Source organism: Telopea speciosissima, chromosome 3 (assembly GCF_018873765.1).
Source record: "Telopea speciosissima isolate NSW1024214 ecotype Mountain lineage chromosome 3, Tspe_v1, whole genome shotgun sequence".
Classification (NCBI taxonomy): Eukaryota; Viridiplantae; Streptophyta; class Magnoliopsida; order Proteales; family Proteaceae; genus Telopea; species Telopea speciosissima.
The window spans coordinates 56,476,782-56,548,870 of NC_057918.1; the positions used below are offsets into that span (position 1 = coordinate 56,476,782).

Here is a 72,089-nt window from a genome sequence, read left to right on the forward strand (position 1 = left end):
CCTTTACAACTTCAGATTAATTACAATTCTGCCATTGCACTTATAAATCTTGATTTATCTACTAGTTTGCCATTCAACTTTGCCATTCAACTTTGGATTTAATTACAATTCTGCCATTGCTCTTATAAATCTTGATTTATCTACTAGTTTGCCATTCAACTTTGGATTTAATTACAATTCTGCCATGGTCGACATGATCGCCATGGCAACACCGTGGTGGGCGACGTGTCGATATATCGATCAGACTCCCCTCCACCGACTTAGATTGCAAGGATACCTATTCTCAGTTTGGGAATGATGCTCAAGTCTATAAGTTAAGGAAGAAAATTCATGAAATAAAACAAAAGGAGAAGACGTTATCTTAATATTACTCTGAGTTACGTGGGCTGTGGTAGGAATTAGACTTTTATGAGGACTTCCAAGCTATCCGTTCCACGGATGCCACGAGTGAAGACAAGCTCCAGGTGTATGATTTCTTGGCTGGTTTGAATGTTGAGTTTGATCAGATTCGTGATATGTCCTTAGCCACGATCCCTTTCCATCCCTGGAACAATCATATTCCTTGGTTCAAATGGAAGATAGTCTCCGTACAGCGATGCTGCAGCTCGTCTCACAAGAGAGATCAGCTTTATATACTAGTTCTGGTTCTCAGTCTCGTGGAGGTTTCACCAGCTCAGGTGATCGTGCCACTACTAATAGGAAACCATTTAAATGTGAGTATTATGGAAAGGAGTGTCACACTAAGGAGAATTGTTGGAAACTTTATGATCGTCCCACTAATTCCCGTGGACGTGGACGTGATCGCTCTAATCCTGCCCATGCACATCACACTGAGACATCCGATGTTGCACCCATGAGTACTTCTGTATCTCAGGATGAGTTACTGATTCTCAGACGTTTGATGACCAAGTTGGAACCTTCTTCATCCTCTTCATCGCATGTTGCCTTTGCTGCCCCTTTCCTATCACCTCTGATTCCAACTTTGCTCATTCAGGTATTCTTTTGGTGGTCACTGTGCCTCAGTTGCATCCGTCCCTTGGGTAATCGACAAAGGTACAACTGAACATATAATTGGGTCGTCCAATCAATTTTTTTCAGTATTCTCCTTCAAGTAAAGACAGACTTAAGAGTTGTTGATGATTCCCTCTCCACTGTTTTGGGGAAGGGTTCTATTTAGTGCTCCTTTGTTATCCTTATCCTCTGTGTTACATGTTCCCAATTTTACTAGGGACTTGAATTGTAAAGTCATGTTTTTTCCATCCCACTGTGTTTTTCAGGACTTGGTGACAGGGAAAACAATTGGCAGTGGTAGAGTGTACGATGATTTATACTTGCTTGACGATGGCCCTTGTTCTTCATCTGCTATTACTTCTCAAGATCTTCACACGGATTCCCCTCAGTTTGCTTTATCTGACTTGCATCGCTGGCATAGGCCTTTAGGTCACCCACCCCTTGGGACTTTAGCTAAATTTTTTCCTAATTTATTTTGGCATTGTAAGCCAAACGAAATTCTCTGTGGCTTGTGTTTTAGCCAAGCAGACCCGTATCGTTGACCCTAGTTCTGATAATAAAAGTGTCACACCCCGGCCCGGTTAATAAGGGCCAAGTGTGACTGGATGTCTCAGACACCCAATCAATCCCACCAGGATCGCAAATGCAGTGTTCTATTTGCAATCTCATTCACAAATATCAGAATTTAAATGCAGCGGAAGCAATAATAGAGCAGTAAAACAATAAATAAGGAAAAACTAGTGATAGCATTGTATTCATATGAACTTGTATGTACAGCAGTTACATTGTGTTTCCCAAAAAGCTATAGCTCATGAACCCAAAAAATTATATACTATCACATTTACAAAAGTGTTATAAACAAAAGAAAAGGCAGCAGCCTGATCAGTCTGGACGTTCAGGAGAATGCGTAGTCATCGCAGGAACACGAAGCATCGTGCTCAACAAAGAGAGGAGTATCAACTCCAGCAGCAGGAGAAGCATCCTGAGTAGGAGCAATCCCCACAGAACCAGCAACAGCAACGGTAGCAATTTCATCTGTAAAAGAAGGACGTCCACGGGGATGAGCTCTCCACTGAGCCCAGTAAGGGGGGTACAAGCATACAAACACAATAAATCCATGATGCATGCCCTAAACTAGCATGTTCCTAGCACAAGTACTAAGTCTCATGAGGTCTAAGTACTACTGGTGATAGATGCTAACCTCGATCCCAAAACTAACCCTTCGGTCACCCGAGCGAAACCATTCTTCCACCGTGAGGACCCGCCAGTCCCAGAAGTAACACATCGGACCCCGACAGACCCCCAAAGACCAACCCTGTCTGTTTATTCCCACAGCGGAGTACACACGCTAACATGGGACAGAAGATGGCATCCCGGGACTAACACATCGGACCTACCACGGGTTGTCCAACACCTCTCCCCCTGTTGGTAAGGGGCGTAGTACTGGGTAATGAATAACAACCTAGCCCAATGCAATCTATTCATGATGATACAAGCTTGCTCAGTTGAATTATAGAATACAAATTTCCACCATCATCAATTCAAACAGTAATAACAATAATGCAATGCAATGCAGCATGCTAATGTACAGCCTAAATCATATGCATTCTAGTGCATCAAATTTCAAGCTAAGAAACTATATGTATCTGTGAAGTATCAATGATGCATGACATGGCACCAAGCATAACAGCGAAATTAAAGTGATAAACACGCATAAATTAACTTCAAGGTCCCCTTACCTGTAATGTAGTCTAGTCCTAGTCAGATAACCCAGCAAAACAGTCAAAGAACAGCAGGAACAGACCTATAATAATATATAAGAACAGCATGTATTAGGCTCCAATAGAAGTTAGGTCAATTCCCAAAGTGCCAGGGCAGCAAGAGCACAAAATGGACCAGCCGGATTCAGGGGGCTTCAGGGCCGGTCGACCGGCCTTAGGCCTGCAACTCCATCCGGCCCTGAATCCAAAATTGGGGTTTTTGCTCTACAGGGCCAGATCCTTGCACGCATGGCCCCAATTTGATGTTTCAAGTCCTAATTAAGGTGGGTCAGCCTAAATGGGGGTTCAATTTCATGGTTGGCTTCCTAATTTAGGGATTTTATAATTTAAACCTAAATTAGTTGACTTAGGGTTTATGATTTGCCATTAGAAACAGCAATTGGGCTGATTAGAGGTACAGCCATGAAGGTTCAGGCATGGCTGAACCCAAATAGCACTAAAACAGTACTTAAACTTGTAAAATTTCTATTTTTAAAGCTTGGTTTACATGCTACAATGGCTGCCATGCTTTAGGACTGCATTTAGAGAGGATTGAGAGGAGAAATTAGGTAAGTATAGGTGAGGGCAGCAGGAGTTAGGCTTACCTAATTAGCACAGCAGCAGAGATGGATGAGATAGCCTGGAATTCCTGCTCCAAGGTCTCTAATGGAGACCTCTCAGCTTCAAAATCAAGTTAGGATCGAATTTCCCTAGGTAAGCTCCCTCCTACTCCCTTCTTTTCCTCTTTCTTTCCTTCTTTCCTAAGCTAGAACGAAATTCTCAGCTTTCCTTAGTTATGTTGTGATTTGTGAATAGTTAGAATGAGAAATGTATATATATAGTTAGTATTTAAGCACTAAGGGGCAATTCTGTCCTTTGGACATATTATTAGATTTAAACCTGTATTTTTCGTATTTATTGCTTATTCTAACTATAGATTGATGTCATGCGACATCAGGGGTGATCCGGAATCCGGATACGGGTAATTGTCTGGAACAGCATTCCCCACTGGGGATGTGGGTCCCACAAAGGAAATTTGACTAAAATGCCCTTCTAATCCTAATTGGTCGTACAAACAATATATATAATTCATTTAAATCATACTTACAATTATTCTAATCGAGGGAGAGCCTCTGCATAGCCTCCAGGCAACAGATCCGGCACAGGTAACTCCGGTACGGGGTCTCACAGGGGTCCTCTGACTCCAGAAGGGCACATTGGGAAGGATCCTCGGAGTCCTCCATAGGTGTGTCGAGTAATTCTTCTATGTCCTCAACCGATGCAGCCCATAGCATCGATACTATCATAGACTGAGAGCTGGAACCTGTAATCACACAAGTTCCAAAAGTTCAAATTTATTCGAAAATTTGACCGGGTTTCACAAAAAGTGATGCTCTTTCTTTTGATACATTCTAATGTGTGGCACCCTGCCCGTTGCGTTTCTGTTATTGGATATCACTAGCTTGTTACCTTCATTGATTGCCACACTTGTACTACCTGGGTGTATTTGTTGCGCCATAAGAATGAAGTATTTGGCTGTTTTCATATGTTTCACAGCATAGTACAAACTCAATTTGATGCTAATGTTGAAGTCCTTCGCACTAACAATGGCATAGAATACATGGAGAGATCCTTCCAATCATATCTTGTTGCTCAGGGTATCATACACCAAACCAATTGTGTTGATACCCTTACCCCGAATGGGGTTGTGGAACGCAAGAATCTTCACCTATTGGAAGTGATTAGTTCCCTCATGTTTAAGATGCATGTTCTTCCTAGATTTTGGAGTGAGACTGTTCTCATTGCTGCATATCTCATTAACAAATGCCCACTCGAATTTTGGACTTTCACTCCCTTCTTGTTGTGCTTCTGGGCTCGTCTTCGTTCATTGTTCCTCTCAAGGTTTTTGGTTGCGTTTGTTTTGCCTGTAACCATCATCTCCATGGCAAACTTGATCCTAGGGATCTCAACTGCATCTTTATTGGCTACTCTGCTACACAAAAGGGTTATAAGTGTTACCATCCACCTTCTCGTCGTGTTTTGGTAACCATGGATGTGATCTTCCATGAGTCAGAAGCCTATTACCCTTTATCGCCACCTCGTCAGGGGAGAACACTATTCCTAGGGAAGATGTGTTAATGGTTGCTCCTCTTGATGGTCCGATGTTTCAAGAGAATGAATCTATATAGACGGAGACGGGGACGGAGACAGGGGATCCTTCATTTTAGGGGGAGATTAGGCAAACTAGGCAAACTAAGCCATTACAAGTTTATGAGCGTTCGCGAGGCAAGCAAGTTTATACCACCACTGTGCCTACTCTACCCAGTCAACCAACTTCCTCTGATCTAGGATCCACAGTGTCATCCATTCCATTAGGTGAGTTATTCCCTCTTAGTAATCATGATCCTTCTCTTGATTTACTTATTGCTGTTCGCGAGGGCAAAAGGACTTGCACTCAATACCCTATTTCTCATGTTGTTTCATATGATTCTCTCTCTCCATCCTATCGTGTATTTATGTCTTCCTTATCCTTTGTTTCCATTCCTCAGAATTTTGTAGGAAGGAAACTCAAGGGAAAGTGTGCAAACTAAAACAAGCATTGTACGGCTTGAACCAATCACCCAAAGCTTGGTTTGGACGTTTTCATAAGCCTATGGTATCAATTGGGTATAAACAAAGTAATGCTGACCATACATTATTTATCAAGAAATCAAGTGATCACATTACTATTCTTACTGTGACCCCACAAAGATATCCCAACTTAAGCCCTATTTGGGAAAAGAATTTGAGATTAAAGACTTGGAAAAACTACGATACTTCCTTGGAATTGAAGTTGCCACTCCACACTGTGGAATCTACTATAAATTTGAACTTTGGAACTTCTGTGATTTTAGGTTCTAGTTCTGTGTCGATGGTTGCCTCGATGCTATGGGCTGCCTCAGTAGAGGATGCATATCAATTCTCTGACTCACCTATGAAGGATTCCGGGGAGTCATCACAGCAAGCCATTCTGGACTTTGAGGATTCTACAGGCTGCCTGCATCTGAGCTACATGTGTCAGACATGCTTGGATGCACACATGCAGAAACTCTCCATTTCATAGATTGAATTGTAAGTATTATTCTATTTCTATATGTTATATATAGTTTATTTACTTAAAATGATTTATAGGGGCAAAATGGTAATTTCATCTTGTGGGACCCACATCCCCAGTGTGGAATCCAGATTCCAGTAGTTTACCCTAATTGGTTTTCCAATTATGTCACATAACATAATTAATATGACTTAAATACAGGTTTTTAGGTAGTTATTCTAATTAAAATCAGTTTAGAGAAGTATTTTTACAAAACTAATTCTAATATAACCAAACCAAACAAGCCTTAATTATAGCATTAGTATATAAGCTACACTTAGCTTTAATTTCATTTCTACCAAAAACCAAAACCGATTTCAGCTTAATAGCTCTAGAGAAAAATAAGAGAAAAGGAAGAAAAGAGAAGAAAGAAGGGAATAGAAGGGCTTAGACTTGGAGATTGAGGCCTAGACTTGGAGGTTGAACTTGGAATTGAAAAGAGGGGCTGCCATCACCATTTATATCCCCAATTTCAGGTAGGTCTTTGATTATAATTGCTGTATCTGACCCAGTCCTCTCCTTTCTCATAAATTCTGCTGGGTTTTAAACCTAATTCAGGCCCTAGCTTAGGAACTAGTTAATCATTGGCAAATCCCCAAATTGGTGGGTGATTTTGGAATTAATTAACCCAACCTTACTAAACTACCTTAATTGGACCCTAAATTATGTAATTGGATCCAGGCCATTAGAGCAAAAGCCTCAATTCTGTTTTGGCAGCCGGACAGAGTTGCAGGCTCCATGGCGGATGCCCGGCCCCTCTGGCAGTCTGCATCCGGCTGCCCCTTTTTGCTGTGTTTGTTGGACTGGTTCCATAGGCTTTGACCTAGACTTCTACCCTAGCTAATACTCATTATTTAATGATTATATAGGACTGTTTTACTCTATTTTGGTGTGGATTACTTGGGCTTTTGGGTTTCTATCTAGCTAGGCTTATCAACTATCTCAGGTAAGGGAATTTGACCTTAATTTGGTGTGTTTATGAAATTAATTTCTGCTTTGTTAAGTATGCCATATCATGCACCATTCTTACAACTCTAATCATATAGTTTATTAGTTTTTATTTCTTTGCATTAGATATGCATGATTTAGGATGCATCTTCATATTGTATTGCACATATTATTGTTCTTGGAATTACTTGGTTTATGATGATGTTACTGGACAACTTACTGTATTACTCTTATTGAAACATATGCCATCATATTAGACTGCATATGGTTAGGACTGACATAAACCCAATACTACGGCCCTTACTAACAGGGGAGAGGTGTTAGATAACCCGTGGTAGGTCCGAAGGGATGATTCCGGAATACCATTCACTGCCCCATATCCGAAGAACAATACAAGAATGGGAACAAACAGTAGGGTTAGTCATTGGGGGTTCGTTAGCGTCAGATGTGTAATGCCTGAGCTGCCAGGTCTCCACCGTAGTAGAATGGTTTCGTTCGGGTGACTAACGTCTTGTTATGTGTTTCCGGGACCGAGACTATCATTCTATTACAGTAGTACTTATACCCCATGAGACCTAGTTTCTATGTTAGGAACATGTTTAACTTAGGCCATTCATCATTGACTATCTGCATATGTTTGTGTGTTTCCCTTGCTGGCTCAGTGGAGCTCACCCCCATGCATATCCTTATTTTTCAGATGATACTACTTCTTCTGCTGTTGCTGTTTCTGTGGGAGCTTCTTTCGCTCAGGACCCTCCTACAGTTCATGAAGTTGATACTCCGTTCTTTGTGGAGCACGATGTCTCGTGCTCGTGTGATGATTGTGCTTTCTCCTGAACTGCCTGACAGACCAGGCTATCTCCCCACTCTTTGTTTATAAAACACTTTTGTATACTTAGCTTTATATAGATGTTGTATCTTTTGTTTTGGGTTACTGTGTGAATATGTCAGTGTAACTCAAACTTCACTTCTATATATAAAAGCATTATCACTAATCTTCTTTATTACTGCCTTTATCTCTAGTATTTAAATTGCTTCCGCTGCGTTTAAATTTTGTATATTGTGATAATTGTTGTAAATAGGATACTGCACTTGCAATCCTGAAGGATTGGTTGGATGTCAGAGACATCCAGTCACACTTGGCCCTTATGAACTAGGCCGGGGTGTGACACACACAAGGTATCTTCTTCTCACATAGAAAGCATACCCTTGATCTCTTATCTGGGACTGGGATGCTGGGGTGCAAACCTACACCTCTTAAAGCTAATGCCCATCTCAAGAGTAAAGATGGTGAACCAGTTAATAAAGGCAGATATCTTTCTCATACTCGTCCCGATATAACCTATGTTGTGAGTTTGGTTAGTTAGTACATGTATGATCCTTATTCCACACACATGGAAACTGTGTTTTTCATAGTTGTCATGGTGTCACCATATCGACGCCATGGAGTCATCGCTGGAGAAGTGAGCATATCGACCACCGATATGGATGATGTAAGAATATCGACCGATATGGCCTCCATGTCGTCGCCATGGAGCCGCCATGGACGCCATACCACGACATATGGCCATATCGAGCGACATGGTTGTTTCAAATTATAAAACTTAATTTTTTAACAATAATTTTTTTTAACCATTTTTTATTTTAATGCTTTTTCCTTAACATAAAAAAATTTTAAAAAAAACATCAAACCGAAAACACTAATACACTATTGACTAATACACAATCACATATTCACATCAGCAATTTTTTTTTTATTTAGATGGGTTGTTTATTAGCTTTATTCACTCAATATAAATTACGTTCTTGTAAGTGTTTATTTGTTTTGTTACTTTTGTAGTCACTTTCATATGAATCATATCTCAACTCTCATGATTTTTCAACTTTACTATCAACAAGACTATTGCTATCAATTATTTGATAATCCATGATTTCATATACACTAATGGATATTACACTTTCATGAATTAAACCATAGTAGATTAGTAGTACACTTTCATGTTAATTTTTTATGTTATAGGGTATATATTATAGCATACTAAATGACATTAAAAATAGAGAAAATAAAAAATAAAACATGGTCGATATGATCGCCATGGCGGGCGACATGTCGATATATTGACATGACACCCCTCCACCGACTTGGATCGCCATGACGACGTGACAACTATGGTGTTTTTCATCCTGCGGTACCTGAAGTCAGCCCCAGGAAAAGGTGTGCATTTCTCCCTTCATAATCACATGCGTGTTGAGACCTTTAAAGATGTAGATTGGGCGGGTTCTCCTACTGACAGGAAGTCTACCTCAGGATATTGTACTTTTGTTGGTGGCAATCTTGTCACCTGGCGTAGCAAGTAACAAGCCGTGATTGCCAGATCAAGTGCTGAAGTAGAGTTTCATGTTATGGCCTATGGAATTTGTGAACTATTGTGGTTTCAGAGCCTTCTTCACGATCTTGGTGTTGTTATTCAGTCTCCTATGATGATGTATTGTGACAGTAAATCAGCCATTATCATCGCTCATAATCCAGTTCAACATGATAGGACGAAGCATTTTATCAACGAGAAACTCGAGCAGGGTTTTATTTGTGTTCCATTTGTCAAGTCTGGTAACCAGTTAGCTAATGTTTCTACTAATGGTCTTAGTAGTAAGGTAATTCATCTTATTGTATGCAAGTTGGGCATGTGTGATATCTATGCACCAACTTGAGGGGGAGTGTTGTAATATGGGTATAAGGGTAAATTTGTCCTTAGGGGCATAACTGTATTTGTACTCATTTTATTCTATTACAAATAAAGCATGGTTGTTGTCATTCCAAACACAAGCCATTATTCCCAAAAAATTATCAGGAAAAAACAAAAGTAGGGGGATTTGCCTTTTTATAGATCACAGAGTGTGAGGACACCCCCACCACAAGAACTAGATGATCCCATTGAGGTGCTTCAATAGGATCCTTTTATATAAAGGCCTAGGATATCAAACAGAGAACTACAAAGCAAGCATGGGGTAATATGAAAGCGAAGCTTGGTGATGTTGTTTCAAAGTTCTTATTCTATCATAGCATCTCAGCTGATGTTGCTCAGGGAACTGGGAACATACTACCATGTCATACTTGACACTGTAAGGACGGCTAGCCCAATAGTAAAGGGGTCCACTCCATGCGAATTGATGAATGTCTATTTGCCCCAGCAAAAAGAGCTAGATGAGTACATTGACACATAAAGGGGGACAAAGGAGAACTATGGAGTGATTGTGATGTGTGATGGTTGGACTGGAGGCACCAGACAATCCATCATCAACTTCATGGTCTACTGTGATGGTAAGACTGTCTTCCTAAAGTTAGTGGATGCATGCAAGGAAAAAATGATGTAATGTATATATACAAGTTGTTGAAGGATGTTGTGGAGGAGGTAGGGCTACAGAACGTTGTCCAAGTGGTATCGAACAACGAGAGTAACTTTGAGAAGGCAAGGGAGAGATTGATGAATAGGCACAACAGCAGGATCCACCTTTTTTAGACACCATGTGCAGCCCATTGCATTGACCTCATGCTTAAGGACATGAAGAAGACAGGTGACCACATTCTCTATAACAAGGGATTTTCTTTACAATTATTGAGAGAGAAGTCCGTAGGGGATTGATTTGGTGAGGCCTGACATAACTCAATTTACCACCAACTACATTGCATTGAAGAGCTTTCAGGAAAATATGGTTGGCCTAAGGTCTATGTTTGCTAGTGAGGAATGGTTTCGTTTGAGGGAGTCGGGTTTGCCAGGGGGTAAAGCAGCACAACGACCATCTCTAGTGACCAATTTTGGCAGGATTTGAAGGACGTCCTTCCTATACTAGAGCCAGTGGTAAGGGTCTTGAGAATTGTAGACTTAGAGAAGAAGCCTACCTTGCCACACTTGTATGCTGCCATGGAGCTAATGAAGAATCACGTGAGAGCAGCGATACCTAGAAGTGGGAAGGCATACCTTAAAATTACTAAGGACTAACGGGAGAAGGACTTAATGCATCCACTACATAGAGCTAGTGGGTTTTATAAAAATTAAGTACAAAATACTTAAGTTAATTTACATTCCATTTACATATTCATAAGCACTAACAAAATATTTATGTAATTATCAGCATACTACCTCAATCCCAAGTATCACTACAAGCATCGACTTGGGATGGATGAATCACTAATAGAAGCAATGAAAAATGTGGTAGCAAAGTTGAAGCCTAATGCAAGTGAACAGGGCAAAACGTAACAATGAGGTGAGATTTGGTAGTCATTAATTTATAAGGAACGTAATTACTCGATTTTGTACTAATGCAAGACATGTTATAAATGAGTATAGATAAAGAACTCCATGGATGCTTTAATGAGTTTTAGTCGTGTAGCCGCAGTGGCTGCTAGAGAATCCATAGACCTTGGTAGATCTATTGCATTATTTGCCATCTTGTCTCCATTGAATTCATATTACCTATAAATAATCTTAATATTTTAAATTTCTAATGCAGCCGACTGGCCGGTGCTTTATGGGAATTAGTTACGCACCTAACTTGAGAAAGATAACAATCAAAGTGCTCTCCCAAACTTGCTCTACCTCCAAATGCGAGTGAACTGGAGTACATTCTCACTCATCCACAGCAAGAGGTGAAACCGATTGGGTCACAAACGGCTGGAGCAGTTGGTGTATGTATAGCATGTGACTAAGGATGCAGCACATACACCAAACCATGGATGATGATAACGAGTAAATCGAGCTTGCCAATACTTTCCAAGTTAACTCAGATGATGAGGAGGATCCCCTATACCAGGTTGATTCATGGCGGGGATGATGAAGAGGAACCCGATTAGTCGCATTCTAGTGTTAATGGTGATAGAGATGCGTGAAAGTTACTACTACCAGGAGTCGGAGCCGAAGCTTGGGCGCTTCACAGGTGAGCTCAGTTCACTCATGCCAAATTGGATGACGACCACAATGCATGTGCCCCACACATGCAGGCTACTCAAGAGGCCCATGCCATTGATCCATACCACCACCTGACGAGGACTATATGATAGCATGGAGTCCATGGACGTCGATGTCAGAAGCTTGACTAACACTCTCGGAATCGTGAGTATGGAAGAGAGTGGTATGCATGGGGAGCAGTAGCGTGCACTGTCATATGGATATGCCACAGGGAGTACTGCTTCCGACTATTGTCACTATACTGGGTATGGTCAATTTGGGCATTTTAGCTCTTCATCATCATTACCCTTTGCCTCTGATTATGAGGGTCAGTCACACACTGAATCAGGTTTTGGGAACAGCATCTTCTCGTTCCCGGCCACCCAGCCATACATGTTGGCGACGGTTCTACAGACACCATCTAGTAGCACTGGCTCTCACAGGAGTTCTACAGAGATCCATACCCTAGGTTAGGGTACCTCCAGTTTGTTGACGATTCCATTTATAGGGATTCTATGGAGGACTTTAAGCAATTCTTCCGCCATACTATGACATGGCCAGCTTATGTGATATAGTCAGAGGCTAACTTGGTTCGGCAACGGCAACTTGCTAGTGGTTTTGATCCATCCCGGCACTCGTTTCACTACTAGGAGTCTAGGACTATAGGATGAGCAATTGAGCATAGGGGTGACTCATTGCTTGTATTGTACTATTGTTGACTCTTATATACGTCACTCTTTGTAACAAACAATGTTTGATGTATGACTTATGAAATGGTTTATAATTTAATGTATTTTCATTCCTAAGGCTTATTTAAGTTGTTTTACTTATTATATATGTTCCAATACTAAAGATTGTGTGGAATAGGCCAGATCAGGTATATATATATGGGCAAGAAATCGCTGTCTAGGCATGTAGCGCCTGCACCAGCAAGGGGACCAATGAGAACGCAGGCAAAAGCATGAACATATATGCTATTTTTTATTCCATTGGGGGCAGTGCAGTATTTTTGCATGCTTCTGTGTCTAGGTGCAGGAGCCACGCAAGCCATGCGACCAGGTAGCATTCTTTTTCCCTATAGCGTAGACTACCAACCTAGGGTCCGAAGTTAAACTACCATTTTGGGTGTGATTTTTTAAAAGGGTTCCACTATGTTTACAGGGCCTAAAATAGGCTGTCCTACAAGTTTCACACCTAATTTAGCCATTCGGCCCCTGAAACCCAACATTGAAATTCCCAGAAAAAAAAATACCAAGTTTCGGCCGAAATTTCAGTTTCAACCAAAACCTCGAACCTGGTTAGTGGCTGTCATGGTGCCTGACACCACCATTGAATCCCTTACAAACTTATGAATGTAAAAAAATAGCACGTCTTTCCACTAAAATGGGTTGGAATGCCTAGATGCCTAATCTATGCAAAATGGGTGCTCTATTCAGCAGCACGATGTTTGTATTGCTCTCTCACAACCACGTTTTCACAGTTTCGACTGCTCCCATTTTGTTTGTCGCTACTAAGAGAATCATCTATGCTTTCTTTTCCTCTGGCTACTAAGATGTTTCAGTTCGCTAGGCTGTCTCTTGCCTGCCTATAGATTCAGCAGCAGTTCGAAAACTGGCTGTGACAGTGTGATGTGTGACAGCAGTTTTCTTCTTCTTTTTCTGCTAGAATTCTGCATCAGGCCTATATTCTCCTCACAGGAGAGTCCCAAACCATTTTAGTCTTGACCCAACATAAAGTAAAAAAGGATTAACTAATTTTGGGATAGATCTCCCCATGTGCTGTATATACAGGTTATTTGCATGGGCATTATTTTACTGCCGCATGGCAGTTCAGCTGGTAGAAAACTTTGTAGACCTATTTTCCATGTGAGCCTATAGTAAAGCGTCAAGCTGCAACCTAATTGATGCTTTGTGAAAAAGTCAACGAGACAAGGTGATCCCACTATCTAATATAGTGCATCATTTATCATCCATTAAGATCCATACTTGAAACTAAACATTGGTCCCATCAGATGATGCATCCCAAATTTCCTATCCCCTACACCCCCCCCCCCCCTCCCCAAAATAAAAAAACACAAAAAAACAAAAACCAACAAAAGGAAGTGCAAATAAATAGGATGTATACCATGCAGAACAAAGTAAAATGCCCTATCCTAACATAGTATCCATGAAAAAACATCAACCTTCTGGAAGCATAAATCAGATGTAGCACAGTTTATTCCCATTGCACATTGAAATACAAAGCCAGTAAAAGCTCAAAACCCAAGAAAACTGAAAAGTGAATTCTTTTAAACGAACAAACTAACCTTTTAATGTCACCCACTTAAAGTTCAGAAGCAAGTTGATAGAATAAAGAATTGGTATCAGCTAGGCCATTACAACCAATGCTCACCAATCTGCAAATTGGAGGCAACCACATACAAAATGGTTTTGTCCAAAAACCAGTTCTACAAAGAGCACAGAGTTTCTGAAGATGTTTACTTCCACATGCAGTGGGAAGACCATGCGATCTACCGACCAATTCTAGTAGGCTATAATCCAGACTACAGCATGTAGTAGGAAGACCTATCATTCAATGTGTGAGTTCCATCCACAACATCTCGATGGTCATTAAATTTAACTGGATGTCCTAACCATCTGGTAGATAAACTTTATGGACCACAGGATATAGTTCTTGACCTTAGGTGTGAGGAACAAGATCAAAGATAAAAATTTTACCAGTAATATATCTTCAGCTGCAGTGACGGTAAGCGCTGCCTCAATTGCTCTTCTCCCCAGCATACCACCTCATTTAACCCAAAGAATTTGTAGACTCCAGTTACAGTAGAAAGAGTCCAACCTTACGCTTCACTTACAAACATCCAACTAAGGAGGAGGTAGCAGCAGTATCCCACCATTGATAATCTAGATACTAAATCCATTGCAAAAAAGATTAAGCAACAGAATTCCTTTGGCAAGAAACACATTTCACCCATGTAGAAAAGCAGTGCTTAGCTAAGTGCTCTGGCAAATCCACCTACACAACATGGCAGCACAAAAATTAGGGAAACTGCGACACATACACCAGAAGTATATCCTATATGCCGTCTATAAGGAAAATTAGTCTAAGGGTTAAATTTGAAAACAAATATATGAAGAATATAAAAACTTATAAATGATGTAAAGAATCAAAGTATCAAAATACAGGCACACCATAATAATTTTTCTTCTATACAGTATTCGATAGTTTTTAAAGCATGTAGAAAGAAACTGTATAGTTTCCCAGTAAGTCTCAACACTACAATGCACATGCACTCTCTCAACATAGTCAATAGATGTAGTTTGGATACCCATGCTTTCACTGGTTTCTCCTTTAATGTTCCCTTTTGTTTGACACTGTTTTCAAAGAATTTTCTACATTTCCCAATTTTTCGGCTTCTTCTGAACTCTACTTTTCCTCTGCATTACTGTGTGATTTCAGGCATAATTGAACCATCAGCCACATGAATCATCCACAACAAAATGAAAGAAGGTTATTTCCTCTAAATTTCAACCAATAGAAATTCTATATTAATTTGGAGGGTTTCAAGGAAACCCTCTTTCTTTTCTAATGGATGGAAAAAGAGAGAAAAATTTAAATGAAACGACGTTTCAACAATATTACAATGCAGTTGTCCCACCCGGAGTTAACAATACATCGAATCCTTCACGAAATCTTCTCTTGAAGTTGAAATAATGCAAACCAGTCTTAGGCCAGAATAGTTAAGCAGAAACTAGTTCACAGTAGGATATTACAACACCCAGATTAAAGAGAAACTTCAAAACAGAACACAAAAATCTCCGAAAGGACCCAAGCTCCAATCAATTAATCCTACTCCATTAGCAGATTCAGCCAGCAACGTTTGAGCTAAATCTAATAACAGAATAATGAGTGTCAGAGGAGTCCGTGTGCTACAAGGACTTCAGGTATAAGATCTAGAACTCTAAACTCAATCAAAAAGTTAAGAAACTAATAACAGAATCCCAGGGAACTGAATAACTTGATACTGTATGAAATCTGAGCACAATCAAGCATGGTTAAACAATTCGGCAAAATCTCGCTGAAATTTTGGAAATTCTGGCAATTTTGAAGTGGCTGAGTCGAAATACCATAAGAGTCAGAGAATCGGCACTGTTTCGGTTGAAATTTCGGTGTTTCTCCGAAATTTCAACCCTATATCGTATTGTTCAGCAATACGGTTCAACAATACCCTGTTTCGAATGTGCTAGGTCAAAATTTCGACCAAAAATGAGCTATTTCACCCCTTTTCTCTGCGGGAAGAAGGAAAACCCACATTTCGGCCTGATTTTTACCACCTCACCTCTACACACTGCTGGAATGTGGTGCTAGGGGTTGCCACCTCACTCCAACGACATTGTTTGCTGTATGCTGGAGAAGATTTGGCCACATTCAACAGTTTAAGGTAAGCCGCATTGGAGTCTCCAAGCTCAAGCCATTTAATGCGGGCTTTCAGAGAACAATAGAAGTAAGCCATATTGGAGTCTCCAAGCTCAAGCCATTTAATGCGGGATTTCTGGCAGAGAAAAGTCTCTTCTTGGGAGCAGAGAGAGGATAGCTCAGATGAGAGCCTTTTCTCTTCCTCAGCAAGCAGAGGGTTGAGCATGTCCAGCTGGAGCTGGGATTGGACAAGGGAAAGACTGGAACGGCAAGAGGAAAGCTAGCAGGAAATATTACCAAAGATGGAGGTATTCCATACTTTGAGAGCAGCTTTGTTATTACAAAGCTTTTTTGCAAAAGCAAGGAGAGGGAGAGAGAAGCAATGAACAGGCTTGGACCAAGCCTCATGAGCGGTGGGGAGGAAGAGGGAATGGGAAGTCTACATGTCAAAGAATTTGAAAGGCTTTGGGCCAAAGGAGGAGTAGGGTTGGATGAGAAAGTGACAAGGGCTAAGATCAGACATACTAGGGAGGAGGAAGGCATGAGAGTTGGGGAAAAGGGAAAGCCAAGCATCATTAATGAGAAACGATCATTTTACAAGCAATTCTATCTGGCCCCACTCTCCTATTGTGCCAAGTAAAGGGAGAACCCGACCATCTCAGATCATTGATCCCAAGATCGTCAATATAATCATTAAAGGCATTGACCGAGGGAAGATCAAGAGGGCGACCACCAATTTTTTCAGATCCGAAACAAACAACATTGAAGTCACCTCCTACACCCCAAGGAAGGGTGCCAACTGAGGACTGAAGGAGAGACAGGTCATTCCATAAAGGAAGACGATCAGCAGCTCGGTTGAGGGCATAAACAACCGAAAGGAAGAGAGATGACGAGGGGTTGAGGAGAGAACAATGCAGGTTCAGAATTTGGGAAGAGGAGGAGGACGAGATATGAATTTTTGCGGGGTCCCAAAGGATCCAAATATGACCATTAGGGGAGTGGTCATAGTTGGAAAGGAAGGACCAAAAGGGGGCAATGGAGGAGACAATGCAGGGGGCATTATCTTGGAGGACTTTAGGTTCAAGAAGAGCACAGAAGGAAGCATTGTTGGATTTGACGTGGGCTGCATTTGTCAAACAGTTGGGGGGAAATTTACGTCAGCACCATCAGTGCATGAGTGGGCCAAATCCGCCACGTAACTGTCTGTGTCATTAGGCAATAGGATGGCCTAAGGGGATCCACTTTGTACTCATATATCACCACCAAGTATGTTATTGTCTGGACTTGGGTGTCTACGAGTCTATGTTGCATGTACTTTTGTACCATTTCATAATTAATCAATATTAAGTTTCTTCATTAATGGTGCATAATTTACTTGTTTTACTTGTCTTTTCTGTCTTCTAATACTAAAACAAGCCTTCTCTATCTTCTAATACTAAAACAATGTGTAGAATAGGCGAAATCTTACATAAGGTATATACAATAGGGTTTGGTGTATGCTGCCAAGCATGGGTGCAAATCCAAACACCACTTTGTGTTACTTTTCTTGAAATATAAAGGTCTACATATGTTTATATAGGCTAACAAAGGTTTTCCTGAAGTATCAAAGCATAATATGGCCGTTTGCCCCTCCTCCTCCCCGAAATGGCTAATCGAAACTCACCTGCAAAAAATGCACTGTTGTGGAGAAATTTTGGCCATTTTGACCGAGATTTCAGATTTCAATCAAGCCAAAATGAGACCAAAACCCGAGTTTTCAAACATTTCAATCAAGTAGTCTCTTATATCAACTTGCAAACAACAATAGAATTGAATTGAATGAAGAAACAGAGGTGCTGCGGGGTATGGAAGTTGATAGAATCTGCTTGTGATCTAGAAAGATAGATAGGAATCCACCAAAGCCCCACTTGTACCCACCAAGCACACTACTGAATTCCCAACAGAACAGTCTCTCAAAATCTGACTCCTAACATGGCTAGAAATAGCCTAAACCAACTAGTAATCAAAACTAGCTACTTAATTGATCAATAAAAGACTTAAAAAAACACATATTCTGACTGCAACTAAACTAACTACTAATGTAAATCCCATATCCTAGCTCCATTCTTTATTCTAGGTAAAGTGGCTCTTTACAATGAAAATCCCTTGGACCAAAGGCCCAACATGTATAGAACCTAACCCAAGGTATATTTCTACTAAATAAGCCCACTCTTGTGACATATCTGCATTAATTCCCCCTGTTCAAAAAACTTGTCCTTGAGTTTAGAACTAATGAAAAATCAGAACTACCGCAGATAGAATTGTTTGGAGGACAAGGACCCATGTAGCCGACCCCTCGTAGGGGGATGTTCCTGGGATCTGCTTTGACTACTGCTTAGACTTTTTCCTTTAGTATTTTTTTTATTATTTTTTATTTTTTATTATTATTATTTTTTTTTACTGCTTTTATGTCTATTACTGTCATGGCCTCTTCGGATCCATGTAGCCGACCCCATTTAGTTGGGATAAGGTTATGGTTGTTGAAAAATCAGAACCACATAAACAACTTTCAACCTAAAACAAAGTTTTGGCCTCTCTCGAACAATAAGAATTAAATCAGCAACTCTCAAATCCTTCTTGATCAATTTGTGATTCTTCAATTTCTTGGTATTGATCCTCTTCCTTGGATCCCACAATCATTACCCCATCCCTGTCTTTGCTGGCCTCTTTGATTTCTTCGACTTCATTTTCAATGGTAGGTTCTAACATTTGAAGTGAAGTAAAACATTATGCCTTGCAAAGAATCAGATTGTCACCTTGATCCATTGATTCCTCTCCAATTGCTATCTTCTTTTCACATTCACAATCCACATCATATGTGCATTGATTCCACTGTTACAAGCTCAATCAAAGAAATTAGGTCATCTATCACAGCCTCATTTTCTTTGACAATTTCTTTCCCTTCTTCATGTGGTACTCGTTGTCTTCCTGCTTTTTGTTAGCCTAAAGAGCCTTCCTTCTTGCCTTCTCAGTTGATATGTTGATGGGATTGAATTTGATAAGACTTTCCCATGAACTTGAAGATGCACTGATGTTTTCTTCCTCCAACCAACACGTCATTGTCATATGTTCGGCCTAATAGTACATATATCAACTTCATACGGATTGAATGACACCATACCTCTTCCTCATATGCTTGGACTCCAGTGAAATGCGCATGTAGAAAATAAAATGTCGCCATCAATCTTCTCCTTTAGTTTCAGCCAACAAAATTCTGCTCACCACATTAACTCAATAGGCTTTTTCCTCCTCCTTATCAACATCAAACTCTCGCTCTTCATCTGGAGGATGGTCATCAAATTCTTAAGTTGTATCACCGTCTTCTTCAATGGTATTGACAGCCGCATTTGTCTTCATCATTATAGGACAAAACATTGCAGTATACCCCACCTAGTAGTAGCATTCAGTGTCGCTGCTACTGTTCCCAGGTGCTTTGCCATTGGCTCTGATACCAATTACCAAATAATGCAGAGTCTCGAGGACAGAATTGCTAAAGCAGAAACTAGTTCACAGCAGGATCTTAGAACAACCAAATTCAAGAGATACTTTATAACAGAATACAAAAATCTCAGAATGGACATCGATTACCCAATTCTATTAGCAGATTCAGCCTGCAAAGTTTGGGCAAAATTCAATAACAGAATAATAAGTTCTTCAGGTAGCAGATCTAGAACTCTAAAATCGATCAGAAAGTTCAGAAACTAATAACAGAATCTAAGAGAGTTGAATAACAGAAACTACAGTATGAAATCTAAAGATAGGTAGGACAGATAATTATGATAGGATGTATATATACCCTCAAAATCTAACTCCTAACATGACTAAAAATAGCCTAAACCAACTAGTAATGAAACTACCCACTTAATTGGCCAATAAAAGGCTTGAAACAACTCATAGGGATTTGAGCCCCTTGATCTCTTGGGAAGCAGTGGATAAGTTATTTCGATATCATCAAATTGCTGATATTAACATGGTAATAGAGAGAATCAAGTTTTGAATGGGAAGCAGTGTATAAGTTATCCAATAACACTCCAGCTGGTCAGCTATACAGGGATGTGTCCCTTGGTCTCTTCAAGGCGATGGAACAGGCAAATAATTACATAGCAGCTGCCACCAGAGGACTTAGTTTGTTGAATGTAGAATTTTTTCTTTAAGTAATCTAGGTCCCAAGACCATCAGCTGTAGGGGAATGTAATAAGAAAATGAAATGCTACTTTGTTTGGGATTTTTCAGGTCCCCGGGGGGAAGGCAACTCAAAAGGGCAGCATTTTTGGCACTAAAAGTTAGGATATCTTTTCTAATTAAAAGGGTTCCAGATGAGCTATAATTGAAGATGATTATTCAGCCAATGTGATTAGACGGATGCATAACCCAACTGAGGAATTTTGGCACTATATTGCTTTCAGCAGAACCATATTTTTTAGAACCAGACCAGCGGTAAACCAAAAAGACTCTGGTAGTCTGGTGTACAGTTTCTGAGGAGAAAACCAGGCAAAACCGGAACCACTAAGTAGAGTGGTTTTTCAAGTTCGATCGCTGCTTCATGTTGAAACTCACAGGTTCAGTTCCAATGGAAGCCTGGAAGTGAAAATGAAGCGGCCGACGAATTGGCCCAGCAAAGTATAGTCCATCACAGGATTTGTTATGGGAAAGAAGTTCATTGTAACAGTTGAGAGATTATACAGTTGTAACTGTTCTGTGTTGGAAAATGATACTCTTCCTAACAGTTGAGAGATTATACAATTGTAACTATTCTGTTTTGGTCCCTCTGGTTGAGGACTTAATGTTGTTGTTGCTGTACACCATTACTTGTTCCACTATTTACTTTTATCAATTGACAAGAACAGTGAGGAAGCTCCAATATTTTGCATCCATTGAGAGGGGGAAAGGGATAAAGAACCTCCAATACTCAATATTCTGCTGCCCAAAGAGAGGGAAAGATCCTCTGTCAAAACCACCACCACCACAACAACAACAAATCAACCTTATCCCAGTTAGTCATCCCTTCTTTGGTCAGCCCCATCCAATCTGCTTTTATCTCTGGCAGGAGCATTGCGGACAACATCATCCTCTGCTCTGAAATCGTGCATGGTTTTGACCAAAAATCCCACTCGCCCGCTTCCCTCATGAAGATCGACCTTCACAAAGCTTTTGATTCCCTCCGATGGGACTTCATCTGCGATGTGCTCTCCCAGATGGGCTATCCCCTGGCTTTCATCAGATGGATTTATGCCTGCATCTCCTCCCCCTCATTCTCTGTCATCGTCAATGGATCCCCAGCTGGCTTCTTCCACTCTCAAGTTGGAATTCGCCAAGGCTGCCCCCTCTCTCCTCTCCTCTTCTCTCTAGCCCTAGAAGTCCTTTCGAGGAGCATCCAAGCCAAAACTAACCTTCACCTTATCTCCCCTATTCCCATATGCAAGCATCTCAATCTTTCCCATCTGGCCTTTATGGACGATCTTATGATCTTCTCCAAAGCCTCTCCCTCTTCTATCTCTGCCATCATGTCTTCCCTTCACCTTTTCGAGAGTCTCTCCGGTCTCAGAATCAACCTTCTTAAATCCAAGCTCTTTCTCTCTGGTGTCTCTGATTCTGATAGAGACACCCTCCTTCGCTTGACGGGCTTCTCCCTGGCCTCCCTCCCAGTGAAATACCTAGGCCTCCCTCTCATCCCCACTAGGCTTTCCAGCCACCACTACACCCCCATGCTCGACAATATCCGCAAGCGTCTCCAACTCTGGAAAGACAAACTTCTCCCCTACGCTGGTAGGCTTGAATGCATCAGATTGATTCTTCAATCTTCTTATATTTATTGATGTGGAATCTTTGGTGTTCCCAAATCCACCATTAAAGCCATTGAGAACCTCTTCTGTGCTTCCTCTGGAAAGGGAAGGAAACCTCCAAATTCCTCCCCCTAGTCAGCTGGAAATTCATCTACCTTCCCAAATCTGAAGGAGGCATCGGCATCCATTGTATCTGAGATGCCAATACTGCGGGTATTCTGAAGCTTATTAGGAAAATCTCCTCTAAGCATGACTCCATCTGGGTTCATTAGGTTTACTCCCATCTCCTCAAAAATGACTCAATTTGGACTGTCCCCACCCATTCGGATTCCTCCTGGGTCTGGCGCAAGATCCTCCATCTCCCCCCGTTGGCTCTTAGAGCCACTTCCTCTTCTATTGTTGATGGATCCTCCATCTCCCTCTGCCTTGACCCCTGGCATCCCAATGGTGTCCTTTACAATTTCTTTGGAGCGAAATCAATTTACTACTCTGGAATCCCTAAGTCTGCCCCCCTCTCCTCCATTATCTCTCATGGTTTCTGGTCCCCCCTCCCCCCTTCCCCCCATCCTCTCCCAGATCTGGCACTCCCTTCCCCCCCCCTCCCCCCTACCCCCTCCCCTCCCCTCCCCTCCCCCTTCTCATGCAGACAAGTTTATTTGGCTCCCCTCCCCCAATGGCCTTTTTAGCTTTAAATCTGCCTAGAACTTTGTTAGGACCCATGCCCCTACTGTCCTCTGGCACAAGCTAGTCTGGTTCAAAGGTCACACCCCTTGCCATAGCTTCTTGGCCTGGAGAACCCTCAACCTTTGCCTTCCCACCCAAGCCTTCCTCCTTCACCGTAGAATCCTTGGTTCCCCTTCTTGCATCTTTTGCTGGAGCGGTTCCGAAGACATTGACCACCTCTTCTTTGCCTGCCCCTTTTCCTCTCCCATATGGAAAAAAGCCCTATCATTTATTTGGCCTCGCAACAGGAGACCCCTCCCCTTTGAGAGAGAGTGGTTCTGGCTGGTCATGACTTATCCTGGCTGTTCTATCTGTGACACTGTTGGCAAGCTTGTGTTTGGCGCTGCTCTTAACCACATTTGGATGGAGATGAACCTTAGGAGATGGACCTCCAATTCCTGATCTTTTGACTTGATTTGGAAAGCCATCTCTTCAGATGTTTCCTCAAAGCTTAGTTTACTTCCCCAAAAGCCCTTTTGTGACACCCCAAGGAACAGGCATATTGTTGATTCCTGGGTTTAGACAATACTCTTTTACGGCCCCAGTCCCCCTCTTAATTTTGTCTCGGGCTTGTATTGTTCTCCACCCCCTCTCTCTCTCCTTTGTATATTCCCCCTCCCCCCCCCCCCCTTTTCACTCGCTTTGATAATAGATTTTTTATTCACCAAAAAAACCTTATCCCAACTAAATGGGGTTGGCTACAGGGATCCTTGCCCTTCAATCAACTGTATTCAAGGTCATACTTGATACAAGGCCAAAGTTATGCTTGTCTTTCTGCACCACTTCTCCTAGGGTCTAGGGTCATTTTAGGTCTGCCCCTGGATCTTTTAGTTCCTTCGCTCAGAATCGAATTACTCCTCTGTACTGGAGCATCCAAAGGTCTCCGTTGAACATGGCCATGCCATCCAAAATGATTTTTTCATAGTTTCTCATGTATCGGAGCTACTCCCAAATCATGTCTAATACGATCACTCTTTACTTTATCCTTCCTAGTTTTGCCACACATCCCTCTCAACATCCTCATCTCTGCTACACTGAGTTTATCTAAATGATGCCTCATAACTGCCCAACATTCCGTATCATACATCATAACCGGTTGTATGACTGTCATATAAAATTTTTCTGCAAGTTTTAAAGGTATGAGTCAACCACACAACACTCCAAACGTCTCCACTTCATCCATCCTATTTTAATTCTCTGTGAAACATCATCCTCTATATCACCTTCTTTAGTTATGATTGAGCCCAAAGATCCACCCCCACAAAAAACAAAAAAAAAATCCATGAGTTTCTCCCCTCTCCACTGAAAAAACCTAAAACGATTTCTGTTAAAAAAAGGGAGGGAGGAGAAAACAGACATAAAGAGTTGCCTGATACAAAATGAGACAATAAAATGATGATTTTTGCTTTATTCTAACCAACAATATGATACACCAATAAGATTGATGCCATATCAACTACATCCATTCGAACCAAGATAAAGTAAAAAATTTGGATTGGAATCTTCTAGGCTGAATATTCTGACCATATAATGATACCACAAAAGATGAGTTTATAAACATTGTGGGTCAATAATGTAGTTCTAGGTTGAAGATAATCAGACTAGAATACAAACCAGGATCTGTACTTCAAAGGGAGATTCAGCTACGGCTAAACCAATGGAAAGTCAAATTTAGGGTTAGTGTTTAGTGAGGTTTAGGACTTGATGATAGGGTTAGGGTTAGATGACGTATGGGAGTCTTCCACCGAAGGTCTCGTTAACACATAACAAGTCTAAGACTGCTGGACAGAATCGGAAGCAAGTTATGGAGTCTAGAGTTAGGGTTTTGAAAGAGGAAAGAGTGGAGTAATTAGGGTTTGGCTGGGCAGCATGTAACCAGCCTTGGATCAAGTTTTCCAAGTGGGCTGAAGAGCACTCAGTCAAGAATTGGTAGTGTTTTGTTAGTTGGGTTATGTTGTGCAGGTTATGGGTGTTCTAGAGGAGAAGAAGAGAGTTGTTAGGGGTGGGCTTTTGACTCAAACTTACTTGTTTAATGAAGAATAATCTTAAACAAATCAGTCTCTCCAACCTGCTGTCTTTGTTTGAATGGCATTGAATCTATAGAGCACCTATTTTTTGACTGCCAGTTCTCTTCCGCTATTTGGTATGGAGTTCTTCGCAAATGTTGGCCTAGAAGAAGAAGAACTATCCCTTTTCAAAGAGAATGAGTGTGGATCGACATGACCTTCAGGGGCAATTCCCTTTGTGACAGAATTGGAAAGCTTGCTTTTGGAGCTACTATTTCTCATATTTGGATGGAGTGCAACAGTAGAAGATGGACTTCCAACTCTAGATCCTACAGGTAGATTTGATACTCCATCTCCTTTGAAGTTAGCACTAAATCCCAACCCCCCCCTCTTCCTCTTCTTCTTGGGTTTCTTCCCCTAGGAACAGGCATATTATTGCCACCTAGGGCCTCCCCTCTTCTATGTTATCCCCCCATTAGTTGGGCCTGTATGCCCTCTGTTTTGTTGGTTGTTTTTTCTCCTCTCCCCCCCCCCCTTCCCGTATTCTGGGGTTCCCTTGTATTTTATCTCTTTGGTAATGAATTTTAATTCACTCAAAAATAATAGTCTTGAACAGCTTTGTTGATGTAGAACAGTCCTTGAAACCAATGCTTGAACCAGAACTTGAATGTAGAACAGTGAATTGAAGAAGATAAATCTAATCTCGAACCACCCAGGCTTCCCACGCAAGGTGTCAATCAGATCAAACACCGATTCCATCAGCCTTGATCAAACACAAGACAATTCTCCTTGGAGAAGACAAGCTGCAACAGCAGCTTAAGAGTTGAATTTTCAAAATTGTGAGGTAAAGAGGTGTTCTTTATTTAAAGGGCCTAAGGCCAATTCCTATTCAGCCTAGGAGTGGGAAACCACACACACCCCCCGGCCGACTCTATTACAACAGCATCTCCTCCCTCAAAACCATGGAGAGGAGTGGGACACGTACATTGTCACATGACCACTAAAACAAATAAAAGAAATTTACTTAATTCACTTAAATTGAACCACTGGTTCAAACCAGCTTTACAGTGGTTCAATTTAAAACACAATAACATGAAAATAAAACTAAGTATAGAAAACTACTAAAGACTAAACTACTACTTAGAGTGCTTGGACTTCTTCTTCTTACAGATATAAGTCTTCAGAACTCCATCAGTCAAGTAAAAGGGTTACAATCAAACAATAATCTCACATGATCAGAAAACCGAATTGTATAATCAGATATTCAACCCCTATTAAATTAAAAACTTTCATAATGTACTGCTATTATAATAAGTTTTATGGCCTTAGCAAAGATCTAGATATGTTTCATCAACCTCCGGAGGAATCATTGACGCTAAAGTTGCAGATCATTAGGACTTCTACACATTTCTTGAGCAAATCCACTATCTTAAGTTCACCACTGCATCCAAGTGTGTCCATTGATAAAGATCTTAGAAATGGCTTACAAATATGGCGGTAGATCCCTCAGTACTGATACTTTAATCCTTGGCTTGGTTTACTGTTGAGTATCTATCTAAGGAGTGTATATATTTCTTTTTCTTTTTCTTTTCTTTTTTTTTTTTTTTTTTTTGGGGGGGGGAGGGGGGAGGTTTTGGTTGGGCGTCTGTGTCCAGGCCAACACACAGAAATAACCATGTTGATGTGCATTACGTCGTAATGAAAAATAGTACATATATTAATTACTAATAGGCATGTTCTGACATGACAAAATAGAGAATGTAACTGCATTGCTTTCAAAACACTGACAACCTCGATAAGTGGACATATTAGAGACGGAGGTTACAATTCAACAGCCTAAACTTAACTTAGATAACATTTGGCCCCACACTCATGTTAACCTTAAATTCAGCCAATCTTTCAATTGATTTTTCTTTCAAGTTGCAAAGTGTAATAAATATAGAAGATACTATTATTCTAATTAAAAAACAAAAATTAACTCCTTTAACATTGTGTCATCACTAAAGCAATGACTAATCCAAATGGCACACAGCAGAACCATTGTGAACCAATCAAAAAGGCAAACAGTAGCTAGCATCAGCTGCAACTTTAGATAGCTTCTCTTCTCATATACTTTTTTCTTTTTTTTTTTAATTTTCCAGAGGCCTGGAGCAAATTCTGCCAGTTATTTATAATGAATTTACCTTAACATCATTATCCTCTCAACTGACAAGCATATGGTGAGTTATCAAATACATGATCATTACAGAAACTTGTTATCATAAAGAGAAACTGTAGCACCAAAATATACCCCCCGAGTCAAAGAGAAAATCCCAAGAAGGTATTCTAGCAGAATCTCATGAAAAAGGGCAAATTGTATACAAGTTGCATATTAGATAGTAAGTTAAGGGTAGGAATACATACAGTATTCCATGAAGAAGAGAAATCATCAGTAGAGAGCAACCAATTTCCAGTTCTAGATTGCAAATCCTGCCGTCCACCTGTTAAATCAAAATCTACCAGTTCGTTGTCATTGTCTACATCAAGACAATAATCCCTTTTCCTCTTTTTCTGTCTTGTTGTTGCTTTCTTTTTTCTCCTAACTCTAATTGAACCACCACATTCCAAATCAGATCCACTTTCCTCCAAGAATGCCTCGGGAGAAAGCAAGTCATAACTATCAGACTTGCGGAAAACTATTCCGTTTTCCATAAAGAGTGCTTCCCATGATTCAGGATTCTTACATTCCTCCAATAATCTATAGTGCAGAACCCAAGCCTGAAGCCCCAGCCATTTTAGCACTTCTGCCTTCTTCATCCTCAAGAATTCTTTCATGAGTGAGGCCCAAAGATTGATGATGGTCGAGGTTGCACAGATCTGGAAAACAAGATCCTTGATTTTTCCTTTTTGTTCCTCCTCCTCATCTTGAATAAGCCGTATAAGCGCACGGCCTTGATTGATAGCCGCATTTAATAAGAGTAAGTCCTCAATAGGTACACAACCATTGCACCTAGATAATATAATTTCTAGCCAATAGGATGGGTGACCGAACTCCTTGGAATCCATTCTAGGGGAAAACATTTCACCAATTAAGCCCAAGAAAGCACAAAGATCCCGCTCTTCTAGAACAATGAGAAGATGGTGACAGAGAACAGAGAATGACTCCTCTTTCAAGAACTCGTTTATCAGTTGCCATACTTCTGCAGAATCCTCCTTATACATCAAATCAACAAAATAATCCACAAAAAAATTAGTATCTATGTGCAGAATCTCACCATCTTCTAATGATTCTGCGAGCTCATCTGAAGACCAAAACTCTGGCACATTTTCAAGGAAATTCTCCACTGTTCGCTGAATATCCAAATCAAGAAAGTAATGAGGCTTTGTGGCAACCATTGCAGGTGACTGACCATGTTTTCCCTTCCACTCAAGCTCCTCCCAACAGATGTCCCGATTCACAAAAGCAAACTGGGATAGCGCCCGAGAACCCTTTCTGTGTCCAATTTTACCACTGTGGGAAAAATTATCGAACCAAAGCAATATACGTCGTGGATTTCCTGTATTATGACAATTATCAACAGAATTTTTTAGACTCCATCTAACCGCATTTAAGACATAACAAAATGGGAAAATTGAAGAAGAGATTCCAGAGAAGTACAAATTTTGTATGAATGATGGAAACTGTCAAGCTCTAACATTATACAAGATTAGAAGATACATATGATGCACGTGTATGGTAGTAGGACCCAAGACCTATTTGCTTAAAACTGGCCTGACATCCAAGCATTGTTCGAAATTTGAGTCAAAATGACCGAAATTTTGTAAAATATTTCAGTTTCGAGCTGGCTCGAAACAAACACTATGCGCATCAGGAAGATAACAAAGTTCTGACCGAAATTTTGGCCAAAATGCCGAAATGACTGAAACATATCAGTTGTTTCGGCAAAATATTATAATAGCATTATATAATGTATATATATACGAAATCAAAATGTCGAATTTTAATTTGAAATTTTGACTCTTACCTGCGTTTCGAACAAAACCTCTGTGGAGGCTGAGAAAACTGAATTTTTAGCCGAAAAGCTTCAGTCCTTCGTTGTATCAAGGTATTGTGGAGTATTACAAAGTATCTACATCGATCATTTGCTGGCTTTCAGTGAATTAGTGCAAGATTCGAATTTAATGGCAGCCCCTTTTCCCCAAAATTAATTTGTGCAAAAAATAGGGTAAATATGTATCCAAACACGTTTTTTTGTCCAGAAATTTGTCCCAGTAATAGAAATACAAAAAAAAAGTCATTTCTGGAATAGAAGCATGGCCCAGAAACAGAAGTGTTATCATGCAGGCCCTTAATTGCCACTTGAAGAGAGTCCACAGGAAGCCAAGATCACCCTCTATTCGGGGAAAATTTTAGCCCAAAAGCAGTTCAACATGTCAAGGGTTTAAAGAAAGCGGTAGTGGGTGCTTTAGTGTCACCTAGGACGTAGTTTGTTAATCATAGCACTCTTTTGTGCAATTATGTTTTGTTCCTTGCTTATATCTATCCTTTTCATCTTCATCTTAGTATATTTTCTGCAGTTTCTAATCCTAAATAAAGCAACCAAAAAAAATTTTTGGAAAGTCAATATTTTTTACAATGCTTTTCCTGCTGATAGTTCAAGGGGAAAGTCCAACAGAAGAGGGGGTAGGTTTTAGTTGGGATGTGAAACTATACCTGGTCAATCCAGAGAGTCCCCTATTCATCTGAAAGCAAAATCATCTATTCATAATTCCACATCTCAAATCAAAGACCACCATACTCAATGACGCAAAGGTACGACTACAATTACCATTCTCTAACCCAGCAAGCTACCTCAATCAAGTAAAAACAGTACTGTACATGAAGAAACTGCAGACTACATAATTAAAGAGGTCATGAGATGCAAATGAAGTTCAAATATTTTAGCAAGAGAATTCAATGAATGAAGTTTAAAGATTACCTTTAAAGAATTTCTCCACCATGTAACTTTTCTTGGCTATAATTTTCCCAGTTTTTTGTGGCCTCTTTTCAAAGATCAGCTTCAAGAGTTGTGCCGCAAGAGCCCGCTTTGGCTGCTTAGAACTCAATAAGTTAACAAATACATTGCACTGCTGATTGGGAGTGATTGAACTTATACATGATATGGTGTTGCAAAGCCATAAACGAGCCTCAGAGCGGCCACTAGATGCAATCAATGTCCAGATAATGGATTCTAATTTCTTCAAAAGAGATAATCTCTGTTTAGCAACATCACTAACTCCATTATCATTGCACAGTGGTTCGGATAGGAATAACTGAACCATCGTAAATCCAGTCGCTTATTTTTCCACCCCAACTCCTAAACCCTGCCAAACGGCACAAGGAAAAGATGCATACGAACTCCACACGGAAACCCCTTTCACCGCCCAATCTTCTTTATAGCTAAAATAAATTAATTCACTGTCATTAACAACCTAATTGGAACATACCGACAAACCCAGAAAGCAAAACTGAAAGATTAAATAACAACATAGGACAAACAATCTGAAAGGATCAAGAAAATCACATCACACGGGGAAAAAATTGAGTAATAACTTTAAAAACACACTGAGTCTAGAGAAAAGAAACCACTGCTTTACAAAAAGCAAATTAATATATAGTAGTAGCTAAGCGCTAAATCAACAAAATCATTAATCCATTTGTTTATCCAATTTGAAGCGACCTGAAACAGTCACTATGTAGAGACCCAATCATAAAGAAAACACTTTCAGAAGAAGAAGAAAGCATGTCATGTGTCAGATATGGCTTTCCAAAACCATAACAAACATCACAGAACAGAGACGAACGAGAGAGAGAGAGAGAGAGAGAGAGAGCAAGACAAATAGAGAGAGAGAGAGAGAGAGACGGAGCTGCAGAGACTGCGAGAGAGAGCGATGGAGAGAGCGAGACAGAGACTGAGAGACTGAGAGAGACTGAGAGAAGGAGAGCACGAGATAGAGAGTGAGGAAGAGAGAGCGAGAGAGAGATGAGAGTACCTTGAGGATCGAATGATTGTTGCAGGTTTCCTTCTCTTCCCCTTCTAACCGCAGCGGCGTATGAAGCTCCTAATCCCTCAAATGTTGGAAAGCCAACCTAATCATGGGTTTTCACATTTTTCCCTCGATAAAGTCGTTCTCGTTCTTTACAGACCGTGTACGATCTGTAAAGAACGAAATTCGTTCTTTTTTAAGCCAGTTTGTTCTTTCAGACCAGAAAAATGACTCGTTTTCCTGAACATGAAATGGCCTTGTTTTTGTTCTTTTAGAATGAAAAACCGCTGAAAAACGTTACCAAACGTGCTCCAAGTGGAATTGACTTTTCTGATCCCATGCTTTTTGAGAACAAGACCATCGCTTGGGAAAACATTTCAGGAATTTAATTCTAGAATAGACTTGGAACAGCATTAGCATTTGGAATGTAATTAAGGGTTTGTATCGCATTGTTTCTGTGTTTTTTTAGTGTTTCTGAGTCTGATTCAGTTTTATGAGTTTTTGTATTTTTTAGTGTTTATGGGTCCTGAAATATTGTCTGGTAACGTTGAAAACTTGTATGGATCACACTTAAAGTCCGTTTGGTAACACTTCTGTTCCAAAACAGGTGTTTTGTGTCTTTATCATTTTTTTCTATTTCTATGCTAGAAACATGTTTCTAGGCTCTAAAATGGTGTTTGGTAAACTTATTCCAGAAACATTTAAAGAACAGAAAAACAATACAAATCCGTTTGGTAAAATCTATTCTTAAACACATTTTACCAAATTAATGAATTATTACAGAAATATCATTACTTAACTAAACTTTATTTAAAATTAAAATGAAAACATCTACCATAATGACAATATCCGGAGATACATTACACACAAAAATTTAAAGCCTAAGAAAAAAAAAAACATCATTTTTAAAACTACAATATTCCAAATCCTCAAACAGTATTTTCAATTTATTACAAAATCACAAGAATTGCATCAATCTTCTGTCTCGTTTAACTCCAACTTCTTCATTGCACTGAGAACATCAAGCTCTTCGTATTTTGAAATGAAAACAAACTATATAATATTAAAGATAAATGCAGCATATTGAATTGATAAAATAAACTCCCAAGTTAATATTGAAATGAAAAATAAACTCCCATGACTAAGACAAAATAAAATAAAAAAAAGTTATCACAGCCATAGAAAGTATTGTTAAACTCCCTATTACATAACGCAATCATCTATGTACTAACTGTGACATTCCAACTTCCCTTACCAGTACATTAGCAATTCGAATCCTAGTTTCATTAATCTCTCTAGCCCGGTTACGCTGACTTGTCTGTGATACTGGAGGGACATAGTCTTGATGAGGGGGGTTAAGTTCATCAGGGTCTACCTCTGCTAGGTCATTGTCTAGTCTCATAAATTCTTCATCTTTAAAATGTTCATCTCTGATGAAGTTATGCAGTCCACAACATGCTAGCATAATGTAAGATTGACCTTGCAAAGAGTAACCATTCATTTGTCTTAACAACTTGAATTTGTTCTTCAAAACTCCAAATGTACGTTCTATGACATTCCTAAGAGATGAATGCCTATAATTGAATAATTCCTTTGCTGTTGTTGGTCTTCTCTTGTTCCCTCTATAGTCTGGTAGATGGTACATCTCACCTCTAAATGGAGTTAGATATCTGGTTTGACTTGCATACCCGGAATTGACAACATAATACTTCCCTACAAGTAGAAGTATTTACATTATTACACAATGTACACAAATGTATTGTGTATGACTGAAATGGTTCTTAAAAAATATCTTGAGGTGGATGAGGAAAATTCAAATCTGGATTGCTCCTTGCTGCTTCAAAGACTCTGCAATCATTCACACTTCCTTCCCATCCTGTATACACAAATGTGAATCGCATATCAAAAGAACATATACACATCACATTTTGTGTAGTGATCCCCTTTCGATTTCTATATCGGATTTGATCTCTTCGTGAGACTATCGCATGAATGTGAGTACCATTTATGGCACCAATGCAATCCTAAGACAGAAGTAAAATGAAAAAGTGAAAAAAAAAAAAAAAAGTTACATATCAATATAAGAGGAAATGTCTGGGACTTGAGCATATATATAATATCCAAGTTTACTTTAAAGTATGGATAGTATTTGGGATTCTGTTCAATCTCTTTGGGTACTCGATTGAAATTTGGTGGTTTGATCTTCTCCTTGGCCAACCTCCGCATTGCAACCAATACATTTTAAAAAATGCGGCTAATTGTTTCTCCCGAGTGTTGGAACTTACTCTGTATATCCCTATTGCTTGCACATTTACCAACTATCCAAAGGAACATTGCAATTTATTCATCAACACGTATATAACGTACGTCCGCCAACCAACCCCTATGAGTCACCCATGAACATAGGTTTTCAAAAACATGCTTCTCCATCCTAAATTCTTCATAACATATGGTTGGGTGCCCATTCAACATGTCATTGACCAACACAGAACCTTGATATATACTAGTTTTACAAGGTTCCCTATCACGAAGCAACAAACTCAATAGCGAAATTACATGAAAAAGTACGACATCTTCATCACTGGATGAATCATCTAAATTATCTGAAGATATTAACATAACTGCAACAAAAATAAATAACTATAAAATTGAGAGACATTAAAACATAATAGTCAGTGTCATACCACAAATAAGGTAAATATAGTAAAACTTAAACAATCTCAACAATCAAACATAAATCTAAGTACGAAATAAAACAATTAAAAAGACAAACACACTTGTTCAAATAGTATCAAATAAAACATCTTCTGCAAAACTAAGGGCACTACTTTAAACCATCAAGTATCCAAGCCATTTTTTCAGGTTTAGCTGTAATAAAGATCTCCCTCTATACTGGATCAACACACATACGATCAATAGCCTTCACGTACTGGTCCTTAGGAACATCATCAATGTTGTCCAGTATAGCTTGACAAGCACTAGTACTATATTCTGATGTAGCACGAGCTCCTCGAATTGGAGATGCGGCAGAAGTACTCGTCGCCTTCCCCATTTTTCAATTCATATATCTACCAAGTTGGTTCAATGAAGTTACTGCATCTCCAGTCAGACTCTTTTTCCTACAGGCTGATGGTGTACTATCATGGGCTCTTTTGTTCGAGTTCGAATTCTCGTTTTCCTCAAAATCATCTATATCATCATGGAATCTCTCAGTGGGGGGAGGTGTATACACTCTATCCATATTATCTTCATTATCCTCTGTCATGTCAATAATAGGATCGGTGTTGCACGATCCTATATTCCCCCGTGCATATGAGTCTCAAAAAATGATACACAGCTCTGGCCAATAGGATAATCTATTTTTCTTAAATTTAGACCATGTTAGACCATGTTGGATTTGCCTGAAAAATATAATAACAATATATAAGATTAATTACATAACAAATTATAATTAATTAATAATGTAGATGATTACCTAAATAATGTCTATATATGTTTATCTGTATTGCTCTATCCCAGACTGACTCATCATCAACTGTGGCTGTCCTTGTCATGGAATTCCAACCAAAACCCGTTGTATCTAGTAGTTTCTTAAAGTTATTGTATTCTGTCCGCAGTTTGTAAATCTTATTATACAATTGTTCCTTTGAAATGGCACATCCCAGATAATTCTCCATACGGGTTTTAATGTCATTCCAACCAGTTTTGTTGAATGTACTAGCAGTCTTATTCCGTGTTTCACATTATCAATCATGAATTCAATGAAATTTTTTAACTCAACTTGTGTCCACTTAACATTGTCAATGTTACTACTAGCCATATGTCCTGTATATAACAAATCAAATACATGCAAGGAAAATGCTAATCACATTTCACAACAATTAATTGATGATACTCCAAGCTAGCAACCCTAGAGTAGTTGATGATACAAGCAAGGACCTACAGTAACTTTCAGATCGATAATCAAGAAATAAAATAGAGCAGCAGAGAATATTAACTCAATATGCACTATTGAGTCCTCCTGGCTACAATGAATAATTCATTCTCTATCAAAAAATTTGCTTTTAGATAACATGAGAGAATATTAACTGTTGCTGCTTCTCCCTTCCCCCATCTTCTTTATATCAGCCTTACCTGTTTACTTACCCTGCAAACCCACTTCTCTCTCTCTCTCTCTCTCTCCCTCTCTGTGTGTGTGCCTGTCTGAATGTGTACTGTACAATGCAATCCTAAGAGTAAACAAATCTTGTCATGTGTCTCACTCTTTAACCAAATAAGGTCTACTAGACTAACTGCTCTCCCCATGCTCCACATGTGTGTGTTGTTTATAGGGGAAGAGAGAGAAACAAAGAGAGAGAGAGAGAGAAGGTTCCATGTTGTGGCCTTGTGGGTCTTATGAGAACAGATAGAAATATCCATAGTCGACCATTAATGAGAAGTGGGTCCAGACACTCACCTAATCTGAAGACATAATTCTCCTCTTTTCCCTTTTCTCCAATCCCTTTATATTCTCCTTTCTTTTCTCAGTAACCCTCTTTCCATTTCATCACCTTTTATATTCCCCCCCCCCTCTCCTTCTCCCCAAACACAACCCTCTTTAAGTCTTACAATATACAAACTACATCTTTCTCCTAAAGATCCATTCACAAAACCCTTCTGCTTCCCAAAGGCCTCAAGCTTTTTTTTCTTTTAATAAGTGCATTATGTTCACACACCTCTGTTTCTTAGTTCAGTCTATCATACCCCATGACTCGACATTACTTCTCCATGTTTGTACCCTTCCCTGTCGTTCTCTCCTCACACCCTTCACAGACAAGTTCAGTACCTCACAAATCTCCCATTTATAATGTACTAACAGCTGCCAGTACCCACCTCTCAAGTCTCAACTCAACTTCTTATCCTTTTTCTCTTTGTTTTCTCAGTTGGCTGCTTTCTGTCTTCTTTCCTTAGTTTGGGTTAATGGGTCTATGTAGAAGGCTTGGAATTCTACTTCTTCTGTGGTGGTTCTTCTTGTCCAGGTTAAGCCCAGGTCTCAAATTTTAGGCTACTTCTTTGGGTTCTTGCCAAGATCAATGCCAATCCCACCTTCTGGTCCTTCCAAGCAACACAACGACATGGGCTTACAGAGTCGGCAGTCACCATGAAGATACATAGATAAATATATAGATAGATAGGAAGAAATGTGAAGACTGATCAAAGGGAAGGTTGGGTTATCTTTTGGTCTTTTTTTTTTCTTTTGATTTTTGATTAGTGGTATTAGTTACCAGAGAATATAGAAATCTCTTTCTCCCTGTTTTAACAGATATTCAAATCTTAACAATCTTAACAGTCATAAATCTTACCATTAATCTCTAATTTGGTATAAAACTTCATATCATGGAAGAGATTACAGATTTTAGAGTATGTAGCTGCTTGCTTTCCACTGGTTTTAGATCTAAAGTTGCAAGCCAATAATTTTTTGCAGTTTTGCACGGCCATTCTTGACTTTCTATATATAAAACAAATAGCAACAATCTGGAAATACCATAGCTGTCTACAACCTATGAAGATTGGAGATCCATAAAGAGTCTAAACAAAGTACGCCTACAACCTATGAAGATTGGAGATCCATAAAGAGTCTAAACAAAGTACGCCTATCTACTACCATATTGTCATGGATTATTATTAGATTCCGTTCTCACAAATGGTTTTTGTCTGAGAAGACAAAGGCCATGACAGTATACACTTCTATCAGAGAAGGGGTTGTTTGACAAATATGACGTTGCAGAGAGGGGTTTTACCTGTGAAGCTTGGATCGGTGCAGAATTTGTGACTCGAACTTGGATCGTTGGGAAAAGCCACACAATCAGTACTTGGATTTTTAGTAGTTTCTGCAAAAAAACAGAGTACAAGGCTTATATAAATTTAACAAAAGAAGAAGAAGAAGAAGAAGAGCAAAGGAAGAAGAGAAGAAGCAGAGCAGATAGGGAGTCACTCGTTGGAGAAGACAATGGAGATAGCGAGTCTCTCTCGTTGAAGAAGACAATGGAGATAAGGAGTCTCTCTCGTTGGACTCTCGTTGAAGAAGACAATGGAGATAGGGAGTCTCTCTCGTTGGAGAAGACAATGGAGATAGGGAGTCTCTCTCGTTGAAGGAGTCCTTCGCTGGTGTCCAAGAATTATCGGGCACAAATTCTCTAGTTTGTTTCAATTGAAGAGTTTCAAAACTGAAGAAACAAGGTTTACCTTGTTTCATAATTTTGTGTTTTACTTGTTTTTTTTACCCGGTTTGTTTCACTAGCATATAAAAACAGACCGGTGGACTCAAACGGTAGATTCCGTTTTTTTATACCAGTAGCATAGAAAACCACCAAAAACATAAAACAGAAGCGTTACCAAATGGGCTCCTAACAGAATCGTTTCTGGTGTTTACAAAAAATTAAGTAAAATGCCACATTGATTTATTATTATGAGTCAAACATTAGCACATAATCGAAGCCATAGCCACCAGCTCAATGTTTAGAGGAGGTATTTTGGAGGTCTCCAGAAACTGAATTGGTGAAGAAACTCAGATTATCATGAGTCACCTAACAGTCCACCCTCAATAAAGATCCTCAAAGCCCAAACTCCCAAATAGTCTGTTCATATAATGTTATCGATTGCAATTCACCAAGGAAGAATCACAGAAAAACAGTTGAAATGGAAGCAAGGAGCTTTTCATCAAGAAAAAAAACATAAAAACCTATTCAAGTTTGAAATCCCTAAGAAATCTGGAAGCTGACATCCCTGATGAAACGCTTTGGAACCTACAAGAGCTCTAATAAACCCATTCACAATGCCTCTTCAAACCTGACGTTTTTCCATGCAAAAAAAAAATGCAAGCAGAAATACTCTGGCTGCTTTGATTGTTTGAAAACATTTGTATATGCATCATCTATTGATCTCCATTCTTTAGATATGTTTAACTACATATTCTAGTGGGCTTGAGAAACTAGAACCCATCACAAAAGTAAAATATTTTTTCCAAAATGAGAGAAGAGAACCCATCAAAGAGCTAACCAAAGCTATGCAAGTTCGTGAATAGAAATAGGAAAAGAAAACAAAAACAAAGAAAGGGGAAGGGCTCTTCTCTTCTCAGAATCGTTTTCCAGGTTATAGCAGTCGTCGATTTTGTTTGTGAAACCCTAGGGTTTCAAGAAAGGGAAAGGGCAGGAGAAGTCATTGAGAGTTGCAATGATCGGTGAGAATTGTAACAGTTGTTGAGAGTTCAGGGGTCGTCCTCATTCTCTTCGTATTGAGTAGAGGACAGTGGCTCTTTTCTTTTCACCTCCGTTTTCCAAAGAATGGATATGGTAAAAAGATATGGAAATAGAGTTTTGTTGTTTTATTGCCAAAAGACAAAAATAACCCCCACTTACTTAAGTGAAGCAGGTGTTTCTCCGTCATTTTGCTAGAAGCATTTCTCACATGCAAAAAACACCAATTTGGTTTTTCTCAAATATGGATCAAAAGTGTGCCAAGTGCCCGGTTCGTTTTAAAAAATAGAAAAGCAAACCGAACATACCATAAAGAGCCCGTTTGATAACGCTTCTGTTTCAGAACAGGTGTTTTTTACCTTTATCATTTTTTTATGTTTCTGTGCTAGAAACGTGTTTCGGGGCTCTAAAATGGTGTTTGGTAAATTTGTTCCAGAAACGTTTTTAGAACAGAAAAACAACACAAATCCGTTTGGTAAAATCTGTTCTGAAACACCTTTTACCAAATTAATGAATTATTACAGAAATGCCATTACTTGACTAAACTTACTTAAAATTAAGATGAAAACATTCACCATGTATGACCATCCAAAAAGGATCTTGGTGGATTCGAACCACCATCCCCTTAGAACATGCTTGAGACATACTCATGTTCCAAGTGCTCTATCAATTTGAGCTAAAGACCCAACAAGTAGTGTTTGAAATTTACAAGTAACTCAATTCTTGTTATTCATTGCAGTCAACTTACTTCAAATAGAGTTTGAAATTTACGAGTAACCCAATTTTGAAGAGAAAGAACAAAATCAATTGTCTCTTCAATGAAAGGAATTTGAATAATAATCATTATAAAACAAGTCACCGGTAGAGGGAGTAGGTGTTTGGCATTAAGAGTGTAAATACCCAGTTGAGAAGGCCAATAGGGATGGTAAATAACATGAAAGAGTAAGCACAACAAAGTGGGGGAGAGGTGTCATGGTCAATTTTATAATCTCTTTTAGGAAAGACAAACCTAAGATGCCTCTTCTTTTCTTAAGAGTGTTTTTTCACCGTAGCAGATGGATCACTTGTGCTGCTTTGCAACATCAGTCCAAATACTTAAAAGTGTTTTTTCACCGTAGCAGTGCTCGATTAATTCGTTGCCTTGGCATCTTGTATTGAATCTGTTTCATAGTATTTTAAAGAGGACTGATCTGTGCAGGTACAATTTTTTGTCAACTAGAAAATGCTTTTGGTTCATCTTAATTGCAAGGTCTAGTCATTGAATTCATTATCTTCTTAGTTAATCTGGTTTTGCAGTTTCTTGTTTAACGTGATTCAAGGACAGATGATTTTGTTTAGGAGCAATACATTTAGATAGCTTCAAGGACAAATCTGATTGCTTAAGAATTATACATTTATTTAAGAATGATATGTCAATATAGCTAATGGAACACCCAACTGCTTCTTTCTGTTACATTCATTTAAGAATTATATCTATTGACAAGTAAAAATTTTCAGGTCTCTCCATCCTATGTGCTTCTTATGTTCTGTTCCAACTTTATTGTTGAATATGTATACTCGGTTCTCAAATCATGAGAGGTATAGCTTATGAAGAAGAAGACCCATTTCTCTTCCCTAACCAGCTCTCCCCACTTCACTTCAGGTATAGCTTCTTGATCAGATTATTATATTCTCTTTCTCTTCTTTTCAATTAACCTAATCTTTCAATTATTTGTTTCTTTTCATGTTTGTTGAAGTGGATACTACCCTCCACTGAACTGGGAATGGGACTGGGAATTTCCTATCCATGAGAGTCTGTTTGATCCCATACCTTTAATTGAGAATCTTCCCACTTACCCTTTAATGAAAACCTTACCCACTAATGGAGGTAATCATCTACTTTAAGTTTTCTAATTTCTTTGACTTCCATGGCTTCTTAATCCATTTATCTATCCATCCATCACTGTTTTATTTATGTGTTTGTAGAGGATTTTCTCATTGGAGGTGGTGAGGATTTGAGGAAAGAGATAGTTTTGTATGGTAATAGTAGTGACAGAGAAGGTGGTGAGGATTTGAGGAAAGATAAGAGGAAGAGATCAGACAGAGAACAGAAGACCAATGGCTCTAGTGAGTTAACCAGGGAAGCCATTTCCAGTTATTTCTATATGCCAATCACACAAGCTACAAAGGAGCTTAATGTTGGCTTGACCCTCTTCAAGAAGAGGTGTAGGGAATTGGGTATCAATAGGTGGCCTCATCGGAAGTTGATGAGCCTCCAAACCCTAATAAAGAACATCCAGGTAGGTACCTCTCTCTCTCTTTTATTGGTCACTTAGGAACTAAGAGATTTGTTTCTACTTAGGAACTAAGAGAGGAAGGAGAAGAGAGCGAAGCACATCTAAGGCAAGCAGTGGAGTTATTAGAGCAAGAGAGGAAGCTAATGGAGGAGATGCCGGACTTAAAGCTTGAGGAGAAGACTAAGAAGCTAAGACAAGCATCCACAGCAATTGTCATCTATCATCTTAAATGAACTACACAAAATTCATCCACAGCAAAACCATGAAAAATAAGCTACTTTCACATAAGAAACAAGAAACAAATCCCTGTAAGTTCCTCCTAATAACCCCACTTATACTTTCAAGGTTTGATTCAACATACAGAATAAAGACCACATTGTTACTTCAGAAAAGATTGCCAAGTTCTTTTTTAGGGAATTCAAAATTGATAATGGTGGTGGTAAATTGCACAATTGCAATTTTTGGAAATAAACCTCACACCCAGACAAAACATCTGCCTTCCTGTTTTCTTTTTGACTAATAATCTCTAACATTGACCTAAAGATTTGAAACTCTAATTTTTAAATACGCCACATATGCTACTTTCACATTAGAAAGAAGAAACAAATCCCTGTAAATTCCTCCTAATAACCTCACTATACCTCAGTGTTTGATTGAATATACAAAATAACGACAAACCTGCTACTTTAGAAAAGATAGTGCCAAGCTCTTTTTTGGGGGAATGATAGCGCCAAGTCAAAATAGAACATGGTTGTGGCACATTGCTAACAATTCCCCGTGGAAATCCTACTGAAAACCTAATTTACCACAAACCACTACATTTAACCAAGTCTTGTGTGCCCACATCCAAACCAAAAATGGTTTTGGTCTGAGAAGACAAAGGCCATGGAGCTTGGATCGATGGTCTGAGAAGACAAAAGCCATGATAGTATACACTTCTATCAGGGAAGGGGTTGTTTGACAAATATGAGGTCGCAGAGAGGTGTTTTACCAGTGAAGCTGGGATCGGTGCAGAATTTGTGACTCGAACTTGGATCGTTGGGAAAAGCCACACAATCAGTACTTGGATTTTTAGAGTTTCTGCAAAAAACAGAATACAAGGCTTATATAAATTTAACAGAATGTCACGTTTCTTTATTAGGATTTGTTTTAATGGTTTGTTTGTGGTTTTTATTAGTTTGTGATTGTTGTGGTGCCATGCTGCAGCCACGTAGAAGTAGTAGAGTTGGGTTGGGAATGTCTTTGAGATTATTTCATTCGTTTAGGATTGTTTGTTAGAGTCCATTACGTTAAAGAGTCCTGGTTGTAGTCTGGTTGTGATCCCTATATTAGTTTAATCATCTAATGAGAAAGCAACGAGAATTATATTGCAAATTGAGCCTTGCTCGAGGAGATCCCCCCTGAAGTGGGATACAATATTATTTTCTAGTTCTTCTTCCTAAAATCTCCAGGGTCGTACTATCTGGTATCAGAGCGGTTTTGTCCATGGCAGAAGGAACCCGAACTCAGCAGTGTTTGGAAGCCGAGATCGCTAAACTCTCCGCCAAACATGATGAGAGCCTCAAAGAGATTAAGCAGCTGATTACCTCTATGGATAATCAGTTTGCTGCCATAGACCTTAAGTACGACCAGCTTGCCGCGTCCGTTGCTTCTCCTCAGTCGAACACTCCAATCGCCAGTCATGAAGCTAGCCACTCCCAGCGTTTTGGTACTCCCTAAGGTCCGATTCAAACCAAGTTTGGAAAGGTTGAATTTCCAAAATTTGATGGGGAAGATCCCTTGGGCTGGATCTATCGAGTGGAGCAATTCTTTGTTTATAACCAAATCACGAAGGACAACAAGGTTGCCTTAGCCCTATTCATCTAGAACGGAAAGCCTTGCAGTGGTTCCGTTGGTTCGAAAGTATCCATAGCCGAGTTGGATGGAAAGCCTTGGTGGACGCCTTGTGCATTCGGTTTGGTCCCAATACCCTTGAAGACTTCACCGGTGCTCTTACTAAACTCCGCCAAACCACCACAGTGAAGGCATATCAAGAACAATTCGAAGAGTTGGCTACCCGCACCAACAGCCTCACTGATGAATTTTTCATCAGTTGTTTTATCAGCGGTCTGAAGGATGAGATTCGAATGACTGTTCAGATGTTCAAACATAGCACCATTAGTCAGGCCTTAGGGCTTGCATGCCTCCAAGAAGATAATGCCGAGGCCCTTCATCGACAGCGAAGCAGGCTCACTCCAGCCCCACGTACACCTCTTAACTGCTCCACCAAATCACAAATAATACCTGCAACGACTTCTTCATCCCTCCCCTTTAAGCAGCTCACCCAGTCGGAGATGAACGCCCGACGCGAAAAGGGACTTTGCTTCAATTGTGATGAAAGATTCACCACTGGTCCTCGATGTAAAACCAAGCAACTTTTCCTACTTGAGGCTGGAGGATCCAATTCAGAAAATGATCTAGGCGATCCAGATTTGCCGGACGATGGTACTCACAATGCCGAGAATGATGTTCAGATCTCCTTTCATGCCCTCATGGGCTCACCATCACCCCGTACCATGCGCGTACACGGCTATGTTAAGCGCCGACCAGTATCGATTTTGATTGACTCCGGCAGTACCCACAACTTCCTCAATCCAAGGGTCGCCAAGCGTACTAGTTGCACAGTTCAGCCCACGCACCCACTCTGAGTGAAAGTGGCCAATGGCGAACAGCTGCTCAGTAACTCGATCTGTCCTGACCTCCGCTAGTTTCTGCGTGAGAAGGAATTCTCAGCGGCTACTCGACTCTTACCTCTTGATGGGTATGACATCGTCCTAGGTATCCAATGGCTCACCACTCTTGGCGATATTATATGGAATTTTGAGAAGTTACGCATGGAATTTTGGTTGAATGGGCATAGGCATGTGATGAGAGGTGCTCAAAGTGGAGATTTGAAGGCCGTTGGGCGTGAGGAGATGAGCCGCACTATACAAAAGCATGGATAGTGTGCCTTTGCCACTCTCTATTCTATTACTTCAACCTCCACTCATGACAAGGTTAACCCTCCACCATTGACCGAACTGTTACTTGAGTTTGCTCTAATTTTTGACGAACCACACGACCTGCCAACAGAGCATGCTCAAGACCATTGTATCCCCATGCTGCCAGGCACGACACCCATCAACGTGCGCCCTTACAAGTATCCATATATGCAAAAAAATGATATTGAAAAACTTGTTCAGGAAATGCTACAATCTGGGATCATCCGCCCAAGTGTCAGCCCTTTTTCCTCGCCCATTCTTTTAGTACGGAAAAAGGACAACGCGTGGCGGTTCTGTGTTGATTACAGGGCCCTAAATCAAGTCATTGTGAAAGATAAGTTCCCTATTCCAGCCATTGACGAATTGTTGGATGAGCTTCACGGCGCCCAATTGTTTTCCAAGCTTGATCTTTGATCAGGTTTTCATTAGATTCAGGTTTACCCACCTGACATTTTGAAAATGGCGTTTCGTACTCATAAAGGGCATTATGAATTTTTAGTCATGCCTTTCGGCTTGACTAACGCCCCTTCGACTTTCCAGTGCCTCATGACGGAGATCTTTAAGCCCATCCTTCACCGTTTCGTGCTTGTATTTTTTGACGACATATTGGTATATAGTTAGAATTGGGAAGATCACCTCTCACATCTACGAACTGTGTTTACTACATTGCACCACCACCATCTCTTTGTCAAGCGCAGCAAGTGCGCCTTTGGACTGCCGCAGCTTGAGTATTTGGGACACATTATTTCTCGTGAAGGTGTGGCAACTGACCCTGCTAAGGTGGCCGATATGGTTAACTGGCCTAAACCATAGACCTTGAAGGCCCTACGTGGTTTCCTCGGTCTTACTAGCTATTATCGTCGCTTTGTGCGTGATTATGGAAAGATAAGCCGACCCCTTACATATATGCTCAAGAAGGATGGATTTGTTTGGACACTGTCATCTAAAGCTGCCTTTGAGTCGCTCAAGCATGCCATGAGCACTGCCCCTGAACTTTCTTTACCTGATTTTTCCAAGGAGTTCACTATAGAAAGTGATGCATGTAGGGTAGGCATCGGAGCCGCGTTGCTCCAAGATGGGCGCCCTATTACCTTCACAAGTAAAGCCCTCTTGCCCAAAAATCTGGCTCTCTCGACCTACGAGAAAGAAATGTTGGCCATTGTTCACGCCATCCACAAATGGAGGCCTTATCTCATAGGACGACACTTCAAGATACAGACTGACCATCAAAGTCTCAAATTCCTACTTGAGCTGGGTATCAGCACGCCAGCCCAACACCAGTGGCTCGCTAAACTAATGGGCTATGATTATGAGATTTTATATAAAAGAGGCGCAGAGAATAAGGTTGCAGATGCTCTCTCACGACAAAGTGAAGATGAGATCGTGCTCCACGCCATTACTGGACCTGTGTCCAATTTGCTGGACCAAATTCGATCGGAGTGGATTTCAGATACCTCCCTCCATCAGATCTTGCAGGACCTCCAGGCCGATGCTACATCTCACCGGGGTTATACATGGCTGAATGATGAACTTCGTTACAAAGGTCACTTGGTTATTAGCCCGACATCTCCTATTCGAGCTACCATCCTCACTGAGTTACATTATGGACCGACCGGAGGACACGAAGGATTTTTGAAGACACTAAAGCGCGTTGGCCGCACTTTTTATTAGTCTGGTTACCAGAAGGATATCCGCCATTTTGTGGCTGAATGCGACGCCTGTCAGCGTAATAAAGGCAAAACTGTGGCCTCTCCAAGGTTGTTGCAGCCCCTCCAAATACCCACACGGGTGTGGACCAAGTTGTCTATGGATTTTATTGAAGGCTTGCCTGCCTCTTCTGGTAAAACCGTGATCTTTGTTGTGGTGGATTGTCTCAGTAAATATGATCATTTCATGTCATTGAGCCATCCGTACACTGCTTCCATAGTAGCTCAGGTGTTCTTCGACGGGGTTTTTAAACTCCACAGTATGCCTCAATCCATTGTGAGTGATCGAGACCCAATATTTTTAAGCACATTTTGGCAGGAATTGTTTCAACTCCATGGTTCTCAGTTGCGCATGAGCTTGGCCTATCATCCCCAGACGGACGGGTAGACAGAGGTCGTGAATCGTTGTTTGGAAACATATCTCCGATGTGTTACCGGTGACAAACCTAAACAATGGGCACGGTGGCTTTTGTTAGCAGAATGGTGGTATAATACCTCATTTCACTCTTCCACCAAAACCACTCCTTATGAAGTTGTATACGGTTAGCCTCCACCACCGCTCACTCTTTATACCCCGGGAAGCACCCCAGTTGCCGCATTTGATCAGCAGTTAAGAGAGCGTGATAGTTTCCTTCGAGCAGTTAAAGAGAACCTTCATCGCATTGTACACCGCATGAAGCAGCAAGCTGATCTTCACAGCTCAGAAAGAGAGTTTCAGGTGGATGATTGGGTGTTCTTACATCTCCAACCTTATCGGCAGTCCACTGTTGCAACACGTACCAATTTGAAGCTATCCCCAAAATTTTATGGCCCCTTCAAAGTGACTCAACGCATCGGGCCGGTGGCTTACAAGCTTGACCTGCCTGCTCAGTCGAGGGTTCATCCCGTATTTCATGTCTCTTTCCTAAAAAAGAAACTGGGTCAGCAAGTTCTTGCTCAAATGACTCTCCCTGAAGTTAATGAAGACGGACAGTTTCTCGTAGAGCCCATTGCTGCCCTGGATCCCCGTGTGGTGAAACGCAACAATCGCGCTGTAACTCAAATCTTAGTTCAGTGGTCTGGTAGAGCGCCTGAGGATGCCACGTGGGAGAACTGGCATGATCTTCATCAACGGTTTCCACAGTTTGATCCGTGGGGACACAAATCCTCTTAAGGAAAGGGGAATGTTACGTGTCTTTATTATATTAGGATTGGGGAATGTTACGTTTCTTTATTAGGATTTGTTTTATTGATTTTTATTGGTTTGTGGTTTTATTGGTTTGTGAATGTTGTGGTGCCATGCTGCAACCACGTAGAAGTAGTAGAGTTGGGTTGGGAATGTCTTTGAGATTATTTCATTCGTTTAGGATTGTTTGTTAGAGTCCATTACGTTAAAGAGTCCTGGTTGTAGTCTGGTTGTGATCCCTATATTAGTTTAATCATCTAATGAGAAAGCAACGAGAATTATATTGCAAATTGAGCCTTGCTCGAGGAGATCCCCCCTGAAGTGGGATACAATATTATTTTCTAGAAGAAGAAGAAAAAGAGAAGAAGCAACTTACCTATCCAACAGATCTAGGGTTTCGTTGGTGAAGATGCTGTCACAAGGAACCAGCGGCTCGGTGGAGAAGACAACGGAGATAGGGTGTGCCACAAATCTCTTTTCGAGGCACAAGAGAAGAAGATGTCGTAGAGTGAAGATGGACTCTGTCTCGTTGAAGGAGTCCTTCGCTGGTTTCCAAGAATTATCGGGCACAGATTTCCTATTTTGTTTCAATTGAAGTGTTTCAAAACTGAAGAAACAAGGTTTACCTTGTTTCGTAATTTTGTGTTTTACTTATTTTTTTTACCCGGTTTGTTTCACTAGCATATAAAAACAGACCGGTGGACCCAAACAATAGATTCCTTTTTTTATGCCAGTAGCATAGAAAAACACCAGAAACGTGAAACAGAAGCATTACCAAACAGGCTCGTTTTCATCCCATTTTTGTTAAAAAAAAAAAAAAAAAGGGAAAAACACTAGAATCGTATTTTTTTTAACGTTGCCATACATAGCCTAAATGATTCACTCCAATTCCTACACTAATAATTACGAAAATATCATTTTAAATGTTACAAATGTCATTTTTCAAGATTTAACAATCTTCATCAATTTCAATTTGAATTATCTTGGTAGCGGGTTAATTTGTCTGGACGCATGGACTCGTCATTTTTGAGTTGAATTTGTTGATTTCTCCAATTCCGATCTGATTTCTAGTACCTTAAGACCTCCACATATGTCTAACAAGTTTAGATGCCACCAATTGTTTTTCTTAAAAAAATGCTCTTAACATGCCTTATGTTTTTTGATACATAACAAGTAAACCCTTTATAGACTAGTCCATTCTACCTTGTGCATGTCGTTTCCCCCTCCGGTGTAATCCGTAATTAGTGAACGTCTTGTGTTTATGGTCATCTCTATCTATTCAGATAATCCTCACCATGGATGGTGTTCCACCCCCTGTCATCCCATCATCCCAAGTTCCCTTGAATATTACACCTGAACTGATTCACACGCCCTCTCACCTTCAACCTTCAGCCTCATCCTTCCCTTCGAACCCTTCTTCTCCCACCAGCCCCCCTGCAACATCTTCCCAATATGGACCCCTACAACTCTTCACTTCCTAACCCAACTTCAGATGATAAGGATGATTCCTTCTTACTAAATGATGATTTGGAGGAGCAACTTAGCCATAAATTGGAAGTGGTATCCTTTCATGGCGGTGAATGATGGCCTCACAGCTTGGAATTTGAAGTATCCGATTGAAGTGGTACCCTTTCATGGCAATCGCTCTTTATTTCAGTTTCATCCCCCTTTTGACATTATAAATATGCAGTAGGAAGGCCCCCTTGGTCAGTTGGAGGTAATCTAATCGTCTTGGAGAAATGGAAATCAACTAAAGATTGAGAATTTTGTTATGTAGAGTTCTAGGTTCAACTACATGACGTTCGATGGGAATTATTTACTCTGGATTGGCATCTTAATTGGCAACTAAACTTGGAATCGCCCCCTTCAAGTAATGCTTTTTCAGGGTGTTCAATTTGGTGCTCAAGGTACTATAGACACCTCATTTTATCTTTCCCTAGGAGATTTTCTATGACGATGATGAGCACCCTCCAAGGGGTAGAACTGATGTATCTGTGGATGTAGCATCAGTGTGCACTGCCCGAATCCATTTACCGATCATCGATTCCCCCTTGTCAGAGTCCAAAACCAGAGCCTCCAAACCCTTCAAGATCCCCTGGAAAGGCTAGCCCTGACCGAGATTCCTTGGAACCATCTTGGCCCAGCATATAACTTAGCTTAAATAGCCCAATTCCTCCCTATCGACATTGAAGTTCAGGTCGACACTCAGAGACCCCAAGTTGACAATGACCCCACCTTCCATCGACATCGACATATCTCCACTCACTGAGTCACTATTGAGCAAAGCATTCTTACTGTCTAACATACCTTGACATTCAGAACATTCGCATTAAGACCCAAAAACACCCTCCTCGATGTCAAGTGATGTTCATCGACAGACACTTGATGTCGACCTTATCCCCCTTTGATGTCGACTCGACCCTAGTTCACTATCGAATTTGTGCAAATCTGAGAAGCCCAAACTCACCGTGTTTAGCTCTTATTTTGATTCTTTTTGTGACCAAGCCCAATTTTGGCAACTTGGATGTGTATATTGGCTTCCTTAGGCCCCCAAAAACATCCCCTAAGGCAACTAAACACTTGCCCAGACCCCATTCGTTATAGCCTTGACAAAAAATCCACTGTCAATGTAAAGGCAACTCCTTTCGATGATCCGGATGAAACCCAGCATCCTAGCATGAATTTGGTACAACCCCTCTCACATTGAGAAGGGTGTCCTTGAATTCTTGACTACTGAATTGGTGCGTCCAATTCAGCTCCCCCACTCAATTGCCTTTGAGCCTTTGGTATTCCACTTACTCCTTAGTCCTTTACCACCATTACCTCTTGAGCCATCATCACTTAAGACTTCAAGATCACAGCTTAGAATCATCAATCCGGTGATTTTGGTGTTTGGTAATGAAGTGTCGCTTACAAGGAGACAAGAGAAGCCATCGCAAGTGGCGATACGTACTCCACATACAAATCTCCTGAGTCACAAAAAGAAAACCTCCACATCTCCAGCTTTTAATCCTCTTCCAACTAGGTAGGTGATAATTTGCTTTTGCACTTTGATTAAGTCTTTTTGTTTTCATTATTTAGTTAATTTTGCATCTCTAGAGGAGTGTGGTACAATCTCTCTAGATGGTGATCACACATTTCCTTTTCTTTCTTTTATATTGTGATCTCTTTTGCATGTATGCATTGATCCATGATCCCCATCCCCTGCAGTCTAAGACTTACCCTACTTATATACATGTTGTAGGTTCACATGAAAGTACGTTCTTCTTATGCATCCTTAATTCTAGTTTGTATGGTCATTGCCATGCCATACATGTTTAATCTCCATGTCCACATGCCCTATATTTTCCCATGCCATGCATGTAAATGAAGCCGTCATTCCTTTATTTTTCATACACCCATCATCCTACCATACTTAGTTTAGTATTGATCATGCTTAGGTATATAGGATTTAAAGTCTTTCTTTTACCTTCTTGTATACTGACCATTTTCTGCAGCCGAACCTCCGGGTATGTGCTCTTTCACCTTCCCTTGTATCTTACTTCTTTAGAGTATTTTTGTACTTTGTCCTTTTTCCAAAAGCAAGTTATATCATTGCCTACACAAGTAATAGAAAGACGGGCAAGTCTAGATGGACTAGGGTGCCTAATACCTTCCTCGAACCATAACTTGACCCGTCCCCAGACCAATGGACTAATCAATCCCCAATGGCATCACATGAGAGTCACATTTACAATTTCAGGCCCTAGACCCTCCTTTAGTGGCGACTCCTACAAACATGTCAATTAACCTATCTTGTTGCCCCCAAAGAGGGATGAGGTGGAGGACACATGGCGATCCCCCGCCATGTCATGGTCCTCACAGCGGCAACTCCACTGGGAATGCTTTTACTTGTGTAAACTAGGTCAGACTTTTGATGTGCTTGGCATGTATGTTGTACTGTTTAACCTGCTTTTTCTTTATTATTGTGTGCTTTTGGATGCTAACTTTGGTGAGCTAATTTGCATTATGTGTTGCCTACACTATCACACACCGTTGGTTATGCCAACAACGCATGGTTTAACCCCATTTCTTATACCTCATGGCGTAACCCTAGGCCCGATGTATGGACACGCAGCTAACCCTTGATGAATCCACATTTCTTAGCACCGTACTATTTGGTATATCAAAGAGTTTAACATGCTTTTTCTTTATTATTGTGTGCTTTTGGATGCTAACTTTGGTGAGTTAACTTGCATTATGTGTTGCCTACACTATCACACATCGTTGGTTATGCCAACAACGCATAGTTTAACCCCATTTCTTATACCTCATGGCGTAACCCTAGGCCCGGTGTATGGACACGCAGCTAACCCTTGATGAAACCACATTTCTTAGCACCATACTATTTGGTATATCAAAGAGGCTTACACTGCCATACTACTTGATCATCTTACTCGTAGGAGTCGTGAGAGGTATATAGGACCAACTTACTAAGAAAAACCTTTTTTGTCCTATTATCCTGAAACCAGCATGCATCATGTAGGGATTTAGAGCCCAACGCTTAGGTGATGACACACTAATTATAAGATTGTTTGAGAACTGAACTGGCTCTTTGTTAACCTTGTTCTTAACCGGCTTGATTATTCATAATCTCATCTTAGGCCCACTTCACAAATATGTGGCCCTTGATATATGGGTCAACTTAGTTCCCATACTTACTAACCCATATTTGGGATTGACATGTTTGTTGTGAAATTGTTTGTGCATCATATGTATATCACTTCCCTTAGGGTGAGGTATATGGGGTACGAGGTTTGCTATAGGCCTAGGTTCTTTCCAAATTCCCTCTTGGTCTAATCGTGACCCTATCTTAATTAAGAAACATTACTTTGGGATGACAGGATACCGGTTCTACAACTAGTTGGGCTAGGATTGGGAGGAGGTTGGTTCGCGTGTCGAATTCTCCTGAATCGGAAATGGGTGATACCGGGAAGAACTATACAGACATAGAAGAGCTGAAGACCTAGATGCAACTTTTAGTTAGCCTAGTGACTAAGTTAGTGATTAAGTTAGTGCCGAGTGTTACCGTACCGGTGGCACCACATGCCAGTTTAAACCAGAGTCGCACATGACTTTATGGAGGTTCATCGCTCAACCCCAATTTGACCCTAGAGGACGATGTCATCACATTTGGACTACAACCATATGTTGAGATAATTGAGACCCGACTTTTGAGGCAGAAGATCGAGAAACTATAACATGTTAGGAAGAATGTCAAAGGGGTAGAGGACTCTGTTTCTTCCCTAAAGCATGCTTTCCTAAGGGTTTCAAGTGGAAATCCAAAAAAGTTTGAGGGAACTGGTGACCCACAAGCCCACCTTAGGGTTTACATAGGCCAAATGAGAATCATGAACTTTTCAGAACAACAAATGGGCCAGGCTTTTCAAATGTCCCTAACTGGGCCTGCCTTGAGATGACTTATGTCTTTGGATTCCTCTCAAACCCGTACTTGGGATGACATAGTAAAGGCCTTCAAGAATCAATAGTCATAAAACACTGAGATGAAGTTAACCCGTCGAGACCCGAAAACCACTAAACAAGAAACTAATGAAGGATTCACCTAATACTTGATGCGGTTCAGGTCAAAGGCTGCACTAATGTGGGATCGGCCCATAGAGAAAGAGCAAGTCAAGATGATCATCAAGAATCTACAAATGACTTACAAAACCCACTTGTTTGCCCAACCCTTGACTACTTTCAAGGCTCTGTTTAAAGTGGGTCAACAAGTTGAAGATGCATCGAACCCTCCTAATCTTATTCAAGGGAATCCTAAGCAGGGTGTCACAGTAAGCACCCAGCGAATTGGAGCTAGGAAAAAGACCTTTCCTAGTAAGAACACTGAAATAAAGGTGTTGACACCAACCATAGAGGCCCCACTGTTGATTGATAACAATGCTCCAAGGGCAGGGGCAAACTAGTAAATGAGACAATTAACAGACGTAGGCATGCCACTGAGCCTAGTCCTTAAGAATTTAATCCAAAAATGACTTTTCACCAAGATCTAGCCAGCGAATTTGCTAACCCCATTACCCAAATGGTACAAGCCTAACCTATACTGTGAGTAGCATCAGCAAAATGAGCATACAACCGATGAATGTTTCCAATTGAAGCATGCAGTTCAAGATCTACTAGATGAACGAGAGTTTGTGGTCCAACCAAACCAACCTAAATTTTGCGATCAATGACCTCATTTTTTCCTAGACCTCTTGGACCACAGTATTTTGGGCTTCTAGGATGTCTGCTATATTCACGAACTGGTAGCACCTTTCTAGCAGTTTTGTCATGGTGTCAGGATGGTCCAAATCCATACGAGCTCCTTCTCCATAATACCAGTGTATAATATGTTGTACCCCATGGCATCGTCCAGATCCTTAATGTCCAAAGATTCATTTGTTAATCGGGTGACATAGTCACGGATTGGCTCATCATCCCTCAGTCTTATCGTCAAGATGTTAACGACGGACTTCTTCTATTTGACGCTGCTTAAGAAGCAAAGGCAAAGGCTTTCGCCAACTCTACGAAGCTCCTGATGGAGCTTGACTTCAATCGTGAAAACCATGTGGTTGCTGCCCCTTTCAACGACCCGAGAAAAGCTCTACAAGAAACCGCGTTGCCTCCACCGTAGATGGTCATCATGGCATTAAAATAGTTGATGTGATCATTCAGATCTGTCATCCCATCATATGGTACGAAGTTGGGTGGTTTAAACCCATACAACAACATGGCTTTAATGATGTTAGTTGAGAAGGGGTGATCTCCCAGAAGGGAATGTCCGGGCAACAATGGGGGCTTGTCAAGGCTCTTGAGTTTCGCATCGAGATCCTGTATTCTCCTTTTGAGATCTTGGTTCATCAGCTCACTGGAGACTGTCATTTGACTTTGTCTATAACTCCACCTGCATGTCCTTCTACGACCTTCCAATGGTTTAGGCAAGGTGTAGTCTTTAGGATGTCCTCCACGCTGCATCCCACTCATCTGTCTTCTGTTGCTCTATATCTGATGCTCCCTAGGCAAAGATCCTCCAGCCCTGGCCGGAGCCACAGTTGAGTTGCGTGCTCCATGCTCCTTGGAGTGAACTTGTGTCATCGAGGAGCATGTAGGGAGTGTTCCCATTCGGGTAGTGGGGATTACCGCTTCATGGTGGGATGATTGTGATTATCCCGCTCGACTTTCTGACCTTCTTGCTACAGGCATTATTCACGGCAATGGCACCTTTGGATTCTGGGCTAAGGATGGCATCTGTTGCGATGGTACCACGGAAGGTGGCACGAGAGGCATAGCTGGGCACGCTTGCCTAACAATGTCCCTAAGAAGGGCATTGGTTTGCAGGGATTGGAGCTGTAGATCCCCGATTTATGCATTAGTGGCAGGAGCACTAGGGTCCAACGTCTTTGGTATCATCATAGCTGGTATAGGTGGCGGTGGTGGAAGCCCCTCCACTGCTGGATAAGGGTGTCAAAACCAATTCAAAACTGAAAACTGAACCCGAAATCGATTTTATGTCAAGACCCGTTGGTTTGAATTGAAACCGAACCGAATGCCACACTTAACCCAAAACCCTATATCTTTTAATTTTTTTTTTGGGTAAATGGTAAGTATCCAAAATGGCAAAATAAACTCTATATCTTTTCTTTGTTTTGTTGTTGACCATCTAACCGAATGACCTTTCATATTCCACTTTCCATTTTTTCACTATTTCCCTTTCTTGATTTGTTTTGACACCCTTCCCAACAACCAAGTTTTCAAATTCTCAACAGCCAATTCCATTACTACCTTCCATTACTTCCCACTCCACCACTCCCACCACTTCCAACATTACAGATACACTCACCCCTCCTAATGTTACAAATCCCAATCAATTACAAAACCACCAGATGTTTTAATCCCATTACCTATCTACCATTACTTCCAACTCCACTTCTCCCACAACTTCCAAGGTTATAGGTCCACTAACACCTTCCAAGGACACAAATCTCAATCAATTACAAAACCAGCAACTATTACAACCCCATGTGTCACAATTGCTTTTATCCCTGCTACCCCATTTAATGGCTATTTCTCTTCAACCCATTACCACCACTATAAATGCTACACCCTTAGCCATAACACCTTCAGCCAATTTGACCACTCCATTTACCACCAATCACTCCCCAGTTACCATGTTATTACTTTGGGGTGCAAATTTGGAACCGTAATTGTAAACCAAATTAGAACTGTAACCAACCGAACCAAGTAGATTCAGATTCGGTTGTCAGTCCAAGAATCGACTCAATTTTCGGTTCGATTTTGGGTTACACCATCAAGGCATGGAACCGAATGAATGACCCAAACCAAACCGATTGACACCCTTACTGCTGGATCAGCATGTCCACCAGGTAAACTACCAGGAGCTGGTGCTACCGATTTCGTGGCTGGATTCTCTTGGTGTGCTTGTCGTTCTACTCGATAGTTCAGCTCCTCCTCTTCCAAACCACCAATGCTCTTCTGAAAGGGATCTTATCGAAGACAAGCAAGATGAGGTCCCCTTTAAATAAAAACCCCCAATCTTTCTTTTTTTATTGATTATTTTTCGATTGAGATGTATAAATCCATGGATCTATGTATTATGAGGCTAGTCTCTCGGAGCGACTGATTGGGCCAGTATTTCCCTAGGGAGGACGTCCACTACCCCTTCTACTAGAGGGGCCTGGTTGTGAGTTCTGCGTCATCCTAATCATCAGTAGAGAGTGATCAAGTAGGTTAGGTTAGGTTAGGAATGTCTTTTCCCACAGACGGTGCCAATTTGTTGCATCAAGAAACCTCCGATGGGTCCTCTAAGGATGAGACATGCACAAGGTGACAAACAAACAAGGGAGATGAGTATCGGTGGGGGACCGGCGGGGGACTCTCCGATGTCTAAGTTTGGTTTCTCTAGCAAATAGATGAAACAATAAGAGTTTCAAGAATGCAATCCCCTTGCATGAGGTTTTACTTTCTGTAGACACTGAAATTTTGTCACCACCTTTGGCAAGGATGACGATGGGACACGGATGATAGGCGATGCATTTTTCCCTTCCTAGAACCCAATAGACCTGGCCCATGGGCCCAAACACCTCCTGGAACCCAAAAATGACCCATTTAGGCCCAAAAGATGAGATGAGGGGGACCACACTATCCATGGTGCCGTGGACAGTGTCCCACGACCCTGTGGAGGTCCCCCACGGCAATGGTGTACGGAGCCACGCCGCCGCGGGGGTTTTCATCGTCAGCCTGCTGACATCGCCCACGGTGTCTTAGAAAAGTCCCCCATGGCGCCGTGGTTATCCTCTACGGCACCGTGGAGGACCTATCCGGGCCAGGGCTGTGGGTCACCCCCTATAAATAGGAGTGTCCCCCTCCCCTCATTTCAAGGAATTTTGAGGTAGGGAGACCCTCCAGATGAGAGATTCACCCCCCTTTTGTCATGATTTTCCATTAGAAAACGTCTATTAAAGCAAGGAGTTTAGGTGTGGGGTACATCCTTTGATTGGCCATACCCCTTTTCTCTCAAGTATTGTTATCCCGTCTGTGCACGGATAGCAAGTGAAATCCCCTATTATAGCTGTTATTCTGCCCGCTTGTTGATAGCAAAAGCCATATAAAAGAGTCGTTATTTTGTTCGAAGGAGCTAGTGTCGGCCCATATGTCCATCTCCCCTGAGCCAAGGGACTACCGAGATCTGAGGTATATCCTCACAAAGGTATAATTACTACATTCTCATTATTACAATGTAGTCCTCAATGTTTTAACGTTTTAATGTATATATTGTAGATATAAGTATAGTATATATAATGTTGCCCCCACCATACAACAACAACCATAACCTTATCCCAACTAAATGGGGTCGGCTACACAAATTCGAAGAGGCTATGACAGTAAAAGAAATAAGAGAAGTAAAAAGAAGTACAAGAAGTAAAAGAGAAAAGAATAGAAAATAAGTAAAGGAAAAAAAAGGTCAAAGCAGCATACCACGAACATTCCCCTACGAGGGTTTGGCTACACAAGTCCTAGTCCTCCAAACAACTCTATCTGCGGTCATACTAGGATTGAGCCCTACCGCATGCATATCCTTTCTTACCACTTCTCCAATAGTCATCTTAGGCCTACCCCTACCTCTTTTAGCTCCGTCAAACTGAATCTGGTCACTCTTCCTCACTGGTGCATCCATAGGTCTCCATTGGACATGACCATACCACCTCAAGCGGCTCTCACGAAGCTTGTCCTGGATTAGTGCAACTCCCAGTTTGTTTCTAATATAATCATTCCTTACTCTATCTCTCCTGGTCTTGCCACACATCCTCCTTAACATCCTCATCTTTGCTACACTCATCTTATCTATATTACTCTTCCTAACTGCCCAACATTCTGCTCCATAAGTCATGACTGGTCTTATAACTGTCCTATAGAATTTTCCTTTAAGCTTAATAGGCATGCGTTTGTCACATAACACTCTCGAAGCACCTCTCCACTTCATCCATCCTACTTTAATTCTATGGGAAACATCATTCTTTATATCACCCTCTTTGTTAATGGTTGACCCCAAGTATCTAAAGCATTCATTTTGTGGAAGCTCTCGCTCCTTAAGTTTCACCACTTTATCACCTCTCCTGGATTGACTGAAGTTACACATCAAATACTCTGTTTTTGTTCTGCTCAACTTAAAGCCTCGTGATTCCAAGTTTGATCTCCATAACTCTAGCTTTGCATTAATCCCTTCCACTGTCTCATCTATCAAAACAATATCATCAGCAAAAAGCATACACTAAGGGACCTCATCTTGAATGTGCCTGGTTAAATCAATCATTATGAGTGCAAACAAATAGGGGCTTAGAGCTGATCCTTGATGTAACCCAATTGTTATAGGGAATTCACTACTTTGGCACTCTGCAGTTTTGACACTCATCACCACGCCCTCATACATGTCCTTGATTATATCCACATAGTTACTTAAGCTCCTTCTCTTCTTTAGGACATGCCAAATGAGCTCTCTAGGGACTCTATCATAGGCCTTTTCTAAGTCAATAAAGATCATATGGAGGTTCCTTTTGTAAGCTCTAAATATTTCCATAAGTCTCCTTAAAAGGTAAATAGCTTCTGTCGTGGATCTCCTTGGCATAAAACCAAATTGGTTCTCCGATATAACAGTTTCTCTTCTTAAGTGAACTTCAATGATTTTTTCCCAAAGTTTCATGGTATGACTCATTAGTTTTATGCCCCTATAGTTATTGCAGTTCTGGATATCACCTTTATTCTTATAAACTGGGACTACAATGCTTCTCCTCCACTCATCTGGCATTTTCTTTGTACTCAAAATCTTGTTAAACAGCTTGGTTAGCCAAGATATCCCCAGTGCTCCTAAGCTCTTCCACACTTCAATTGGGATCTCATTCGGTCCCGGTGATTTCCCAACCTTCATCTTTCACAGGGCCTCTTCAACTTCGGCCTCACCAATTCGTTGTAGATGTCCATGATGTGTGTTGGCTTCAAGACTATTCTTCTCCACTTCTAAATCCATCCTATCGGTCAAGATAGCTCCATTAAGTAGGTTGTAAAAATATTCACCCCATCTCTCCATACTGTCCTCATCTCGTATTAATACTCGACCTTCCTCACTCTTAATGCATCTAACATGATCCAAATCTCTGCTCTTCCTTTCTCTTATTTTGGCTATCCGATAAATTGTATTTTTCCCTTCCTTTGTATTAAGTTTTTTATAGAGATCATCATATTTTTCGCTCTTGCTTTCCCCATAATTTTTCGAGCTTCTTTTTTGGCTACATAATATCTCACCTTATCATCTGCCTCGTTGGTCCTTTGCCAAGTCTTAAAATGAGCTTTCTTAGTCTTAATGGCTGCTTGAATTTCGTCATCCCACCACCAAGTCTCTTTAGGGGCCAAACACATACCTTTTAAAATCCCTAGGACTTCTTTAGCAACCTTCTTAATATAAGTCGTCAGCTCAGTCCACATCTCATTGGTATCTCCCTCAAAATCCCACTTTCCTTATAGAGCTACTTTACCAAAAAACGACTCTAAGAGAACTCCTTGGAGTCGCCCCCATCTTATCTTAGAGCAAACTTGTTTTGCCTTCTTACATTGTCCCATACTGAGGTACATATCCAAGACCATTAGTCTATGTTAGGAGGTTAAGCTCTCTCCTGGTATAATCTTATAGTCCTTACATAAAGGTCTGTCAGACCTTCTTGTTAGGAAAAAATCTATTTGGCTTGCATGGTGCCTACTCTTATAGGTAATTAAATGTTCATCTCTCTTTTTAAAAAAGGTATTTGTAATGCACAGGTCAAATGCTATCGCAAAGTCTAACACTGATATCCCCTCTTCATTCCTCTCTCCAACTCCGTATCCTTTGTGAACCTCTTCAAAGCCTCTACGATCCCTGCCCACATGTCCGTTAAGATCCCCTCCAATAATAATTTTCTCTCCCGAACCAAAACCTTGTACCAATCCATCCATGTGCTCCCATAATTGTATTTTAACACTCTCATCCAAACCTGCTTGGGGTGTGTACGCGCTAGCAATGTTGATAACCTTGTTGTCTAGCACCAGCTTGATAGATAGATATGATCATATCCCCAAATCTTTTAACATCCACTACTTCGTTCTTAAGGTCTTTGTCTATAACTATGCCCACTCCACCTCTCCTACTTTCGTTTCCCAAGTACCATAGTTTGAAGTCATCTAATGCCTTCGCTTTGTGACCCTTCCATCTAGTTTCTTGAATGCATGCCACATTAATTCTTCTTCTTCGCATAGCATCGATCAACTCCATACTCTTACCCGTCAAAGATCCGATGTTCCAGGATGCAAATCTAATCCTACGCTTATGAACAAGATTAGTACTTGAAGATATGATATAAAACAAGATAAGGGATAATCAAAAGATAGTAGGATCCATGCAAAAGGGATTGGCTGTATAGAATATAGTGCCGGCTGCCTACCTGACACACTAGTATAGGATAACTACTATATAATATAAAGGTGAAATTTAAAAAGAAATATGCTTTATAGGGTAAAGTTATAAATCAGAGCAAAGTGAAGATAAGCACGACATAAGCCCAAGAAAATTAAAAAAAAAAAAGAAAAAAGAAATATGAGGGGTAAGCAGTAATCAACAAACAGGGTGGGGATTTAGAAGCAACAATGGAAAGAATAGTATATGGCAACAATGTAAAAATAATGTATAATAAAATAGGTAATAGAACAGGGTAATAGAACCAATAAACAGTAAACAATAGCCAGGATGTTAGAATAATATAAAGCACACTGGTGGAATTAGAGGCAACAATACAAAGAATATTATGTAGCAACAATGTAAAAATAATGTACAGCAGAATATGTAATAGAATAAGCCACAATGTAATAAGACAATATATATCAGAGCAAGGTAATATATAGCAAAACAGGGTAAAGTAACAAATACCCTTCACAGTTGTAACAGGGCCAACATGTATCAGAGTTCGCTACCCAGTATAGAGTAGAAAATGGTTTACCAGGTTTGCCAGAAAGGCAACCCACAATTTAAATTTTAGACTAAACACTACAACATAGTAGTGTACTGTAGCAAATTCAGAGGAAATCGTGGGTCGAGAAAAATGCTATTGATATAGCTAGTGGCTGAGAGAAGAAATTAGGGCTTGGGAGGAACACTGTGGAAATTGAGAAATCAAGAAATCACGTTTAAGTGAGTAGTGGAGGAGAAAGAGGGATCCTCAGGAGCTATGGATGGCTGTGGAATAATCCAAGAGGTGCGCTTGGGTGTGAGGTAGCAGAAATCAAAGAGATAATTTGATCGAAGGAATCAGAGTTGAGGAAACTAGATGGAAAATACCGAGCTCAGGGATAAGCCTTGTGAGCGATAAAAAACTAGAATGGAGAGGTGGTGCTTAGGTTTGGTGGCGATAATTGAGCGTTGGGTTGAGTTAGATCAAGGTTAAGAGATAATGGTATAGGTGTTATCAGACGTATGGGAGACCCGAGATTGGAGAGGTAAGTCAAAGGGTTTGGAGGTGAGGTAGTCTATGGCGAGGTTGTGGGGTAGAATCAGTTTGGGCTAGGCTGTGGAGAGGGATCGTGGATTTGGAGAGGAATCGTGGGTAGGAAAGAGGTAGCAGGTGTAATCGAGGGTTTGGAGCAGGTGTAATCATAGGTTAGAGAGAGAACTGTGGGAGGAGGTAGAGATAACCAGGGGTAAGGGTGCTGTGATACTTACCTGGTCTAGAGATATCGTCCTTGAGTTTCACCAGATAACCAGACCTCGTAAGCCTAGGAAATGGCTCACTAATGGAGCGATGAGGCCGTCGGAGTGAGCGAGGAGCTCACCGGTACCCTAAACTCGTTAGGGAATTTTCGAGCAAAAATGACCGTTAGCACGAGAGAGCGAGAGAGCGAGAGACCGGCTTGGTTGCATCTATAACAGAAAGACCGGCTTCTATTGAGTAAGGTGGGTGTCTAACGGACAGGGCTACACTTATTGGGTCCTAGGCCCTAACCCTAGGTGGTGACTTCACACTATTTTCAATGTATTATAATGTATGACCCCAACCCCATGATGACGTGTCAAATGACACCCCTCACACTTTAAATCAATAATCTGTCGCCAACAAGGCTGCGAAAACCTCATCACAGAGGACCACCGTACTTACACCTTCCCTTTTATAGGGTTCATTCCCTCTGGTTGAGGTGGTAATTGTAAAGGTCTTGATTTGACCCCTAGTGGGGCCATCCTATCGTCAAGAGGTGAAGTGTTCTTCTTTATCGAGATATGGAGATATGGAGAGTCCTTATCTGATTAGGTCTCCCACATATAGGAGAGCCTTATTTGGTAAGCATCAATAAATGCTCATTAATGCCTTGGAGGCGTGGAGAATGATTTACTTCATTGGACGACCATACTTAGTAGGCGATGATGTGCCAATGCCTACTGATTAACCACGCTTAGTGCTTAGTGGGTGGTGATGTGCCAAGGTCTCTGTCGAATAACCACGCTTAGTGAGTAAGGATGTGCATGAGTGTGTAGAGTTGCCTTAGGTAGGCTAGTTGACCCCATAGGCTCACCAACTTCCCTTGGCTTCTTTGACTGGGTCTCCGAACCTTTTAGATGGATATTAGGCGGCTATGATTTACCTGTTGGATAACCTAGGGGTGAATAGGTTATCACTAGTGGGTTTTGCCGCTTTTTTGATTAATTGCAGACTTAGACAAAATATGAGTTAATTGAAAAACGTAAATAAATGAGGCACAAGATTTATAGTGGTTTGACTCCAAGAGTCTACGTCCATTCGTCTCAATATTTAAGAGAATTTTATTAGTGTTTCCCTTTCAATACAAATGGGTGGGGAAATAGTACATTTACAACTCTTTTTCAAGGATAAGAGGATCCTTATAATCTTACTTAAAGGACAAGAGTATCCTTCCAATATCTTATTGATAATAAGGTCCTTGTACTAACCTAAGTACGGCCTAGATTAATACAACAATGCTTTCTTAAATAAAAAGCATAAACAAACAAATACAATGAGAGTTGTGGTATAAATACCTGTCAAGGGGTAGTGACACTTTGCCCTTTGAGTGATGGTGCACAATGATATGAATGTGAATGATGCACCTTGAGTCTCTTAGATAACTCTCCTTGATGATGTGAGTTGGAGAGTGTGTGGAGATTTGAGAGCTTGAATTCTCTTGTAGAAGAGCTTGAGTTGGATTCTTTAGATCTAGGACAAACTAGCACTCTTTTTCTTCACAAAAGTACTCTTGATTGAATATTTTTCTCTTATCAAATGCTGTACTTTTTGTCCCATTAGGATATCTTTTATAAATCCAAATATTGGAATTTGTTTGTGCACTAATGGTCATAAAATGGCTCTATTTTTATCCTGTCTGTCGACCTTCAGGTTTATAGGTCGACCAAGAAATATAGTCATTAGAAAAAAGTAGCCGTTATAGGCTTATAGGGTCTGGCATTTGTCGGTCGACCGATGGAAAGCCCAACAAGTGTCGATCGACCTATAGCCTTTGTCGGTTTCAACAGACGGGCTATTGGTTCTGGCGGGCGAAAATGCCCTGCTGTAGGTTGACTTTGGGTTTTTGGTCCGACTCTTTTGTGACCCTATTTTAAAGTCTAGGATACGGTGTTGAGTACCTCCTAGAGTCTCTAGACTATGCGTATGCAATATGATGTGCATTGTATTACATATGTATGATTTGTCTTCTAAGTGCACTTGACTCTTCTTGAAGCTTCTTCCTCTCGGAGATGTGTGTTCTTGACTTTTAAGGATGTTCTTCAATCTTCAATTTTCTCCTTTTCTCCAATCTTCAACCATTCATGCTGGATGACCAAGATATTTTAAGTCCTTTTTGAGGTCTTAATGTCTTCTGAGGTTTGGCTATGGAGATCGATCATTCAATGAACAAATTTAGTGTTAGCATTTAAATATGTTTAGTTCTTCTCATGATTTTTCAATTGCCTCGAAGCGTAGGCTACCACCTTGCCATATTGCATAAGTACGCAGCCCAAACCTTTGTGTAAAGCATCACTATAAATAACCATCCCTCCAGTTCCTACTGGTATCGTCAAAACTGGTGCTATCACCAATCTATGCTTCAATTCTTGAAAACTTTTCTCACATTTCTTTGACCAATCAAATTTCACACCCTTCCTGGTAAGTCTAGTCAAAGGTATAGCAATTTTGGAGAAGCCTTCAATAAACCTTCTGTAATAACCGGCCAAACCAAAAAAGCTTATGATCTTAGTAACTGTGGTTGGCCTGGCCCAATCTGTAACTGCCTTGACTTTAGCAGGATCAACTGAAATCCCACTAGCTGATATAACATGACCCAGAAATGCAACTTGGTTGAGCAAAAAATCGCACTTGCTTCGCTTGGCATACAACTATTTTTCTCTGAGTCTCGGCAGTATAGTCCTTAAATGTTCCTCATGATCTTCCTTGTTCTTGGAATATATCAAGATATCATCGATAAACACAATAACAAATCTGTTTAGGAAGTCATAGAATACCCGGTTCATCAAGTCCATAAATGCAGTTGGTGCATTAGTCAACCCGAATGGCATAACCAAAAATTCATAGTCGCCATAACGGGTCCTGAATGCAGTCTTTGGTATGTCTTCACCCTTGATCTTCAACTGATGGTACCTAGATCTCAGGTCAATCTTGGAAAAGACACTTGCACCTTGCAACTGATTGAACAAATCATCGATCCGGGGTAAGCGGAGTGTAGTCATTCGGAGTAGCGCCCGCGGAGTGTGGTCATTCGCTGGTCCTATCATGGTCCACCTCCTTGGGTCAGGACACGTGGCGGCCTCTGATTGATTGGTGTGAATTTAGGTTTATCATTTACCCCCCACTCTCTTGGAACGGAGTGTTCAAGAGAGTATCTTTTTCATTTTTGTTTTGAAGCTTTGTCTCCCTTGCTCTCTTCTGGTTTCTTCCTTTATTAGCAATTAGCCCTTGGCCTTCCAAGTGGCTTGCTTACTCTTGGTCTTGATCACGTCCGCGGTCTCAGTGATCATGAGCTTGTCGCCTCCTTGTGCCTGTGTCGCCCATACCTCAGTCTCTCATTCTTTGCTCATACCTCGGCTTATTTGTGCTCGTCCGCACCCGTTGGCGTTGGTCGACTGTCTATGCCTGTCTGATCCGCTCCTGTCTAGATCCATGCCCGTCTCGATCTGTGCCTGTTCGATCTGCCCCCGTCAAGCTGGGTTGGCATCTATCGCACCCGTCGATCTGCGCCTGTAGGCCATCCGTCCCCGTCCACTCCCGTTGGCACCGCTCGACTGCTGCCCTTGGACGTGGCCAAAAAACCTTTTTTTTTTTTCTTTCGTCTCTCTTGCTTTTTCTTCTTTTCTCTCTCCTACTTTTCTTCCTTCTCTCTCCTACTTTTTCTTTTCCCTCTTCTCTCTCCTTGTCTTCTCACACATGACGCCCATTGATGGCGCCCATTAATGTGTTTTTTTTTCTCTCCTTCTCTCTCTTCTCTCTCTTCTCTCTCCTTGTTCCTCGCCCAAGGGGTTGACGCCCATGGCCTTTGGCCGTGGCCCCTTGATGGATCTCTTCTTTTTTTTTTTTTTCACTCTCTTCTTCTCTCCCTTCTCTTTCCTTGTCCTTTGCTCTCATTCAAGAGTCGACGCCCATGGGCGTGGACCCTTGGTTCCTTCCTTTTTTTCCAAGAGTCGACGCCCATGCTTTGGGCGGGGACCTTTGGCTCTCTTTTTATTTTTTTTACTTTTTCTTCTCTCTCTTAAAAGTGCGCCCATTGATGGCGCCCATTCATTATTTTTTTTCCACTCTCTTTCTTCTCTCTCTTCTCTTTCCAAGAGTCGGCGCCATGCCTTTTGGGCGTGGACCCTTGGCTCTTTGTTTTTTTTTTTTTCCCGTAAGAGTCGACGCCCATTGATGGCGCCCATGGTAGTGGCGGGTAGATGGGGTACAGGGGCGAACAATTGACATTGCTCGCATGCCTTGACGTACTGCATCACTTCCTTTTGCATTCTCGGCTAGTAGAGTCCTTAGCGGAGGATCTTGTAGGCTAGGGCTCTTCCCCCCATGTGGCTTTCGCATATCCCTTCATGTACCTCTGCCAGGGTGTACTGGGCTCCCTTGGGTCCTAGGCACCGAAGTGGTGGTGCTATGGCTCCCCTCTTGTATAGTACTCCATCCAGGACGATGTACTTTGCAGCTCTCATTCTCACCTTCCTTGCCTCGACCTTGTCTTCAATCTCATTGACCTGTTTCTCCTGGTTTGTTGGCTCATGTAATATTTCAACGTACACCGCACTGGTTGGGTTTCTGAGTTCATCATTCTCGACCCTGGGAACCCGAACCATCTCGAACTTCATAAACTCTCTGATCAATTCTTGAGCACGTACTAGGTATGATGCCATTTGCTTGACCTTCGCTTCATACTCTCTGTTCACCTAGTTCACTACCAGCTGGGAGTCACTCCGAATGGATAGGTGTGTGACTTGAATGGTTGTAGCCACCCGGAGTCCAGCTAGTAGTGCTTCGTACTCTGCTTCATTGTTGGATGCTTGGAAGGTGAATCGGAGGGCATACTGGATCCAAAATCCCTCGGGGCTGGTGAGTATGAAGCCAACCCCACTTCCTGCTACATTGCTCGAGCCATCCACAAACATCTCCCACAATCCTCGATCTTGCTCCTCTGGTTCTTCTGCATTAGGTTCGATCTCGGATAGGGTACATTCAGTGATGAAGTCCGCCAAGGCTTGGCCTTTGATGGCGTCCGTGGTTTGAACCTTCTTTAATGGTAGCTCGGTGAGTACTGTGATAGCGTGAGCCTGGAAATAGGGTCTTAGCTTCCTAGCTGCGATTGCCAGTGCATAGGCTATCTTCTCAATTTTTGTATACCTGGTCTCTACATCGATCAGAACATGGCAGACAAAATAGATGGGTCTTTGGACCTTACCCTCTTCCTTCAATAGCATGGCGCTTACGGCAACTGAGGTGGCAGCTAGGTGGACTTGTAGTTCTTCATTGGGCTCCGGTCACCCAAGCAGTGGCGGGCTCTCCAGGTACTCCTTCAATTCTTCGAAAGCCTTTTGGCACTCCTCTATCCAAGCAAAGTCCTTTGGACTTCGGAGGTTCTTCAATGTCTTTAAGAACGGTAGGCACTTGTCTCCTGATCGTGACACAAACCTGGAAAGGGCTGCGACCCTTCCATTCAGCCTTTGCACTTCTCTGACTGTCCGAGGAAGTGCCATCTCTTGGATGGCCTTGATCTTGGATGGGTTGGCTTCTATTTTGCGTACCGAGATCATGAACCCTAAGAATTTCCCTGATGTTACACCAAAAGCGCACTTTGCGGGGTTTAGCCTCATTTGGTTCCTTCTCAGTACTGTGAATGCTTCACCCAGGTCGGATAGGTGTTATTGGCCTTGGACACTTTTCACGAGCATGTCATCCACGTACACCTCCATGTTATACCCGATCTGTTCCTCGAACATCTTATTGACCATCCTTTGGTAGGTGGCCCCTGCATTCTTCAGTCCGAACGGTATGACACAATAACAATAGTTCTCCTTGTCGGTTTGAAATGCGGTGTAAGATTCATCATCCTCGTGCATGAGGATCTGGTTGTATCCTGAGTAGGCGTCCATGAAACTCAGCATCTCATGGCCTGCAGTAGCATCGATTAATAAGTCAATCTTGGGAAGTGGGTACTCATCCTTCGGGCATGCCTTATTCAAATCGGTGTAGTAGACGCACATTCTCCACTTCCCCTTAGGCTTAGGTACCATGACTGCATTGGCGAGCCATATAGGGAACTTCTCTTCTCTGATGAACCCTGATCGGCTCAACTTCTCGACCTCTTCTTTGATAGCTGCTTGTCGGTCAAGGGAAAAGTTGTGCGCTTCTGCTGGATGGGCTTCCTGGTTGGATCGACATGTAGCCGGTGCTCCGCTATGGACCGTGGGATGTCTGGCATGTCAGAGGTCAACCATGCGAAGACATCCATGTTTGCCTAGAGTAGACGTCCAAACTCATCCTTCTGCTCGTTGCTCAACAATGAGCCAACCTGTACAACCTTAGAGGGGTCATCCTTGCTGAGGGACGAGGTCCTCCACTGGCCTTCCTCTTCTCTCTGTCAGTTCATCTCTTTGGTTGCTGATCAAGTTCTCTATGCAGAGTGCCATCCCGCGGGTGTTACCATTGTTTTTCTTGACGAAGGTCGTGTAGCACTCCCTTGCTTTCTTCTGGTCTCCCCAAACTTCGCCCACTCCATTGTTAGTGGGGAACTTCATCTTCAGGTGGAGTGGAGATACGACACCTCTAAGGGCTATCAGAGATGGTCACCCTAAGAGGCCGTTGAATGACACCACGAACCTGACGACCATGAAGTTTACCATGATGGTCACCTGTTGAGGGTGCTCTCCAAAGGTGATGGGTAGCTCTATGGTGCCTCTGATGGAGGCGGTGGCGCCCGAGAATCCATGGAGGTAGGTTAGCTCTGGCTTGAGTTGATTGTCTCCAAACCTGAACTGTCGGTAGGCTTCCAGGGAGAGTACGTCTACTGATGCTCCTGTATCTATCAACACCCTGTGTACAGGTCGGTTGGCTACCTCCACTTGTACCACCAGGGCATCCTCATGTGGGAAGTTTAGTCCGTCCAAGTCTTCATCCGAGAAGGAGATCACTATCTCAGACTTGGCTACCTTGCTTGGCCTCTCCGCTACTCCCAAGAACCTGGCATGGGCTTTGGCCTTCCTAGTTGACTCTTACCCCGATCCTCCAAGTATGGTGAGGATGGGGGCTACCTTGGTGCCACTAGGCTCGGCGGCATCCCTTCGCTCCTCTGGGCGATCTCTCTCTCGGTTTGTCCTTCTTTCTTCCCTTCTGGGTTCTTCTCTTTCTCGGTCACGACCTCTATCTCCTTGGCCTCAATGGCCATCACGCCTTCCTTTTATGTATTTGTTCAAGCTTCCTGCTCTCACAAGGTTTTCTATCTCCCTCTTCAGTTGGTAGCAATCCTCTGTGTCATGCCCATTGTCCTTGTGGAAGAGACAGTACTTGTTAGGGTTCCGCTTCTCAGGTCCTGCTAGCATAGGTCGTGGCCATCGGATTAGGTCACGATCTTGGATTTGCATAAGGATTTGGGACCTGGTAGTGTTTAAGGGTGTGAACTCTGGACTGCTTCCTCGTTCACTCCTCTTTGGGTGACGATCTCCCCTTCCTGAGGTGCGGTCATCCTTATCTTGCCGAGGCTCGATCCTCGACCTTTTGCTCTCTTTATGGTTGTCCATCGCCGACCTCTTGAAGTCCTGGGTCTTGGCTTCAATCACCTTCTTCCGTACTTGTACTATCTCTACCATGTGGGCAAATTGGTTGCATAGCTCTAGGAGTTCTTTTATGGTCTTGGTTTCATAATGTGCCAGGTCCTTAATCAATTCAAGGTCCCTGATACCCCCTGCTAGGGTTGCATGTTGGGTTTGATCATCTAGGTCTCGGACCTCCAGGGATTCCTTGGTGAACCTACTGACCTACTCCCTGAGGGATTCCCCAGGGTTTTGTATCACGTTCAGTAGGTTGACAGTGGTCTTCTTTTGCTTGACGCTGCTCTGGAAGCGGGTGACGAATTGCTCGCACAGCTCTACAAACAAACCTATCGACCTCAAACGTAGTCGGGAGAACCATGAAGTTACTGCACCTTTAAGGGATGCAGAAAACGCTCGACAGGATACCACGTCCGATCCACCAAATAGGGTCATCATCCCTTTGAAGTAGTTGATATGGTCATTGGGGTCCGTGGTTCCGCTGTAGAGTTCAAAGGTGGGTAACCTGAACCTGGATGGGAGTGCAGCTGACATGATCTCCTCTGAGAATGGATGTTGTCCAGGGATCGAGTGTGTCTCACCCTTGGTCTGCTTCTTCAGTCCTTCCAACTTCTCATCCAACTCCCGGAGTCTCTTATCTAGCTCCTCGTCCCACAACGGTCACTCACGCCTGAATGGTCGCTCGCTGTGACCTCGTTCTCTTCCTCTCCTTGAAGCCTCCTCCTGTCTTGAGTATTGGCAGGATGGTGAAGGGTCACATCGCAATGAGCCTTAACATGAACGTGAGGGGCTATCACCCCCATTGGAGTGGCTCCACCTTGGTACATAACTCCCCCTAGCCGACCTTGGAATATAGATCTCCTGATCGAGCCCTTTGGACTTGGTGCCATGGTTCTGTGTGAAGGTGTTCTCCCATGATCTGACTACACTGGGAGGTCTGCTGTCCTCCTTGGAGGTTGGGATGGCTCTCCCTGCTGTCTGGTGTGCCTCTCGGACCTGTCACCCCTGGGAGGTGACCTCTCAGGGTTTTGCTCCTGCCTACGACGGTGGGTCACCGCTCTCTGCCTTAGGTATTCGCAGAAGAGTCGTTGATCGTTGAGGATTTGTCGTTGTAGGTCATTGATTTGACCTACGGTTGCTGGTGCATTAGGGTCAGGTACTACCTCCACCACCACTTCGTTGTCGGGTTCGACTACCGCAACATGATCGTTGGCCGGGATCTCCCTTCCCAGAGAGACATGGTCATTGGCTGTGCAACAAGAGCTCTCTGGAGGAGGTGATGCATTCCCCTCCCTCGGGGCATTGTTGGTGGAGGGAGCGGTCTTCTTGCCTCATGGTGCCATGGTTGAACAGTGGTGGAAACTATCTAGTAGAGGTGATGGCTAGCGTCGTTCCCATAGACGGCGCCAATCTGTTGCGTCAAGAAATCATCAGGCGGTCCTTCGAGTGCCGTAACTTGCGAAAGGACCAAGGGGTGACAAAGGATAACCAGTATGGTTCTGGCCTAGGACTCTCCAATGCCTAAGTTAGATCTCTCTGAGCAAATAGATGAATAGTAGAATTCAATACGAGTAAAGATGTCCCTTGATGGGGTTGAGTACCTTTCCTTTTATAATGGAGTGTGGCAGTGTAGAGAGTCCCAGTCGATGTAGAGTGGCCTTCGTAGTTGATAGAGTCCTTGGGTAGCAGGGTTCTTCTTTAGTTGGTTATCTTCCTCTAGGAGGTAGTGTCCCAGTAGGGTTGATGTCCTTAGTGGATAGACCCTTCTATGTGGTAGATAAGGTCCTTGGTGTTTGAGTCCGTCAGGACTACGTGACTGGCCGCAGAGTGTGGTCATGTGGATCGGCGCCCGCGGAGTGTGGTCATTCAGAGCAGTGCCCACGGAGTGTGGTCATTCAGATCAGCGCCTGTGGAGTGTGGTCATTCGGAGCAGCGCCCACGGAGTGTGGTCATTCAGAGTAGCGCTCGCAGAGTGTGGTCATTTGGAGCAGTGCCCGCGGAGTGTGGTCATTCGCTGGTCCTATCATGGTCCACCTCCTTGGGTCAGGACACATGCCGGCCTCTGATTGGTTGGTGTGAATTTGGGTTTATCAGTGGCGACTACTAAACCAAAAATCCCTTTTAGCAAAGCTCCTCTGATGCAGGCCCGACAAGGCCCCATCAGTAGTCAAAATTTAGCTTCTAAAAGTGTAAATGCAACCAGCATGTTAAGGAGATATTGATATTGACCTATTTTGTAGGAAATCAATTTAAAGAGGATCTTCCCTATTTATTAGGAAAAGGAATTGATGAAGATTAGCCAAGACGATTTAGAGGCAAGAGTTCCACGGTTCCCTTTCTTCTCTTATTTTTTAGGAATGAAGCCCACAAGAGGAGCAGTCACTTTGAGGAGATAAGAGCCTAGTTCACGGTTCTTGATGTCTACCTCCTCTCATATATTTATAGAAAGAAGCCAACAAAAGATTCACCTATGACAATTTTGTAGACTCTAGCTCTCTTGGACGATTTTTAGGAGAGAGAGATTCCTTGATTTAGTTTTATTAATTCTAGTATTTTTAATTGTTGACCTTTCACGGTGATCTCCAGTTTCTCGACCTTTTCCCTCATTTGCTTTTCCCTTTTAGTCTCAGGCAGATTCTGTAGGGTGTTGACAACCACAACCTCCTCTTCTTCTATCACGACTTTGGGCTCCACCCTAGGTACCGTCGGTATCATCCTAGGTTCTCCGGGGCTTTGTGCATTATCTCCTCTGAACTGGCCCTGCATTGCCTGTACCATCTGCGTGACGAACTGTTTCATCTCTGTCATTTCTTTTCGCATGCTGACCATTTCCTAATTCAATACTTCAATTGACGGGCTAACATTTGACGGATCCATGGTGCCCACATTGGATGATGACCTTACTAGACTCTGCCTGAGTGGAGGAATGGAAGTACTTAAGACCTCTGGGGATCAAATTGGACCAACTCGGGTTAGCCCATTATCATGACGGGCCCACACAAGTAACAGGAATATTTCTTATTGTGGATTATGCTTGACAAAATTTATTTTAGGACTTGAGAAGATTTTTTTATGATTTTATATTTTATATTTTTTTTATTTGTACTAGAAGATATACACAAACAAATATACACAAACAAGGTTAGTCTGCGCAATAATTTACCTTTGACCTCTTAGTTCCATCTTATTTAGGTAATTAATGGTGTAATTATGCCGACACCTAGGATTAATCAGGGAAGGCCCTTATAATCTCAAAATTGATGTAGTGACACCATATACCCTTCATTGTTCGATGGTGTAGGTCAAATTGGAACCGTTACACAATAGCAAACAAAACGGCCTAATTGAGAATCTCTCAACGGTCTATCCTTTGCTAATACGTGATGCCTCGTATCGCGGGATGATCAGAGCTCTATCATTGACATACCATACTGGATAGCATATCATTCTCTGAGGGACAATTGAGGCAACATTTTTTTTTGATACACTAGCCCAGACGGATTTGTCATTTTTGACGAGGGACTATCGAGGGAAGAATAGAGCCCCGTCTTATGACAGGCAATCTATATTAAGAAAGGTGGACAACCGAGAATCTCGCTTTCAACCCTACTAGGTTAGTTTGTGGCGTATCCTAATCTTATATGGTCTAATTTCCTACATGATGCATGCAATGGGTAGGCTGATAGGACAGAATAAGGTTGCCCTTGACAGAACCAATATACCTATCGCTTGTGGTCGTAAATTGTAGGTACGTGGTTCTTTTAATATACCTGGGGAATAGGTCACGCGATCTCAGAGTAATCAAGCTAGTGCTCTTTTTGGGTAGCAAAATACCCCACGACACATTAGTGAATACCCTGCCGGTGATTCTAGACCCGTACAGTAAATATCAAGGGTTGTGGCTTCGCTGCGAATTACCCATGACTACATATAGGGTCCAATGACTAACCACGGGGATGTAAATATCAAGGGTTGTGGTGCAGGAAGCAGCTATCATCCGATCTTAGAGTACTTAGTATGATGTACCCCACCT

At 41.5% G+C, this 72,089-nt stretch overlaps 2 protein-coding genes across 2 annotated transcripts; one reads left to right on the forward strand and one right to left on the reverse strand.

Annotated features, from left to right (window-relative positions):
* Positions 1 to 14,061: 14,061 nt before the first annotated feature.
* LOC122656488 lies at positions 14,062 to 30,220 on the reverse strand. The gene is made up of 3 exons (XM_043851029.1): positions 29,721 to 30,220; positions 27,166 to 28,298; positions 14,062 to 14,810 (listed from the first exon to the last, which is right to left on the reverse strand). Exons 1-3 carry the CDS (start codon positions 30,061 to 30,063, stop codon positions 14,727 to 14,729), a joined length of 1,560 nt encoding a protein of 519 aa, XP_043706964.1. The 5' UTR covers positions 30,064 to 30,220; the 3' UTR covers positions 14,062 to 14,726.
* A 9,354-nt stretch (positions 30,221 to 39,574) lies between these two features.
* On the forward strand, positions 39,575 to 40,512 carry LOC122655321 (protein RKD1-like). The gene is made up of 4 exons (XM_043849526.1): positions 39,575 to 39,645; positions 39,740 to 39,870; positions 39,969 to 40,282; positions 40,345 to 40,512. Exons 1-4 carry the CDS (start codon positions 39,575 to 39,577, stop codon positions 40,510 to 40,512), a joined length of 684 nt encoding a protein of 227 aa, XP_043705461.1.
* The last annotated feature ends 31,577 nt before the right edge of the window (positions 40,513 to 72,089 follow it).

Excerpts from the sequence above, each read along its gene's own strand:
- LOC122656488 (XM_043851029.1), bottom strand. The coding sequence starts at position 30,063 with ATGGTTCAGTTATTCCTATCCGAACCACTGTGCAATGATAATGGAGTT. Across the intron at positions 28,299-29,720 it reads GGTGGAGAAATTCTTTAAAG|GAAATCCACGACGTATATTG; the intron begins GTAATCTTTAAA and ends GTCATAATACAG. Across the intron at positions 14,811-27,165 it reads TCTCTTCTTCATGGAATACT|GTGGATTTGCCAGAGCACTT; the intron begins GTATGTATTCCT and ends CATGTTGTGTAG.
- LOC122655321 (XM_043849526.1), top strand. The coding sequence starts at position 39,575 with ATGAGAGGTATAGCTTATGAAGAAGAAGACCCATTTCTCTTCCCTAAC. Across the intron at positions 39,646-39,739 it reads CTCTCCCCACTTCACTTCAG|TGGATACTACCCTCCACTGA; the intron begins GTATAGCTTCTT and ends TGTTTGTTGAAG. Across the intron at positions 39,871-39,968 it reads AACCTTACCCACTAATGGAG|AGGATTTTCTCATTGGAGGT; the intron begins GTAATCATCTAC and ends ATGTGTTTGTAG.